Raw genomic sequence first — 72,089 nt, 5'->3', positions numbered from 1 at the left:
GGAGAATCCCATGGACAGAGGAGCCTGGCAGGCTATGAACCATAGGGTCGCAAAGAGTAGGACATGCATGTCCATGCGTTCTAGTTACTGAGGAAACAGCACCATGTCTCACACTAGGTAAACCAGTGTTTCAGTGTGTCAACTACAAATTGGCACTTGTGAAGAGCATTTGCCAGTGAATGAACAACAACAAGGGCACTGGCCATCTGTCAATGCGTACCAACTCCTGGAGCTTACTTAAACCCATGTCCATCGAGTTGATGATGCCATCCAACCAGCTCTTCCCCTGTTGTTCCCTTCTCCTCCCATCTTCACTCTTTCCCAGTATCAGGGTCTTTTCCAATGAGTCAGGTTTTTGAACCAGGTAGCCAAAGCATGGAGCTTCAGCTTCAGCATCAGTCCTTCCAATGAATATTCAGGACTGATTTCCTTTAGGATGAACTGGTTTGATCTCCTTGGTGACCATGGGACAGCAGATGTTTCTCTGGAACTCTTGCTTTTTCGACGATCCAACGAAATTTGGCAATTTGATCTCTGGTACCTCTGCCTTTGCTAAATCCAGCTTGAACATCTGGAAGATCACATACTGTTAAAGCCTGGCCTGGAGAATTTTGAGCATTACTCTTGAGAAACTTATATGCAGGTCAGGAAGCAACAGTTAGAACTGCACATGGAACAACAGGCTGGTTCCAAGTAGGAAAAGGAGTACTTCAAGGCTGTATATTGTCACCCCGCTTATTTAAATTAAAGCTGGAATCAAGATTGCCAGGAGAAATATCAATAACCTCAGATATGCAGATGACACCACCCTTATGGCAGAAAGTGAAGAGGAACTCAAAAGCCTCTTGATGAAAGTGAAAGAGGAGAGTGAAAAAGTTGGCTTAAAGCTCAACATTCAGAAAACGAAGATCATGGCATCTGGTCCCATCACTTCATGGGAAATAGATGGGGAAACAGTGGAAACAGTGTCAGACTTTATTCTTTGGGGTTCCAAAATCACTACAGGTGGTGACTGCAGCCATGAAATTAAAAGATGCTTACTCCTTGGAAGGAAAGTTATGACCAACTTAGATAGCATATTGAAAAGCAGAGACATTACTTTGCCAACAAAGGTCCATCTAGTCAAGGCTATGGTTTTTCCAGTGGTCATGTATGGATATGAGAGTCGGACTGTAAAGAAAGCTGAGCACTAAAGAATTGATGCTTTTGAACTGTGGTGTTGGCAAAGACTCTTGAGAGTCCCTTGGACTGCAAGGAGATCCAACCCGTCCATCCTAAAGAAAATCAGTCCTGGGTGTTGATTGGAAGGACTGATGCTGAAGCTGAAACTCCAATACTTTGGCCACTTCTTCACCAACGTGAAGAGCTGACTCATTGGAAAAGACTCTGATGCTGGCAGAGACTGGGGGCAGGAGGAGAAGGGGATGACAGAGGATGAGATGGCTGGATGGCATCACTGACTTGATGGACATGAGTTTGGGTAAACTCCAGGTGTTGTTGATGGACAGGGAGGCCTGGTGTGCTGTGATTCAAGGGGTCACAAAGTGTCGGACACGACTGAGTGACTGAACTGAACTGAACTTGCAAGCATATGAGATGAGTGCAATCGTGTGGTAGTTTGAAGATTCTTTGGCATTGCCTTTCTTTGGGATTGGAATGAAAACTGACCTTTTCCAGTCCTGCGGTCACTGCTGAGTTTTCCAAATTTGCTGACATATTGAATGCAGCGCTTTCACAGCATCATCTTTCAGGATTTGAAATAGCTCAACTAGAATTCCATCTCCTCCATCAATTTTGTTCATAGTGATGCTTCTTAAGGCCCATTTGCCTTCACATTCCAGGATATCTGGCTCTAGATGAGTGATCACACCATCATGGTTGTCTGGGTCATGAAGATCTTTTTTGTATAGTTCTTTTGTATATTCTTGCCACCTGTTCTTAATATGTTCTGCTTCTGTTAGGTCCAGACCATTTCTGTCCTTTATTATGCCCATTTTTGCATTAAATAATCCCTTGGTATCTCTAATTTTCCTGAAGAGATCTCCAGTCTTTCCCATTCTGTTGTTTTCCTCTATTTCTTTGCATTGATCACTGAAGAAGGCTTTTTTTTTTTTTTTTTTTTGCTATTCTTTGGAACTTTGCATTTAAATGGGTATATCTTTCCTTTTCTCCTTTGCCTTTTGCTTCTCTTCTTTTCACAGCTATTTGCAAGGCCTCCTCAGACTACCATTTTGCCCTTTTGTATTTCTTTTCCTTGGGGATGGTCTTGATCACGGCCTCCTGAACAATGTCATGAACCTCCATCCAAATTTCTTCAGGCACTCTGTCTAACCCCTTGAATCTATGTCTCACTTCCACTATATAATGGTAAGGTATTTGATTTAGGTCATATCTGAATGGTCTAGTGGTTTTCCCTACTTTCTTCAATTTAAGTCTGAATTTGGCAATAAGGAGTTCATGATCTGAGCCACAGTCAGCTCCTGGTCTTGTTTTTGCTGACTGTATAGAGCTTCTCCTTCTTTGACTGCAAAGCATATAATCAATCTGATTTCAGGATTGACCATCTGGTGATGTCCATGTGTAGAGTCTTCTCTTGTGTTGTTGGAAGAGCGTGTTTGCTATGACCAGTGCCTTTCTCTCAAAGGCAAAACTCCGTTAGCCTTTGCCCTGCTTCATTCTATACTCCAACGCCAAATTTGCCTGTTACTCCAAGTGCTTCTTGACTTCCTATTTATGCATTCTAGTCCCCTATAATGAAAAGGACATCTTTTTTGGGTGTTAGTTCTAGAAGGTCTTGGAGGTCTTCATAGAACTGTTCAGCTTCTTCAGCATCACTGTTTTGGGCATAGACTTGGATTACTGTGATACTGAATGGTTTGCCTTAGAAATGAACAGAGATCATTCTGTCATTTTTGAGATTGCACTCAAGTACTGCATTTCAGACTCTATTGTTACCATGAGGGCTACTCCATTTCTTCTAAGGGATTCTTGCCCAGAGTGGTAAATATAATGGTCATCTGAGTTAAATTTACCCATTCCAGTCCATTTTAGTTTGCTGATACCTAAAATGTCGATGCTCACTCTTGCCATCTCTTGTTTGACCACTTCCAATTTGCCTTGATTCGTGGACCTAACATGCCGTTTTCCTATGCAATATTGTTCTTACAGCATTGGCCTTTACTTCCATCACCAGTCTCCTACACAGCATGGCTCATGGTTTCATTGATAGTCAGATACTTTCAGGAGCTGATTTCATGATGTCAATCCTTACATCTCCTCATATCTAGAAAAGCACCAAATCCCTTCTTGGTGACATCAGCTCCTCATGACTAGCAGAAAGCCTTTTGTAAATTAAGCACTTGATTGCATTGAAATCCCCCTTCACAAAAATTTTATATATCTTACTTTTCCCCCTGCCTCTTTGGAGCAGTCTCTGAAAGCTATCTGAGGTGCTGTCTCCCAGGCTGCAGTTCTTCTTTTGCCCCCAAATAAAACTTAATTCTCAACTCACTTTGTTCATCTTTTTTAGTCAAGTGCACATGATGCGTTCTGAAGGACAAGCCCAAACTAGTGATGTGCTGGTAAGCTGCTCTTTTCAGACTCAATTCATGCTCTGGCCCCATTCAAATATAGTCAACTTTCAAGTCACTCCTAAATGGGTGAGAGAAGTATTCCCAAAGTGCTTTATGTGCCTGTTCCAAAATCCAAAAGAAGATTACCCAGTGTAGAGTCTCATTTTCATAGGACATCTAAACATTTTACCTGTATGAAAGACCCCTGAACCTTCTTGGAATTTCTCTCATCTTCTACAACTCACGTGTCCTACTGAGACATCAGAGTACAACCTGATTCCTATTGAATGTGTCCAATTATTTTGACAGCAATAATACAGTGAACTAGTATGACATTCTGCAGGTCAAGAAATTCATGGTCTTCAGACTATAATGTTATAAAGAACAAGAAAGTTAACATAACCCTGGGGCAAGATAGTGATTGTACAATGACTGCAGAAGTCACAGCTCTAAACACTGCCATGGAGGCTCTCTCAATTTCAGAGCATGGTTTGAATTGATAAGGAGCCAAACAGTCTGATTTATTTTTCAAAGTTTTTCAACCAGTTAACAGAACCCAGGCAACCCCACAGTTATTGGCTCAATATTAGTCCATACTGTTACTGTATAAATCAATGATTTACTATCTGCTGTACTTCTTAATCACAGAAGTCCTCATCATACTGATACTACTACATGCCAAGGGTCATACTACCGCCAGGCAGAGGATGAGATGGTTGGAATGGTATCACTGACTCAATGGACATGAGTCTGAGCAAACTCAGGAATGTTATAATGAAGGACAGGGAAGCCTGGTGTGCTGCAGTTCATGGGGTCGCAGAGAGTCAGACACGACCTGGTGACTGAACAACACCAACCAGCAATGGGGTCTGATCACCGTGACCAACAAATAATAATCACTTTCAGAATCCCATCTTAAGGTCTGCTAGAAAAGTACGACTAGAGCTATAATATTACCAAATATCTTTGCCCGAGTTTCCCCATGAGCAAAGATGAAAACAAAGTTTGTGTATGTGCATTTTATTTAGGGGTGTGCTTACACTCTAGAACGGCTCCCTCAAAGGAACCATTTTGAACCTCAAAATTCTCTGCCTGTGGATTAAAAAGAGTAGCATTTATCTATGAACTCCTACCTCCATCGTCTAGGCTTATCTCATAGGGTGGTTGTTGGGGAAATTAATATTAATAGACATAGTCTTGTTTAGGTTTCAGAGGCAACAGTAGGCCTTTGACTGAACAGAGACCCTGAAGGGAGTCATATGCCAGATACGCAGTGACTAGCAGAAACAGCTAAAGTAGGTCTAGGGAACCAACAGGTAAGGAAAGTAGTAAGTTGAGAAGCTTCCTGAGCCTTGAGAATCTGGCCAGTTCCCAGGGATCAGAGAACATTCTGAGATTTATGATTAGAGACATAAGCATTTATGATACTAGACACAGCTGCTTCTTTGCACATAAGCTGATGATTATTGGCTTAGAGTTGGCAATAAAAGCAGTACTCCTTTGGAAGGCATTCTGAGGTCTCACCCGTGGGACAGATACACAGCTGGGGTCTTCCAAATGGGAACTCCAGATTGCTATCAAGGTATCTCCAAGCACTGGTTGAATCTGGATGTGCTTCTCCAGTTTGGTGATGTATGCATTTGCTTCTTGCTGTACCACGTGCATGCTTCCCAGATGGTTCAGTGGTAAAGAATCTGCCTGCCAATGTAGGATATGCAGGTTTGATCCCTGGGTTGGTAAGATCCCCTGGAAAAGGAAATGACAACCCACTTCAGTGTCCTTGCCCGGGAAGTCTCCTGGACAGAGGAGCCTGTTGGGTCCCAGTCCATGGGGTTACAAAAGAGTTGGACACAACTTTAGTAACTAAACAATAACACATAACTACTTGGGTATTGGGAACTGTTTTCCCAATTTGGTGATAACTATGTACTTTTGCCTGGAAAATTCCATGGATGGAGGAGCCTGGTAGGCTGCAATCCATGGGGACACGAAGAGTTGGACATGACTGAGCGACTTCATTTTCACTTTTCTCTATCATGCATTGGAGAAAGAAACGGCAATCCACTCCAGTGTTCTTGCCTGGAGAATCCCAGGGACAGCGGAGACTGGTGGGCTGCCATCTATGCGGTCACACAGAGTCGGACACGACTGAAGCGACTTAGCAGCAGCAGCATGTATATTACTTGTCCTCATACTGTAACTTACTATTAACATAATAAACTTCCTTATTTCTTCCTTACTAAGTGTAGAGTGGTTTTGTCAATGAATCCTCTGAACCTAAAACCAAAAGTCTTTCAGCAGACCATAAATCTTTCTGCAGTACAGTGATAACTCTCATACTGCCAGCTTTGAACATTCATCAGAATGACAGGAGAGGTTTTGCAAGTGTCCCATGCAAATGTAGCAGAAACCCTAAGGCAGAAAAAAATGGCCAGTTATGGTGAAACTGCAGTTCACAGAGTTGCAAAGTGTCAGATATGACTAAGTGTCTATGACGATGGTGAAACTATAGCCATTAAGAATTTTTACAAACTAGTGCTTAATAGGCTCAAGTCCTAAGCCAAGGACCCAAAAATCAATATTGCAAGCTTCTAATTTCATGGCTCCAAACTTTTTCAAGTATAAAGTGTATTAGTCGCTCAGTTGTGTCTGACTGTTTGTGACCCCATGGACTGTAGTCCACCAGTCTCCTTCGTCCATGGGATTCTCTAGTCAAGAGTAATAGAGTGGGTAGCCATTCCCTTTTCCAGGGGATCTTCCCCACCCAGGAATCAAACTTGGGTCTTCTGCATTGCAGGTGGATTTTTTACTATCTGAGACACCAGGGAAACCCCAACACTACCCACAGTGATCTAAAGAATCAGTGTACACCCTACCAAAATTCCAATGATTCTTTTTGCAGAAAAACACTGTAAAATTCACATGGAATTGTAAGGGATCCAGAGTAGCCAAAACAATCTTGAAATAGAACAAAGATGAAGAACACACACTCTGATTTCAAAACCTACTACAAAGCTACAGTGATCAAAACAGTGGTGCTGGCTTACAGACAAACATATGGACCAATGCAACAGAAAAGACAGCCCTGAAATAAACCCTTACAAGTTTGGTCAAAAGATTTCCAACACGGGTGCTGAGACCATTCGGTGGGAAAAAGACAGCCTTTTCAACACTGGGAAAACTGGATATCCACGTGCAACAGAACTAAGTCAGAGCTTATCTAACATCATGTGCAAAAGTTAACTCAAAATGTAGCAAAGACTCCCCCCTAAAAAGAAAGAAAAAAAAAAAGGACAAAAGCCTCCCAATCCTTTGCCAACAAAGGTCTGTATTGTCAAAGCTAGGGTTTTTTCCAGTAGTCATGTATGGATGTGACAGCTGGACCAGAAAGAAGACTGAGTGGTGAAGAACTGATGCTTTCAAACTGTGGTCTTGGAGAAGACTCTTAAGAGTCCCTTGGACTGCAAGGAGATCAAACCTGTCAATCTTAAAGGAAATCAGTCCTGAATATTCATTGGAAGGACTGATGCTGAAGCTAAAGCTCTAATACTTTGGCTACCTGATGAGAATAGCCAACTCACTGTAAAAGACCCTGATGATGGGAAAGATTGAGGGCAGGAGGAGAAGGGGGTGTTGAAAGGTGAGACAGTTAGATAGCATCACCAACTCAATGGACATGAGTTTGAGCAAACTCTGGGAGATAGTGAAGGACAGGGAAATCTAGCGTGCTGCAGTCTATGGGGTTGCAAAGTCAGACACAACTTAGCGATGGAAAAAAGACCCTTTTTACTAACAAAAAATTTGTCTACATATTTTACCCAAATACTATTCTTAATTTAGTTCTTTTAAGTAAAATTGCATTTCAATAGCCTGAAGAGTACTGAATATAACTGAAAAAGAATAGCATGGAAAATAGATGTTCCTGCTGATAGCAGAGTGCTGGCTTAGGGGTAGCTCCGGATCAAAATGCTTGATTTAAATTCAGATTCTAAGTTACCTTCTAGAAATCTCCAAGGTTCAGATTTCTCATCTATAAATAGGTGATGATATGCATTTTATGTGTTATCATAAAGACTAAATGAGGAAATCCATGTAAAGCATTCAGCACGGTGCATAGCAAACGTTAAGCTCACTCCATGGTAATATTTTTTAATAGAATACATAGGGACCTACTGACTATTTGTTATAACATTGATCCTCTCCCACCAAAAAGACTGGGAAAACCACTTGTATTAATTAATCTAGCCAGTCCATAAATTCTATAAATAGACCTTGGTGTAAATTTAAGAATGACCCAAAACATGAGTTGATAATGAAAAGGAAATTTTTCCTTGAAAATAATCCTTACTGCGTCTCCAATTATACTATTAAATGTTAATCTTCTTAATTAGAATTTCTGGTTTCTTATTTATAAAATTTATAATATTCTGTATACCAGTACATATGTAAGAACAACCACCACCCTTCTTTCAGATAACCTTGGAAAGCCTCATTTAAATCCTTAAGTGTTTGTATACATGTTAAGTGATATATCATGAAGGCAACACAAGAGATGAGAAGAAAATATAATAACAGAAAGTGGTAAGAATTGGTTATCGCTTTTTTTTTTACTTTTAGCAACACTCCTCAACAAAATGAGAGTTGTTTCATCTAATGCTTATGAATTATAAAGCAGTACTGAAGTGCCTGTGATATTGCTCACATAGCACATATCTATATTCATTTCTGTTTTCAAAAAGACTTCCTAAAAGCTGTGATTTTACACCAAATTTTCTTTGTGAGAATTCAAGAGAATCACAGATATCTGAAGCAAGAGGACAACAAATAAATAGAATAACAGAAATAGCCAGTGTTTAGACTGTACTGCACCCTATTACATTTAACTGGACTCATTTTTCAGAGCGAATCTTCATACAGAATTCACATGGCAGTATTTTAAAACAGGAAATAGAGAAATAGGTAAAATTTTCATTATACAGTAAGCTCCTGTTTAAAGTTTCCACATCTAGAGTAAAATTTCTTTTATTTTTCTTTAATTCTTACATGTGTTCCCAAACATGAACCCCCTTCCCACCTCCCTCCCCATCACATCTCTCTGGGTCATCCCCATGCACCAGCCCCAAGCATACTGTAACCTGCATCAGACATAGACTGGCGATTCAATTCTTACATGATAGCATACATGTTAGAATGCCATTCTCCCAAATCATCCCACCCTCTCCCTCTCCCTCTGAGTCCAAAAGTCCGTTATACACAGCTGTGTCTTTTTTGCTGTCTTGCATACAGGGTCGTCATTGCCATCTTTCTAAATTCCATATATATGTGTTAGTATACTGTATTGGTGTTTTTCTTTCTGGCTTACTTCACTCTGTATAATCGGCTCCAGTTTCATCCATCTCATCAGAACTGATTCAAATGAATTCTTTTTAATGGCTGAGTAATACTCCATTGTGTATATGTACCACAGCTTTCTTATCCATTCATCTGCTGATGGACATCTAGGTTGTTTCCATGTCCTGGCTATTATAAACAGTGCTGCGATGAACATTGGGGTACATGTGTCTCTTTCAATTCTGGTTTCCTCGGTGTGTATGTCCAGCAGTGGGATTGCTGGGTCATAAGGTATTTCTATTTGCAATTTTTTAAGTAATTTCCACACTGCTCTCCATAGTGGCTGTACTAGTTTGCATTCCCACCAACAGTGTAGGAGGGTTCCCTTTTCTCCATACCCTCTCCAGCATTTATTGCTTGCAGATTTTTGGATCGCAGCCATTCTGACTGGTGTAAAGTGGTACCTCATTGTGGTTTTGATTTGCATTTCTCTGATAATGAGTGATGTTGAGCATCTTTTCATGTGTTTGTGTAGTCAGAGACTCCATTTTATAAAAAGACACTGGATTAGATACAGAATGAGAATAAAATTTTTTCTGTTACCGGAAAACAACTTTTCTTTGCTAGTACTTTTTATCTCCATCCCAGTTAGAGTTTGAGTATGATATCAAACTGAGTTCATCAGACCCCTTTCTGTCCTAGTTACACATTTGAATGTTTCAAATAGCAATTTGACTGAATCAAGTAGCAATTTGACTGTTATCCTATTAATTCAATCAAAATGATGTCTGAATAGAACTAATTAAACTCTGAGATATCGAGAATGAGAAGGGCAATGTGAAAACAATTTGACAATTTTGTATGGTTTAACTTTTTTTTAATTTCCTATTAACATCAGTTCAGTCTCTCAGTCATGTCTGACTCTTTGTGACCCTCATGGACTGTAGCACACCAGACTTCTTTGTCTACCACCATCTCCCTGAACTTGCACAAACTCATGTCAATCAAGTTGGTGATTCCATCGAAACATCTCATCTTGTCATCCCCTTCTCCTCTAGCCTTCAATTTTTCCCAGCATCAGGGTCTTTTCCAATGAGTCAGTTCTTCACATCAGGTGGCCAAAGTATTGGAGTTTCTGCTTCAGCATCAGTCCTTCCAATGAATATTCAGGACTGATTTCCTTTAGGGTGGACTGGTTGGATCTCCTTGCAGGCCAAGGGACTCTCAAGAGTCTTCTCCAACACCACAGTTCAAAGGCATCAGTTCTTTGGCACTCAGCTTTATGGTCCAACTCTCACATCCATACATGACTACTGGAAAAAACATAGCTTTAAATAGACAAACCTTTGTCAGTAATGTCTCTGCTTTTTAATATGTTGTCTAGGTTGGTCATAGCTTTTCTTCCAAGGAGCAAGCATCTTTTAATTTCATGGCTGCATTCACCATCTGCAGTGATTTTGGAGTCCAAGAAAATAGTCTCTCACTGTTTCTATTGTTTCCCCATCTATTTGCATGAGTGATGGGACTGGACCAAATGCACTGATCTTAGTTTTTTGAATGTTGAGTTTAAGATTCAACAAATACTAATCTATTTACATCACAAAAACTACAAGTACGAATTAGTTTCTCCATTATAAGGGTCTTGTTTTCTTGTGAAAGATCATCTTGACTTCACCTAATGACTTTGCATGTGAATACTCCTGGAAGGTAAATGTCAATCATATATATATTATATATATATATAATATATATATAAAAAATACATGTGTGCCTGTGTAGTTTATATATATTTGTATATATATATAATATATATATAAAATACATGTGTACCTGTGTAGTTGCTAAGTCATGTCTGATCCTTTGTGACCCCAAAACTATAGCTCTCGAGGCTCCTCTATCCATGGGATTTTCCAGGCAAGAATATTGGAGTGAGTTGCCATTTCCTACTCCAGGGGATTTTTCCCACCCAGGGATCAAACCCAGGTCTCCTACTTGGCAGGCAGATTCTTTACCATTGAGCCACCTGGAAAGCCATATTATTTATATATGTATTATTATTTATACATATTTATATACATATATTATTTATATATATGCATACACACGTGTATATATATGTGTGTAAAAACATAATATTAAGCTTAAACTTCAAATAAACACTGGAGAAACTAAGACTATTAATGAAATGTTCATTGGAATAGTTAATAAAAAATATTTAAGATGGTGAATATATGAAGGTATTAGACTAAAGCCTTATATCCAATACTTAGAGTCAAGACAGCTGTTCAAGCAAAGCAAAGAAAGACATTATTTAAAACTATACTAAAGTCAATTAGTTCACAAAGTTATTTTGTTCACTTTCACAATATTACAGAAAATTTAGGTTGGTTTTTTTCAAACACTTGATATTTCCAGAACTAAGACTAATTTCCATCTTAGAATTAAAATAGACTTTCAGAATAGATAAAAAGGAAAATTACATGAAGTTACAGAAAAGTTGAGAAGTTACAGAAAGTTTAAAAATTAAAGTCTAGTAATTTAAAATTCTTACAATCTGCTAGTAAAGTACTTAAGTAATTATTCATTATTGCTAACATTTACATTTTATATTTTAGGTGAATGTAATAGTATCACTGCAGATGGTGATTGCACCCATGAAATTAAAAGACGCTTACTCCTTGGAAGAAAAGTTATGACCAACCTAGATAGCATATTCAAAAGCAGAGACATTACTTTGCCAACTAAGGTCTGTCTAGTCAAGGCTATGGTTTTTCCTGTGGTCATGTATGGATGTGAGAGTTGGACTGTGAAGAAAGCTGAGTGCCGAAGATTTGATGCTTTTGAATTGTGGTGTTGGAGAAGACTCTTGAGAGTCCCTTGGACTGCAAGGAGATCCAACCAGTCCATTCTGAAGGAGATCAGCCCTGGGATTTCCTTGGAAGGAATGATGCTGAAGCTAAAACTCCAGTACTTTGGCCACCTCATGTGAAGAGTTGACTCATTGGAAAAGACTCTGATGCCGGGAGGGATTGGGGGCAGGAGGAGAAGGGGATGACAGAGGATGAGATGGCTGGATGGCATCACTGACTCGATGGATGTGAATCTGAGTGAACTCCGGGAGTTGGTGATGGACAGGGAGGCCTGGTGTGCTGTGATTCATGGGGTCTCAGAGTCGGACACAACTGAGTGACTGAACTGAATTGTATCTATACATTTAGAGTATTTTCTCTTATGGGTATAAAGCAATAACAGGAAAGTCAAGTACTACACTAGAGTTCATGCTGTAAGAAAATATTATTGAAGTACCTGCTTTCAGACATTGGACAATAGCTTAGTTTGAGATCCCTTTAAGTAAGGAACCTTACAAAGGTGAGCCCCAAGGTAACCTTGATCCTCTCTGTGGAAAAGGTCCTGACTTCAGTGTATGAAGTTGAAATCCAAAAGCAGAGCACAAGGACTTGGGGAGGCAGAGACTAGAATTTAGGGCAGCTTAAACAAGTGTAATTTTCAAGGTAGGATACCAGAGGAGAAGAACCTGTGCAGGGGGAGAAAATATACTCATGGGACACAGTTTCCCCATAGGATGTACACCGAAGACTGGGCTCTGCATTCACAGGGCAAAGATACATGAGGTTTGCTAATAAGTTATGCTTTTTTTTTTTAAAGTAATATTTGCTTTGTTGAAATAATTCACATATTATATAATTCACTCATTTAAAGTGTTACTATGTTCACAGATACACACAATCATCACACAATTAATTTTAAAACATTTTCATCACCTCAATCACCTCAAAAAGAAATGCTATAGCCTTTAGCTATTACCATGCCAATCCCCTATTCCCCCAAACCTAGACAACCACTAATCTATTATGTTTCTATAGACTTGCCTATTCTGAATATTTCATATAAACAGAATCACATCACAGGTGATCTTTCATGACTTTCTTCTTTCACTTAGCATAATGGTTTTCAGGTTTGTCCATGTTAAGCATGTATCCACACTTAGTATTCTGTAAGGATACACCACATTTTGTTTACCCATTTATATGCTGATGGACTGGAGTTTTTCCACTATTTGGGTATTATGTATGGTACTACTAACATTCATTTATATTTTCATGTGGACATATGGCTTTGTTTCTCTTGGGTAGAAATCTAGGAGAAGAATTGCTGGCTCATACAATAACTAAGCTTACCCATTTAAGGAGCTTACAGATGATTTTTCAAAGTGGCTGCATCATTTCACACCCCTACAAGCAGTTTATGAAGGTGAAGATTTCTCTACATCCTCAAGAGCACATTATTATCTGACTGAGAATATAGTCATTTTTGTGGGTACAAAGTGGTGCCTTATCACTGTTTTGATATACATTTCCCTGATGACTAGTTAGGTTAAGCACTTTCATGCGCTTAGTAGCCATGTATATATCTTCCTTGGAGAGATGTCTAATCAGAGCCTTTACTATTTGTAATTAGATTTTCATTGTTGTTGAGTTGTAAGAGTTCTGTATGTATTTTGGATACAAAGACTTTTTGTTTTTTAGCCTTGCTGTGTGGCTTGTGGGATCTTAGTTCCCTGATCAGGGATTGAACCCAGGTCCTGAGCAGTGAAAGCATCAAGTCCTAACCAGTGGACCACCATGGAATTCCCTGGATACCAGACACTCACCTGATATGACTTGTAAATATTTTCTCCTACTCTGTGGGTTGTCTTTTCACTTTCTTGATAAAAAAGAAAAGAAAATCACACTTCAGAAGGATACTAATTTTGACAAAGTCCATTTATCTATGTTTTCTTTTGTTCTTCATCTTTCTGGTGTCATATATAAGAATCCACTGCCAAATTTAAGATCATGAAAACTATCCTCATACTTTTTTCTTGGAAAAGTGTCAGCTGAGTTGAGCACCCAGTGGAGGGAGTAGGCATCAATCCCAGTTCCTCCTTGGCTTGCCTCTCTTGTCTTAGAGCTCCTGTCCATAAGCTGAAGCAAGAGCAGTCAGTAATGCCAGGTCCACAGTGGAATCTACATCCCACAAGTCGGGTATGAAAGGAAAAAGAGCATCTACTTTGGGGCTGCACTTGCCTGGAATTAAGCTCCAGTGTAGGTAAAGGTAGGAGGAGAAATGCTGGCATCCTACCCCTCTCAAGAAGACAGACCTCTAACGGGAAGTTGGGGTGAGAGGGAGCCCTGAGTACTGAGTTATACTTGTCTTGCTGAGCTGGAGCTAGGAGTGAGTAGGTCTTAAATACCACAGATTGTCCCTTTTCTTACTAACTGTAGTCAATTTTCTTGATTAAGTTTCATTTGCTCTGTGCCCTTAAAACCATTTCCAGAGACTTCTACCAGTCTCTCTGGGGAGTAAGTCCATAGAGCTCCTCATACTATCATACCAAAAGGAACACTATAGGGCTTCTCCTTGGGGTAATGAAAGTGTTCTAAAATTAGACAGGGTGTTGGTTGTTTAAATATACCCAAAGTCACTCAATTTTATACTATAAACAGGTAAACATTATGGATCAAACATAATTTAGTAGACAAAGTCTACAAACAAAGCAGCTTTTATTAATATGGAGAAAGATTTAAAGGATAATATGTTTAAAGAATTGAAAGCAAATATGGTCTTGAGTAAACAAACTCAGCAACAAAATAGGAACAAGAAAACCAAAGAGAAATTCTAAAACTTAAAAATGCTAAATTTGTTGAATGAGATTGGAGATACAAGAGTAATGAACTTGAGACTAATAAATAGTACTTTTCCAAACCGATTAGCAGAGATAACAAAGGTTAGAGAAGCAGAGTAGAAGCTCAGGGATGGGATAATATCAAATAGTCTAAAACACCACTGGGAACACATATAACTATACTGCTAAAGAGGATGAGAATGAAGCAGAAATGTCCTTCAAAAATAATATGTGAACCTTTCACAAATTTGGTGAAAAATACTGAATTACAGAAACAAGAAGGTCTATAAATCCTTATCAAGATACATAGGGAAAAAACCACACCATGCACATCAGAGGATAAATATTGAAAACCAAAACTGAAGTGCTAATCTTGAAAACAATTGGAGGGGAAAAAAAAACCAGAGACTTACATATAAGGCAAAAAGAATAGCTTTGAAAGAAAGGCTTATTAAACAAAGAAATACAAAGTATGACAATGTACAAAGGATGAGGTGGATAAATGGTTTTATACTGTGTAAGTTTCTAAAATGCATGAAATAGGGATAAAAATATGAGGTGGAAAGTAGGAAATGAAAACTATCAGATGTAAAGTGATAAGGGTGAAATAGAAAATGGAAAGTGTCAGATATAAAACCAGTAAACTTTGATTAAAGATGAGTATTGTTAGTCCTAGAGGAATTATTGAAAAATAAAAGCTAAGAAACTGCCAAAAACTAAGAAGATTATTAATAATATTAATAAGATGATACAAAGGAGGCAAGAAAAGAAATGGGAACAAAATACAGAAGAGTAGAAAACATTCAATCATATAAAACAAGATGATATATTCAATTATTTCAATAACAACATTAATAAGTGAACTAAATACTCCAATCAAAAGGAAGAGATAAGTCTTAGTTGGAAAAATGCACCTATATAGGCCTTTATCAAGAGATTTACTTTACAAAGACACAAATAGTTTCAAAATAAAAACATGGAAAAAGATATACTATGTAAAAAGTACAACAAAGCTGTCTTGGCTACATTAATATTAGACAAAAGAGACTTCAAGACAAAGTATTACATAAAGGGGAATAAAAGAGGAAGTATATTAGAAAGATAAAACTCTATATGTATATAATACCATAGCTTAAAAATTGAAAAAACTACAGTACAGGAATACAAGAAAAAATGGAAAAATCCTCAAAATCTGAAAATCTTAACACCCCTGTTTTCTTGCACTTTCAAGCTTCTAGAGGCTGCCTGCATCTCTTGGCCCCTTTCTGTCTTCAAAGCCAGTAATCACATCATGTCCATCTCTGCTTTCCACCTCATATCTTTCTCTGATTCCAATTTTCTGCCTTATTCTTTCACATTTAAGAGAGCCTTGTGATTATACTGGGCCTACCAGGATAATACAGGAAAAGTTTCATATTTTATAGAAATCCAATTAGCAATTTAATTTCCCCTTGCTACAGAGCATAATGTTCACAAATTTCAGGGATTATGATATGGGCATTTGGAGGCTGGGGTACAGAGGGCTCAGAGAGGCCTGCGGGGAATTGTTCTGCCTACCACAATTAGTTTCACTAATTCTTGACTTTCTAGACTCACTTAAATAGAAATTCGTGAAAACCAAGATAGTACACTTCCTCCCAGGTAGATTCTATTTGATAATCTAATATTAACTAGTGTCATAGTATATCCCATATAACTTCAAACCCATATAATCTGATTTAAATATCGCTTTTTATTTAAATTGCCAATCTTCCTTCTTTCAGTTCAGTTCAGTTGCTCAGTCGTGTCCGACTCTTTGTGACCCCATGAATCACAGCACACCAGGCCTCCCTGTCCATCACCAACTCCCGGAGTTCACTCAGACTCACCTCCATCGAGTCGGTGATGCCATCCAGCCATCTCATCCTCTGTCATCCCCTTCTCCTCCTGCCACAATCCCTCCCAGCATCAGAGTCTTTTCCAATGAGTCAACTCTTTGCATGAGGTGGCCAAAGTACTGGAGTTTCAGCTCTAGCATCATTCCTTCCAATGAACACCCAGGACTGATCTCCTTTAGAATGGACTGGTTGGATCTCCTTGCAGTCCAAGGGACTCTCAAGAGTATTCTCCAACACCACAGTTCAAAAGCATCAATTCTTCGGTGCTCAGCTTTCTTCACACTCCAACTCTCACATCCATACATGACTACTGGAAAGACCATAGCCTTGACTAGACGGACCTTAGTTGGCAAAGTAATGTCTCTGCTTTTGAATATGCTATGCTGGTTGTAACTTTCCTTCCAAGGAGTAAGCGTTTTTTAATTTCATGGCTGCAAATATCATCTTCCTTCTTTAGAGTCCTGCTTATTAGAGAATACATAGGAAACAGCATTATGAGAAACTCTTAATGAAGTTTCACATAGGCTATGAATATTAACACATTCTATCTTTGTGGTTCCTATTCTATTCTGAGAAAGTATTTTAAAATGTGGAAGAGAAATGTGTGCATTTGGGGCACAACCATCTGTTACTACTCATAGCAGATATTTTACTATAAGTAGACTCATTGTCACTTTCTCATTTTCTTTCATAGTTTATTTTCCCCATTGTCTTTTTGTCTTTATCAACCTCTGCCTTTTTCTCTATAAGTGATACAAAAAATATACCACCATTGGCAATCATCTAGAAAGTAACTGCAATTTTACTATCCAGTCCTGTTTTCACAGATTACTTGGTTTCAGAGTCAAAAAATAGTTGAACAAGCAATTGCTATAAAGTAATTTCTTTTTAACTGAAACTAGACATTTTTTTTCCCCAACAGTACTGAGAATACTTAGCTGACAGTTTATTAGTTATAACAAGGGTGATTATGGAGCATTTCATTCCATCAAACAACAGAGACAGAAAGATGGAGTTGTTTGTCTAAGGTTATTGATGAAAGCTCAGATATACCTTGTTCCCGAATTCCTTTATTTTCTTTTTTTGTTTTTTTTTTTTCTGTGTCTTTCTAGGCTGAATATAAAATAATTTTCTTTTAGTCTGAACAAGCATTTCTCTTAAATATCTATGGCTCTTTTTAGTGATGTGTATTTCTTCATGAAAATGCTCTTGGGAAACTAATGATTTGCCAGTTTATCATATAAGGCCTCTTAAACTACTGCTGTCTTGGTAGATGGAGCCATAGTAAAGCACAATTTTCTCTAATGTCAGCTCAAATTTTCCTCTTAAAATAAATGAAGCCATCTTGCTTAATAAACCATTTATGATTGAGACACTTTCTAACTTCTGCACTCTGTTGAAAATATTTATGTAACAGCCTCTTTGTTTTAAGTATAAAAGGCATTCACAGATTTGCATAAAACCAAAGTAAAATTATAAATGAATTAGCTTTTTCATCAAAACAGTGATTTGTTCAAATTTTACCTGGATTTCAACAAGCAAATATGCATATATATAGAGAGAGACTTCTGTCACAGTCTTAAATTTTTAAAACAGGATTGACAAACTCACTGGATCTTTAAATTCCTTCATTAAACTGATTATTACTCAGGATTTATCATGTTGAGTTTTTGTGCTATTGTTGGGAATACCTAGATGAACAAGGTTTAGCTAGAATAAGAGTTCAGCTCAGGGGGTTCTCAGGTGGTAAAGAATCAGCCTGCCAATGCAGGGGTTAAAGCTTCAATTCCTGGTTCAGGAAGATCCCATATGCTGTTGAGCAACTAAACCCGTGAGCCATAACTACTGAGCCTATGCTCTGAAGCCCAAGAGATGCAACTACTGAAGCCCCACGCTCTAGAGGCTGTACTCTGCAACAAGGGAAGTCACCACAATGAGACACTCACACATCACAATTAGAGAAGAGCCCACAGAGCAACAAAAACACAGCACAGCCAAAAATCAAATATAAGTAAAGTTATTTTAAAAACTCAAGAAAACATAAAATACTTTGAAAAAACAAAAAACAAAAAAACATGATTCAGAAAAGGAAGCCTCAGTGTAGCCTGAAAATTCAGGTCTCTTCTGCACTCAAGGGTAGTAGTCATCTCTCAATATCCTGAGGGCATTGGTTCCACATTCCCCACAGAAACTAAAATCCAAGGATGCTCAAGTCCCTTATATAAGATGGTACAGTACTTGCATATGAAATACACACATCCTCTGGTATACTTCAAATCTTTTAATGAAGTGTAAATGCTGTTTAAATAGCCATAAACACTGTGTAATGCTATGTCAAGAGTTGTAAATACAGCATAAATGCTATGTAAATAGTTGCCACACACAGCAAATTCAAGTTTTGTTTCTTGGAATTTTTTCTAATATTTTCAACTCAAGGTTGGTTGAATCTGAGGATATGGAACCTGCAGGAATAGAGAACCAATTGTAATATTCATATATCTAATTAAAATTCTCCCTAACACACCTTCCCCCAAACTATGTGTCTCCTCCAGTGTGTTCTAGACCAGAAAATGGCATGATTACTCACCCACCTGCTTAAGCCAGAAACCTGGGAAATTACCTCTGACTCCTCCCTCCCAACTTCTAGCTACTGCTGCTGCTGCTGCTAAGTTGCTTCAGTCGTGTCCGACTCTGTGCGACCCCATAGATGGCAGCCCACCAGGCTCCCCCGTCCCTGGGATTCTCCAGGCAAGAACACTGGAGTGGGTTGCCATTTCCTTCTCCAATGCATGAAAGTGAAAAGTGAAGGTGAAGTCGCTCAGTCGTGTCCGACTCTTAGTGACCCCATGGACTGCAGCCTATCAGGCTTCTCCATCCATGGGATTTTCCAGGCAAGAGTACTGGAGTGGGATGCCATAGCCTTCTCAACTTCTAGCTATCACTTCCTAATTCTGTCTTCTAGGTAGAGTCTCTTCATCCATTGCCAGTACCATAGGCTGAGCCACTGTCATTCCTCGACTGAACGTCAAAGCAGCCTTCAAACTGGTCTCTCTGCAGCCCCTTTCCATCCTTCACACACTCTCCATTTGTTATTTTTATCATCTGCCTTCCGGTGGGTTAGAAGGTTCATGAGGACCAGGTAGGTATGTATGCCACTGTAACACCAACTATTTGCGTGACAGCCGGTGCAGAGTGGTGTCAATTAAATATATGTTAAATAAATAAGTGAAAACCTTCTTCTATTAAAAGCAAACACACAAATGCCATAGGGGAGTCGTCCATGGGAAAGGCTGTGAACAAGACCTTTGGGAGCCCAGCAGCACAATGTGTTCCATAAACCACAAGCAGGTCAGCTATATTAAATTTTAATATGCAAAAAGTACCCTACAGAGGTAAGTAGGATGAAGTCACAAACTTTAAACACAGGCATTTAGCTGAAGGGTTTTAAGTAGGGAAGCAATAGCATGGATCGTTTTGCATTTCAGATAATGACAGCAACAGAGGAAAGACTGGTCTAAAAGTATGTTAGTTAAGATGCTTTTAATTGCAAATAAATGCTGCTTGAGTAAGCTTAAGTAAAGAAGGGACTTATCAGGATATTGGAATTTCTCATGGGAGTTGAGAAAAGCAAGGTGGTTGGGTTTTAAGAGTACCCTGCAATCAGGACTGTGCTCTGTGCCAACTCTGCACATTAGCTTTAAGGACATCACTTGACAAACATCCATTTCATCAGGTCATTTATCAGGGAAAGACAGTGACAATGCACTTCAACAGTATTAAGAGAATCCACATGAAAACTTTCCTGCAAATGAAATAAATTTGAAGAAGTTCATTTCTACTGGAATACTATAATGGGAGAGTTTTAAGCAGCCTGTCACAGCATAAAATGTTAAAAATTCTCTTTAGTTAAGTGCATAAGATCTAAGAATTCACTAAAAAAAGAAAAATGTGATAGAGAAAGAACTAAAGATGGGCTTTAACTCGCAATTTTGCCTAGAACTAGCTCTGTTTAGGGAAAAACTTACATTTCTTCTTAAGCCAGTGTTAAGATAAAGAGGCAGGAGATTTCTTCAAATAGGCTTTTTAACTGGTTATAATATTATATCAATGTCATGCATACAACAATCTATTTCAACTCTTGTATATTCTATTCTATTCTTTATGGGCAAAAAAATCCTCTGAAATTCTACTGCTTAAATATTTAATGTGATTCTTTAAAAATAACTTTTTATTATGATTTTGAGTTGCTGCAACAGTGGCAGAAGATTTCACTTGGTCTTTTTTATCCTCCCCCAACTGAGCAACTGAACTGAACTGAACTGAACTGAACCCTCGATTAATAGAGTAGTCATGGCAACTTGAAGTGTCTCATTGAAGCCAATTATTTCTTCCCAGTAGAATCACTATAAGCCAACACCATTTAAAAGAATCAAGGGGTGTTATATAAATAAGACTGAGAAAAGTTTCATGTATTTTTCTATTAGCACATGAGTGCCAATTTTCAGTTGGAAAAATAAACTTAGACAAGAGAATGCACTTGGCAGCTTGCATAGAGATTTCTCAAGAGGACACCTAAATGACGTTTTGCAACTCTTGCTCCATGTAGTTTATCATTAGACAAAAGTGGTAGATGTTATTGCAAAAGCAGAGATAAAGTTATAAATTTTTTAAATGAAAGAAGAGGCTGATCTTATATTGTAACAAAATAAATGGGAAACAACCTAATGTACCTTTAAGTAAACTGATCAGAAGATGAAATACTATTAAATAAAAAACTCTAGAAAAGTAGATATGTGTATTATCTTTTTAAAAATAATTTATTTATCTACTGGATATGCTGGATCTTCAATGCCGCTCAGTCTTTTCTCTAGTTGCAGAGAGCATGGGGTACTCCTAGTGGTGCCTGGGTTTTTCATTGCACTGGCTTCTCTTGTTGCAGAGTACTGGTTCAATAAATGTGGCGCATGGGCTTAACTGCTTTGCTCCACGTGGGATCTTCCCAATCCAGGGATCAAATCTGTGTCTCCTGCATTGACAGGCAGATTCTTTACCACTGAACCAGTGACGCTTGACATGGATATTATCCTAAAAATGTAAACTATAATATGTTAATAGTCATTCTGAGTTCTAGGATTCTTAGTAATTTAAAAAAAAAAAATATTTGTTTACTTTGGCTGCACCAGTTCTTGGCATGTGGGACTAGTTCCTTGACCAGGGATTAAACCCAGACTTCCTCCATTGGGAGCATAGCATCCCAGCCACTGGACTAGAAAGGAAGTCCCTCTTAATTACTTTTAAGTGCTTCAGTACTTGTTTATTTTCTGTTTCCAAATAATCAATAGTAAGACAAAAACACACTTGTAAATTAACTTGCAAAATAAACTAAGAGTTTGTTGCTGTTTAGTCACTAGTTGTATCTGACTCTTTGCAATCCCATAGACTACAACAGGCCAGATTTCCTTGTCTCCCGGATTTTGCTCAAATTCAAGTCCACTGAGTCAGTGATGCTATCCAACCATCTCATCCTCTGTCAACCTCTTCTCCTCCTGCCCTCAATCTTCCCCAGGATCAGGATTTTATCCAGTGAGCCAGCTCTTTGCATCAGGTGGTCAAAGTATTGGAACTTTAGCTTCACTATCAGTCCTTCCAATGGATATTCAGGACTGATTTCCTTTAGGATAGACTGGTTTGATCTCCTTGTGGTCCAAAAGACTCTCAAGAGTTTTCTCCATCTCCAATATTCTAAAGCATCAGTTCTTCAGTGCTCAGCCTTTTTTATGGTTCAACTGTCACATCCATACATAACTATGGTCATATCCATACGCAACTAGTCAAACCATAGCTTTGACTATATGGACTTTTGTTGGCAAAGGGATATCTCTGCTTTTTAATATGTTGTCTACATTTGTAATAGTTTTCCTTCCAAGGAGCCAGTGTCTTTTAATTTCACAGCTGCAATTACCATCTGCAATGATTTTGAAGCCCAAGAAAATAAAATCTGTCACTGTTTTCACTATTTTCCCTTCTATTTGCCATAAAGTTATGGGACTGGATGCCATGAAATGAAGAGTTTAGCCAAGGGAAAAGTTTTGAAGGCTTGTGGTAGGCAGGCAGTTGATCTTTGAAAAGCATATAATTGGTCATTGACCAGTAAGACAATCTTCCCATCTGGCCTCTAGAAATATTTAATAAGTATCTTTCAGTCTCCTCTAGAACATGGATTTCCATTGGCTTTATTGAGATATCTCTGCTTTCATCTTGCTTTGTTATCTTTTCCATTTTCTGAACTTTCTAGACTCCCTTTTCTGAACTTAACACTCCACAATTTTCAATATAGATGGAGAAGCTGACTAAAAATGTAACTAGTTATGCAGTTTGAGAATTTCATGAAATATATCCAGGCAGTTCATCCTCAGTTACTAAGTTGGTATCAATATTCTCTACCACTCATCTGTGATGGTCCTAAGTCCAGGATATAGGCTGGCTTTAAGATTTTCTACTGAGTTCCAGGCCACATTAGTTTCATCAACCTTCTCAGTTATTATAAATTTTGAGAGCCATTGAAGAGAATAGCTAGAATAATAGCAGTGGTTAACATTAATGCTAAGTGGTTAACAGACTCCCTGGTGGCTCAGATGGTAAAAGCATCTGCCTACAATACGGGAGACCCAGGTTCGATCCCTGGGTGGGGAAGATCCCCTGGAAAAGGCAACGGCACCCTACTCCAGTATTCTTGCCTGGAAAATCCCATGGACAGAGGAGCCTGGAAGGCTGCAGTCCATGGGGTGCAAAGAGTCGGACATGACTGAGCGCATTAATGCACGCTACCTTGTGTTTGTTGTTATGGTTAATCCTGCACATCATTTTATTTCACTACAACACTCTTGTAACAAAAGTGCTAAGAGTTATCACTGCTTACATAGGTGAGAGGTAAGGCTTAGAGGAATAAAATGATTTCCCAAGGTTATACAGCCAAATGAGAGCTGAGTAGGGATTTTATTCCAGAGCTGGTGTGCCCAAACCTTGAAGTAAAGTGAAGTGAAGTCGCTCAGTTGTGTCCAACTCTTTGCGACCCCGTAGACTGCAGCCTGCCAGGCTCCTCTGTCCATGGGATTTTCCAGGCAAGAATACTGGAGTGGATTGCCATTGCCTTCTCCAGGGGATCTTCCCAACTCAAGGATCAAACCCGGGTCTCCTGCATTGTAGGCAGATGCTTTTACCGTCTGAGCCACCAGGGAAGTCCACCCAAACTTTATCTGACTCCATTTCCTGAAAAGAGGACTACTGCAAGAACCAAATGCTGACCTGATTCCAATGATGGAATGAACAGTAACTGCCTGTGCCTCTCTGGGCAAGTCACAGAACTGGAGGTTTAGTTCTTTTATCTGCAAAATGAAGATAGTGGATTCTGCATTCTACAAGGCCAATCATGAACTCTCAAGTTACATTATCCTAATATATACTAGTTGTATAGTATTAGTAGCAAGAACTTTAAATTAGCTCTAAGGAATCCAAGCTTTGCCACTGTGATTTGGGGCAAACCATTTAACCTCCTCAGTTATTATCTACCTCACTTCAAGGGTTATTTCAGTAAGTATCTCAGTGCTTTCAAAATATATGTGTAATGTAGCACATAAAGTACCATCCTATCAGCCTCAATAAAATTTATAGCATTAAGATTATGGATTTGAGCAATTGTGATAAATTGGGTTCTCACTTTTCCCCCTTATTACTTAAACATCTAGTCAGCACTATTTTAAGATACTGTTTACTTGAAGTAGGTTTAAACAAAGAGAGACCTCAAGTTTCCATTTGTACACATGAGAAGAGGAGGGAATGTTCAAAGACAACACATAAAGAGGGAGGGAAATCATACCCATAAATACACTAGATAAGCTTCAGTGAAAAGCAGCAATGGTGGGGGTGGGGGTATCTCTATATATCCTGATTCTTTTGCAGTTTGACAAAGTTAATGATTGAAATCTCCTAGATTTTCCACTACATTTTCTCCAGCTTGTCTATTTGCTTTGATTGATGATACTTTATCTCTTGTGGCCCAAGGATGACTACCCTTGCTTCTGTGTAGAGATTAATAATTGATTAGTGCATAGCCTGGAATCTTAGTAAAAGGGAATTGGTTACTTTGGGCTGCCATTTTTTTAAACTAGGTAACCTACAGGAGAAGGAGGTGATACAGGACGTGGTGGCAGAAAAATGAAGAGGATCCTGGTTTTCCTCCTTGCTGTAGCCTTTGTGCATGCTCTAGAGAGAGGTAAGATTTCCAGTGCTGTGACCATTTGCAACAACTTTCACTAGTTTAATTTTGTTACCATTTAAAAGAGGGAGAGAGGGAAGAATAAAAGTGGGTTAACCTTCAATTCAGATGTGACTTATAGTTTTCTAATAGAATAGCCAAGAAGAATCTCATGAAAGAAAGAAAAGCTATATGATTTGTCATTTATCTTTCCCTACTTTCTTAATAACCAAGATCTAAGAAAATGGTTCAAAATTAGAATGTTTTTATTTGTTAAAAGAGAATGCAGAGGGAGGCTGTGATCCATCACTAAGCTTCGTTTTTCACTGGCATTGAGAGCGCAATGTACCATATCAATGATGCATGAAGTCAACTGAGATTTTTTTAACTTCTTCAAGGAATCCTCTATATGTAATATTTGAAACCACATTATGGTTTCTAAAATATCTCACATAAAAGAACTTAACAGCTATGAAATATGACTATTAAGATCTTTGAGCTATATTTCTCATTAAGTTCATTTATCAACTAGTGTCTTCATCTTTGAGCAATATACAACTTTGTGGTAAGTTCCCAAGCTGCAAAATTCATAATCTGTCTTAATTTACTTTCTGGATGATTCTTTAATGCTTATAAAAGGAATCTGCATTCATCCTGCTTTGAAAAGTTAAAATTTTTGTGTAGTGCTGCCAGTTAACAGCTTTACCCAAGTCATATGTTAGAATTCATATGAACAACATTTAACCAGACGAATAAAAGGTGTGTACCCCAGGAATCAGTTATTAACTGTGACAAGAATAATCTTACTCCTGCCTTTCTTATTCTTTTACATTCACTTTTTAAGAAAATAATCTTCTTTTCTCATTCAAATTATTTTTAAATTTTGTCTTATTAATGTCTGTTACAAGACCTCTGAATAGCCCAGGTACCAAGGAACCCTGAAAGCCTATTCCTTTTCCCAGGGTTTCCCTGGGGCAGATCTGAGCCTGGAAAGTCCTCCTGAACTAGTTTCAGATCTGGATCTTCACAACACAGAAAGTCCAGTAATGGTTAAGTTCTGGGACTACATGTGAATGCCAGAATGTGCCACTTTGTTCTACTGACTCAGTAAGTGTACACTGGATTAACTTCAAACAGTTATAGTGCTTTGGAGAATACCAGTATTCTGCAACCTCTTTTTCAACATCCTTTAGTATTCTGTCAGCCCATGATGTAACAGATGCTAAAAACTTCAAGCCAGCTCCCTTGAACTGAACTTCACAATGAACTTGGTTAACTATGTGCCATAGTTCAGATGATGATGCCTGTGACATAAAATACAATTACCTAATAAATGTCCAATATTTGGTGACTGTAGTCCTGAGCCATCAGTCCTCGGTTCACCTGAGCATGACCCAAATACCAAGTCGATGATTTACCTGAAGGCTAGGTGTGTTCACTCCTGGCAGGAAGTGTATGTATTAAAAAGTAATTGAAAGGAATTTTGGATGCTGGAGGATTGGTTAGGGTTACAGCTCTCTCTGTCTAGTTCTTGAGAGTTGACTGATCACCCACCCACCCCCCCAAAAAAAAAAAAAAAAACGAAACCCTTTTCCAAAGTGTATGTCCCTCTACACTCATTTTATAAAGAAGTTTCTATATCCAAATATATTTAAGAAATAAGCCATACGTTAGTCCTTCTTGGCTGGTTTATGATCAATGTTTTTGATTTCTCAGAACTCATAAGACAACAAAACAAGAAGATTTAAGCCAGAGTTTCCCAGACATATGGGCTCTTTCCTAAAATGCCTATATCCTGTAGAAATAGTCTCTGGAAAACATCAGTTCTAAAATGTGTACAGTATGAACATTAGCTCCAGTCAGGCCCATACTCAAATATCAAATGGCACGGGGGATTCAGTTCATAAGCCCTTGTATACATCTTGTGAGAGAAGGGCTTACCAAATATGCTAAATCTAAATGATATAATATCCACTGTAGCTACTCAGTGAGTGACAAGAAAATTATGTCCACCAATTGCCTCCACTTGGCTTCTGTATTCAAAACTGGATAAAGCACTAATCCAAATTGTATCTTTCCCTCTTCTAAGAAACAAGCAAGAAGGCTACTATACACAGCTTCACAATCACCACAGAAATAATGCTACAAGAAATAAACCACTGCTGTTTATAAGAGCTGTTGGCAAGAACATTTTCCTTTTGCTTTAAGCATTTCATTCTCAGCATAGTTTTATTAAAGTGAAAGTAAAGTTGCTCAGTCATGACTGACTCTTTGTGACCCCATAGACTGTAGCCTACCAAGCTCCTCTGTCCTTGGGATTTTCCAGGCAATAATAACAGAGTGGATTGCCATTTCCTTCTCCAAGGGATCTTCCCAACCCAGGGCTCGAACCTGGGTCTCTTACATTGTAGACAGACACTTTACCATCTGAACCACCAGGGAAATCCAAAGAATAATGAAGTGGGTTGCCATTCCCTTCTCTTAGGAGAGCTTCCTGACCCAGGAATTGAACCCAGGTCTCCCACACTGTAGGCAGACGCTTTACCGTCTGAGCCACCAGGAAGTTAATTTTATTAAACATGATATCAAACAGCAAGAAGAAAGTAAATTTCCCTCAGGTTGCCAGGTAAGCTGTATTTTTCTCCCAGTTACCTGTCAAAACAATCCCAAGACAATATGGTTTAATCCAGTCTTCTTATCCACCACTGAATTATTCTGTTTCTCTTTTCTACAAGTTGACACCACTTCTTCAGTAGCCATGTGAAAAACAAAGTTGTCCTAAGTTTTATTAAGGAACATAGCTACACAGAATGCTAAAGAGAAGTAATTTAAAGCAAGTAGATATTCTAATTTCCCAGATATGTCTATATATTATCTCTACAAAGCAAACATAATGGTGACTGAGGAGGTGACACAGGATTTGAGATCTACATGATGAAGAGAAGACAGCTATGTAAATATCCAGAAGCATGTTTCAAGCAGAAGGAAGCCAGGTGCAAATGTCCTAGGCTAGGAACAAATAGGACCTGATCTAAGTTCACAAAGAAGCCCAGGTAAAAGCTTAAAGAGGCTTAGATGATAAGGGAAAGGAGGAAGAACTGAAGTGAGAGAAGAATCTAAACTCGATCATCGAAAGCAATGCTGACCTCCTTGGAAATCAATAGCAAAGTTATGCTTCATTGCTGTCAAGTGCAATGTCACGTATGCACTCACTATCACAGCTGGGCTGTGGGGGTGTGTACACACACTTTAAAAGGTCACAAGCTTGATCTCTATAGGAAGAAGTTGAAATCATTAAAAAGGAACTGCTTGGCCGCCCTCTAGTATCTATGGTCACTTCGCATGGATCCCCCACTCTGTTTGCTCCAAGTTCACATATAGAGAAGGCCTCCCTGACCAACCTACCTACCAGTAGCACCTACTACATTTTTCTCTATTCCCTTACCCCGTCTTAGTCTCATTTTGCTTTTGTCTTTAGCACTTGTCATCTTATCACCTGCTGTTCATTTGTTTTTCTGTAGTGAAAATAAGATGTAAAATGTAAATTCCATGAAATCAAGAACGTTTTTGTTCCCAGTTGGAATTCTCAGTTTTAAACACTACTTGCCATATAGTACATTCAGTAGACTTTTTTGTATGTAAAATTGCAAAATTAAGATTATTAGAGTACCTACCTCATAAAATAGTTTTGAGTATTTAAGGGAAATTAAGGGGCTTTCATGGTGGCTCAGTGGTAAAGAATCCACCTGCCAATGCAGGAGATGTAGGCTTAATCTCTGGGCCAGGAAGATCCCCTGGAGAAGGAAATGGCAACCCAACCCAGTATTCTTGCCAGGAGAACTCCATGGACAAAGGAGCCTGTGGGCTGCAGTCCATGGGATAGTAAAAGAGTCAGACATGATTTAGAGACTAAACAGCAACAACAAGAAATGTCAACTAAGACACATCACAGATATCCTAGAAGGAGTAAATTTTAAGTCTTTTGTTATTTTCATTATAAAGCACTGACACTAGATTTTATGCACTGAATAAAATAGCTAATAACTTACAATGTGCCAGATTAAATCTTTTAGATACATTCTTTTAAAATTACTAGAGCTAATCAATGAATATATTAAAGTTCCAGGATATAAAATCAACACACAGAAATCCCTTGCATTCCTATACACTAATAATGAGAAAATAGAAAGAGAAATTAAGGAAACAATTCCATTCTCTATTGTAATGAAAAGAATAAAATACTTAGGAATATATCTACCTAAAGAAACTAAAGACCTATATATAAAAAACTATAAAACACTGGTGAAAGAAATCAAAGAGGACACTAACACATGGAGAAATATACCATGTTCATGGATCAGAAGAATCAATATAGTAAAAATGAGTATACTACCCAAAGCAATCTATAGATTCAATGCAATCCCTATCAAGCTACCAACAGTATTTTTCACACAGCTAGAACAAATAATTTCACAATTTGTATGGAAATACAAAAAACCTCGAATAGCCAAAGTGATCTTGGGAAAGAAGAATGGAACTGGAGGAATCAACCTGCCTGACTTCATGCTCTACTGCAAAGCCACAGTCATCAAGACAGTATGGTACTGGCACAAAGACAGAAATATAGATCAATGGAACAAAATAGAAAGCCCAGAGATAAATCCACCCACCTATGTTTATAGAGTGGAAGTGAGAAATAGATTTAAGGGCCTAGATCTGATAGAGAGAGTGCCTGATGAACTATGGAATGAGGTTTGTGACATTGCACAGGAGACAGGGATCAAGACCATCCCCATGGAAAAGAGATGCAAAAAAGCAAAATGGCTGTCTGGGGAAGCCTTACTAACAGCTGAGAAAAGAAGGGAAGTGAAAAGCAAAGGAGAAAAGGAAAAATATAAGCATCTGAATGCAGAGTTCCAGAGAATAGCAAGAAGAGATACGAAAGCCTTCTTCAGCGATCAATGCAAAGAAATAGAGGAAAAGAACAGAATGGGAAGGACTAGAGATCTCTTCAAGAAAATTAGAGATACCAAGGGAACATTTCATGCAAAGATGGGCTTGATAAAGGACAGAAATGGTATGGACCTAACAGAAGCAGAAAATATTAAACAGAGGTGGCAAGAATACACAAAAGAACGGTACAAAAAAGATATTCATGACCCGGATAATCACGATGGTGTGATCACTCATCTAGAGCCAGACATCCTGGAATGTGAAGTCAAGTGGGCCTTAGAAAGCATCACTATGAACAAAGCTGGTGGAGGTGATGGAATTCCAGTTGAGCTATTTCAAATCCTAAAAGATGACGCTGTGAAAGTACTGCACTCAATATGCCAGCAAATTTGGAAAACTCAGCAGTGGCCCCAGGACTGGAAAAGGTCAGTTTTCATTCCAATCGCAAAGAAAGGCAATGCCAAACAATGCTCAAACTACCACACAATTGCACTCATCTCACATGCTAGTAAAGTAATACTCAAAATTCTCCAAGCCAGACTTCAGCAGTACATGAACCGTGAACTTCCTGATGTTCAAGCTGGTTTTAGAAAGGCAGAGGAACCAGAGATCAAATTGACAACATTCGCTGAATCATGGAAAAAGCAAGGGAGTTCCAGAAAAACATCTATTTCTGCTTTATTGACTATGCCAAAGCCTTTGACTGTGTGGATCACAATAAACTGGAAAATTCTGAAAGAGATGGGAATACAGACCACCTGACCTGCCTCTTGAGAAATCTGTATGCAGGTCAGGAATAAACAGTTAGAACTAGACATGGAACAACAGACTGGTTCCAAATAGGAAAAGGAGTACGTCAAGGCTGTATATCGTCACCCTGCTTATGTAACTTATGTGCAGAGTACATCATGAGAAATGCTGGACTGGAAGAAACACAAGCTGGAATCAAGATTGCCAGAAGAAATATCAATAACCTCAGATAAGCAGATGACACCACCCTTATGGCAGAAAGTGAAGAGGAACTAAAAAGCCTCTTGATGAAAGTGAAAGAGGAGAGTGAAAAAGTTGGTTTAAAGCTCAACATTCAGAAAACGAAGATCATGGCATCTGGTCCTATCACTTCATGGGAAATAGATGGGGAAACAGTGGAAACAGTGTCAGACTTTATTTTTGGGGGCTCCAAAATCACTGCAGATGGTGGCTGCAGCCATGAAATTAAAAGACGCTTACTCCTTGGAAGAAAAGTTATGACCAACATAGATAGCATATTCAAAAGCAGAGACATTATTTTGCCAACAAAGGTCCATCTAGTCAAGGCTATGGTTTTTCCCGTGGTCATGTATGGATGTGAGAGTTGGACTGCGAAGAAGGCTGAGCACTGAAGAATTGATGCTTTTGAACTGTGGTGTTGAAGAAAACTCTTGACAGTCCCTTGGACTGCAAGGAGATCCAACCAGTCCATTCTGAAGGAGATCAGCCCTGGGATTTCTTTGGAAGGAGTGATGCTAAAGCTGAAACTCCAGTACTTTGGCCACCTCATGCGAAGAGTTGACTCATTGGAAAAGACTTTGATGTTGGGAGGGATTGGGGGCAGGCGAAGAAGGGGACGACAGAAGATGAGATGGCTACATGGAATCACTGACTCGATGGACATGAATCTGAGTGAACTCCGGGAGTTGGTGATGGACAGGGAGGCCTGGCATGCTGCGATTCTTGGGGTTGCAAAGAGTCGGACACTACTGAGTACTGAACTGAATTGATGGACACCTTCAATGTCAAAGGAGGCAAGAATATACAATAGAGAAAAGACAATCCCTTTAACAAGTAGTGCTGGGAAAACTGGTCAACCACTTGTAAAAGAATGAAACTAGAACACTTTCTAACCCCATACACAAAAATAAACTCAAAATGGATAGAAGATCTAAATGTAAGATCAGAAACTATAAATCTCGTAGAGGAGAACATAGGCAAAACACTCTCCGACATAAATCATAGCAGGATCCTCTATGACCCACCTCCCAGAATATTGGAAATAAAGGCAAAAATAAACAAATGGCACCTAATTAAAATTAAAAGCTTCTGCACAACAGAGGAAACTATAAGCAAGGTGAAAAGACAACCTTCAGAATGGGAGAAAATAAAAGCAAATTAAGCAACTGACAAACAACTGTTCTCAAAAATATATAAGCAACTCCTGCAGCTCAATTCCAGAAAAATAAATGACCCAATCAAAAAACGGGCCAAAGAACTAAACAGACATTTCTCCAAAGAAGACATACAGATGGCTAACAAACACTTGAAAAGATGCTCAGCATCATTCATTATCAGAGAAATGCAAATCAAGACCACAATGATGTAGCATGTCACGCTAGTCAGAATGGCTGCGATCCAAAAGTCTACAAGCAATAAATGCTGGAGAGGGTGTGGAGAAAAGGGAACCCTCTTACACTGTTGGTGGGAATGCAAACTAGTACAGCCACTATGGAGAACAGTGTGGAGATTCCTTTAAAAACTGGAAATAGAACTGCCTTATGACCCAGCAATCCCACTGCTGGGCATACACACCGAGGAAACCAGAAATGAAAGAGACACATATAGCCCAATGTTCATCGCAGCACTGTTTATAATAGCCAGGACATGGAAGCAACCTAGATGTCCATCAGCAGATGAATGGATAAGAAAGCTGTGGTACATATACACAATGGAGTATTCTCAGCCATTAAAAAGAATACATTTGAATCAGTTCTAATGAGGTGGATGAAACTGGAGCCGATTATACAGACTGAAGTAAGCTAGAAAGAAAAACACCAATACAGTATACTAATGCATGTATATGGAATTTAGAAAGATGGTAATGATAACCCTGTGTGCAAGATACCAAAAGAGACACAGATGTATAGAATAGTCTTTTGGGCTCTGTGGGAGAGGGAGAGGGTAGGATGATTTGGGAAAATAGCATTGAAACATGTATAATATCATGTAAGAAATGAATCACCAGTCCAGGTTTGATGCAGGATACAGGATGCTTGGGGCTGGTGCACTGGGATGACCCAGAGGGATGGAACAGGGAGGGGAGTGGGAGGGGGGTTCAGGATGGGGAACATGTGTACACCTGTGGTGGATTTATGCTGATGTATGGCAAAATCAATATAATATTGTAAAGTAATTAGCCTCCAATTAAAATAAATAAATTTAAATTAAAAATAAAATAAAATCTTTTAGATACATTAGCTTCATCCTTTCAACACCATGATGAGCTCAGTACTGTTATACCCATTTTATAAATGGGAAAATTGAGGAAAATAGGGGTTAAGTAACTTATCCAAAATAACTGAGCTAGTAATTGGCAGAATCCGAATTTTACATTAGTTCATTGGGTTTACAAATGCTCACAATCATTGCTTCGCTGCCTCTCATGAGACACGTAGCTGAAACAGTTTTTAACTAATCTTAGGACAAGTATACGAGAGAACCAGTCATTAACACTGATTTAAGGGAAAGTGAGTGGAATTCATTCTGTCCACCAAGGTCATCCACAATTGATCCAAACTTCAGTTCATCCCTATACCATGAAACCGGCTCTGTCTTCTAAACTTCCCTATTTTTAGGGCACTATCACCTCTAAGCCAACTATGTTCAGTCTTGTAGAGCATTGTTGGATTTTATTCTATCCATTTGTTAATCCATACTCAATCACTTCTATATTTTAAATATTTTACCCCTGAAATATATCAGCCTTACACAGAGCCTCTTCAGTGTTCCCGTTTGTCTGTCGCCCTTGCCTTCTGCATATCTCTAGTTCTTAACACCTGGGAACACTCTTATCTGCATGCTAAGTTGCTTCCCAGTCATGTCCAACTCTTTGTGACTCAATGGACTGTAGCCCAGCAGGTTCCTCTGTCCATGGGATTCTCCAGGCAAGAATACTGGAGTGGGTTGCCATGCCCTCCTCCAGGGGATCTTCCCAACCCAGGGATCGAACCCACATCTTGTACATCTCCTGTATTGGCAGACAGCTTCTTTTCCAGTACAGTTCCATTTCCTTATACTCTCCTTGTGCAGGTTCTTGCTCCCCTTCATCTAGCTATTGTAATGGCTTCCCTAACAAAAACCCTACCTCCCATCACTTCCCCAAAAAAATCAAACTAAAAAACAATGCAAAATTTGGCATAATGTGGTCAGTAGAAATCAAAACTGAATTATTTCCAAAGTAAAATCACTACTGAGGGGCTAATGAAATGATACTGATGGAATAGACATAAATTTGAGCAAACTCCAGGAGATAGTTGAGGACAGAGGAGCCTGAAGTGCTATCGCCCATGGGGATCACAAAGAGTTGGACACAACTTACCACCTGAAAAACAACAATGAAACAATAGGGATGAACATGCATAGCCACGGCTAGTGGAATTCTAGGAATCAGACTGTCTTATACAAATCCACAAACAATTCTGGTATCTGTTTGGAGTCACCTAATGGTGGGTACAATCCCAGGGTTAAATAGGCTGTATGGTAGGCAGAAAGAGCATCCTCCAAAAATGTCAATGTCAAAATGCCTGGAACCTGCAAAAACTCTAGCTTACATCACAAAGGGGAATTAAGGTTGCAGGTAGGATAAAGGTTGCCAATCAGCTGTTCTTAAAACAGAAAAATACAGAAAGTATTATCTGAGTAGGGCCAATGCAATCACAAGAGAGAAACAGAAGAGAATCAGTCAGAGGAAGACGTGCTAAGGAGAAAAGGCACAGAGAGGTACAAAGTTGCCAGTTTTGAAAATGGAGGAAGGGGCTCTTGAGCCCAGAAGCATGGGTGTCTAGAGGCTGGAGCAGGCAAGGAAATGGATTCTCTCCTAGAGCCTCCAAAGCAAAAAGAATTCTTAAAGAGGTGGGAATACCAGACCACCTGACCTGCCTCCTGAGAAATCTGTAGGAAGGTCAAGAAGTGACAGAACTGGACATGGAACAACAGACTGGTTCCAAATCAGGAAAGGAGTATGTCAAGACTATATATTGTCACCCTGCTTATTTAACTTATATGCAGAGTACATCATATGAAATGTCACAATAGATGAAGCACAAGCTGGAATCAAGATTGCCTGGAGAAATATCAGTAACTTCAGATATGCAGATGACACCACCCTTATGGCAGAAAGCGAAGAACTAAAGAGCCTCTTGATGAAAGTGAAAGAGGAGAGTGAAAAAGTTGGCTTAAATCTCAACATTCAGAAAACTAAGATCATGACACTGGTCCCATCATTTCATGGCAGATAGATGAGGAAACAATGGAAACAGTGAAAGACTTTATTTGGCGGCGGGGGTGGGGGGGTGCTCCAAAATCATTTGTAGATGGTGACTGCAGCCTTGAAATTAAAAGATGCTTGCTCCTTGGAAGAAAAGCTATGACCAATCTAGATTACATATTAAAAAGCAGAGACATTACTTTCCTAACAAAGGTTCATCTAGCCAAACCTATGGTTTTTCTAGTAGTCATGTATGGATGTGAGAATTGAACCATAAAGGAAGCTGAGCACCAAAGAACTGATGCTTTTGAAGTGTTGGAGAAGACTCTTGAGAGTCCCTTGGACTGCAAGGAGATCCAACCAGCCCATCCTAAAGGAAATCAACCCTAAATATTCACTGGAAGGACTGATGCTGAAGCTGAAACTACAATACTTTGGCCACTTGATGTGAAGAACTGACTCATTTGAAAAGATGCTGATACTGGGAAAGATTGAACGCAGGAGAAGAAGGGGACGACAGAGGGTGAGATGGTTGGATGACATCACTGACTCGAAGGACATGAGTTTGACCAAGCTTTAGGAGTCAGTGATGGACAGGGAAGCCTGGAATGCTGCAGTCCATGGGGTCACAAAGAGTCAGACACAACTGAGCAACTGAACTGAACTAGAGCCTCCAGAAGAACAGAGCCCTGCTGACACCTTGATTTTAGTCCCTTGAGATCTGTGTCAGACTACCCAACCAAAATATTAGGTAGTAAGTGTAAGCCATTAAATGTGTGGTAATTTATTACCATAGTGATAGAAATACAGCACTGTAGGTTTCCAGGCCCTGTGACTTCCCAAAGGAAAGAGTCAATGAGTGAAAGCATCTCACCTTTGATAGATTACAGTTTTATTGACCAGATCCAGGGGGAGTTGTCTAGGAGGTAACTGGGATACATGTTAACTCTATTCCCTGATTCCTAGGAGTTTGGTTTTTACCTTCTCTACCATTTTCCTCTGGCCAGAAAGTAATTTAGCCTACCACCTGAGAGAAGGACTGCAGCAAGTTATATGGGATCCTGATCACAAGGCATATAAGTTGTATTTCATACTATGAACTGTCAGTAGATTTTTACCATGAGAAGAACTGCTAACATTCATTGAGTTTTAACCATGTTTTGTTGTGGTTCAGTTGCTCAGTTATGTCAGACTCCTCGCAACCCCATGGACTGCAGCATGCCAAGCCTCCCTTGCCCTTCACTACCTCCCATAGTTTGTTCAAACTCATGTCCATTGAGTCGGTGATGCCACCCAACTATCTCATTCTCTGTTGCCCTCTTCTCTTCCTGCCTTCGATCTTTCCCAGCATCAGGATCTTTTCCAATGATTTGGCTCTTCGCATTAGGTGGACAAAGTATTGTAGCTTCAGCTTCAGCATCAGCATCAGTCCTTCCAATGAATAGTCAGGGTTGATTTCCTTTAGGATTGACTGGCTTGATCCCCTTGCAGTCCATATTAGGCAGGAGATGTGCTATATATTTTTACATAAATTAACATATTTCATAGAACAGCCTTAATAACAAGGTACTATTTCACTTTGATCCTAAGATTACTCTTCCTTGAATACAACTCCAAGTTGTTCATGCCTGTACATGAATGTATTTCAGTAAATACCCCATTACCTTAAAAAAATAAGTAAAACTTTGGTGATCACCTTTTCTAGTATTTAAGTCCCTCACTTCAGTTTTATTGGCTTATTCATTCTCCAGATATGCTTAATTTTCTAAACTTCAGATTTTTTTTCATGTTGTTCTCTCTACTTAAAATTCCTCTCCCAATTCATTTATCCCTATTAACATCCTGCCCATCATTCATGGTCCACTTCAAGTGACAGTTCCTTCCACAAGTCTTTCTAAAGGCTCTCTTCCATTCCAGGAGTTCATATGCTTTGTTTCAATGTCTTCTATGGCAACGATCACCATTGCTGCTACTGGAATTGTGGTCTTATTCTTATTTATCAGACCTCAGTTCCTTAAGTATGGGTGGCTTTCAAATTTCTTATATGGTGCTTTATCATGTTATTTATTCTTATGCTGTTTTAAAAACCAAGACCTGTAATGCATTCTAAGTTTCCAAATCAGGATACCAAAGACAACACTGTCACTCACGCCAAAGGTGGGAAAAGGAAACTTGCTCCTTTATCTTCACCTCTGCAAAAGCCTTTGTAGATGACAAGGTGCTCAATTCGTGAAGTGAAGGAGAGGCGAAACGAGATATATGGAGGAAGAATGCCTCCTTTGGGACTTTGGTGAATGCAGTATCTCTATGGGCTACCACCCACGTTGAACCCAAAGATATCACATTTGAGTGAGTCTATGAGGCCATCCTCTACTGCAATTGTAGTATCTGGGCAGCTGACCCATTGCTATGCTATCTTCTACTATTTGTGAATTTTCAACATCTGAAATGTTCCATTGATGGCAGCCTAAGAGTTACAGTTAATTTCTTCTAGATTAGTCAGTAGAAGTCATGTAGCACTCTAGGTTCAACGTTAAAAAGAATTTAATTTCTGTCAATTGACTTAAACTCAAAACCACATACCTGCCAGCAAATATCAGTATGAAACCAGATCAATGGGTTAGATAATAATGATTTAAAATGTCAATGGAAATGAGCTTCCCCCAAGAAAACTGGGGATAAAATGAAATAAAAGTACTAATTTGATTACCACTTCTCCATTGACAGTGTTTTTAGTGACATCTCAGTTTTTTGTGATTTTTTCCTTTAATTCCTTTAACAGGGCAACTTCCTAAATTACCCAACAATGTTTAATTTCTCAACTAAAACCACTACTGTGAATATCCAGCCCAACTAGTCCAAACGAATAGTACACACCTTATCCTTTAAGTCTAAAAGAATAAAATAAAAGCATGAGTATACTGACCTTTTCTGACATAGATGAGTCTGTCAGTGCAGAATGGAAATAAAAATGTCAAAGGAATAAAACTGCAAAAATGTAAATGCCCAACAGCTCTGGAAGCCCATGATTCTCCAGAACATAACAGGAAAATAGCAACTTAAGACAGTTCTTAGTATCCTGCTTGTTTTGTTTTGTTTTGTTTTAATTCAATTCAGTATTATTTAGGCTCTAACCATAGCTACTGCTATACAGCTTTTCTAGAGATCAATATGGTTTTAGAGAAAGATTATAACAATAGTTAAAACAGTCAAAATACCTAAAGTTTGTATCACCACAGTGAGTATCATGTCATCTATCCCCACTAAAGTAAAAGTTCCACAAGGGCAATGTCATGTCTGTTTTGCTCTTTATTGTATATTTAGTACTGAACCCAATGCCTGGCACAGAGTAAGTCCTCAAGACATGTCTGTCCCATGTATGAACAAGTATTGTCAGCTATGTTGAGAAAGGTGAGAGATGCATGAAGCAAGAAAGATTTCCCAAAAGTAAACCAAATGTTTCAGAATCCCAGAATGAGGCACAAGTTACCAGAATGTTTTGCAATACAGATAGAAAAGGGGCGTGCTACTGCAAAAAGCAATTCTGTTAAGGACATTTGTAAACATTGAGTGCTGAGGAATCAGGATGTGAAAATGATTTTCCAGTGTCACCAGGATTATGCCAATATTTACCAGAGCTGCCTCAAAGTCCAGACTGTCCTCTTCCTAGCCACATGACACATGAAAGAACAGAGTATGTCATTTGAAATCCATTTGATATAGGGTTTAATCATATGAATCAAAGTGAGCTCAACTGCTGTGAAAACATTATGCAGTATTCCATGGAATAAGCAATCAATTCATAACAAATTGCATTTCAAATTAACTTCACTATTTGTTACTTTTTAGAAGATGAAAAAGTGATTAGCATACTCACTTAGCCAGTTAAGCTCCAGATCTTCTCTTTGAATAAATGAATTTTTTTTTGGTCAGAAATATTTAAAGTAATCCACCTAAAAGATACACAGTGTAACAGCTTCCTCTACGGGTTACTTTTGTAAGAGCAGTTTTATCTTATATTTTAAATTTCTTCAGTGCCTCTTTTGGGCTTTTTCCCTTGCTTCTGTCTTGCCCAAGGCTGAATATTCCAAGCAAACATGGTTCCAAAACCATTTTAAGTCTTGTGTAGTTGATCTAGCTTCTCAGTTTTCTGTCATTCTAACTAATAATAGTTATCATTCTAACTAAAAATACACATGGATTCCAATGTCCTTCTGTACAGACACAGTTGACTTAATTAAAGCTGTTTAAACTACTGTTTAAACAGTAGTGTCAGCTTGCACTAAATTCACATGTGCTCACCCTCTCAACACACTGAGTGAAACTCTGCTCCCTTAGTGAAGTGAGAAACTAGGAAAGCTAGAAATAAAATAGTTCCTTAAACGTTCAGAGGCGTCCCCACTTAATGCAGGCTCTCATTTTGCATTTTATTGACTGGTCACAATAAAACAAAAGTGACCTCTGAAGTTTTATAGGGAGAGTTTATTAAACAAAGTTAGCCTGTTTGCATTGAGAATAAATGAGTTCTTATTCCAGCTATGTTTTGGTGTAGCTTGAAACGATAAGCTTTGGAAAAGAGATTCTATATAATTTCTTACTCTTACTATTTCAAGAAGGGGTGACTTTGTAACTTTTAGAAGTGACCTGGAAGATCATGAGGATACAATTGTGTACTAAATCCAGGAATCTATAAAGTATGTATGCACACATACTTAGTCACTTGGTTGTGTCCGACTCTTTGTGACCCCCATGAACTGTAGCCCACCTGGCTCCTCTATCCATGGGATTTTTCAGGCAAGAATACTGGAGTGGGTTGCCATTTCCTCCTCCAGGGGATCTTCCCAACCCAGGGATTGAACCTGAGTCTCCTGTGTTTCCTGCATTGCAGATGGATTATTTACCCACAAAGTTCTCGGGGAAGCCCCCAATATACTGTTATTTAAACTCCATTTCAATATTTCGAGGACAAAACAAACTCGCTTCAAAGAGCTGTTCATCATTTCTGTTATTAATTAGCCACAGCTATAAAATTCTCTTACACTGAACTAAAGTCTACTGTCAGCCATTTCTCTCAGCTCTACCCAGGAATAACAGATGTTGTTGACATCTCATACTACTTCTTCTGTCCTTATAGGAGGACAGCTGTATCCTAAAATCTTTCCCTCTGTGCCCTAATCTTCAGCCCCACCAGATACCATTAATGATTAACAGAAAATTCCTGCTTTATTTTGACCTTTTGAAACTGACAATACCCAACCTTGTAAATGAGTTACTAAATTACAGGAAATGTACTAGATGTGAAGGTTTTTAGATAGTCAATAGAGTAGAAAAAGCTACTGTCAATCCTAGTGTTTTATCCTAGTTTCCAAGATAATGTGATATTTGATTACGCAGGGTTTTATCCACTTTGTGATTTTGATGGTATTTGAGTTAATCCCTTATTACAAAATGACACTTAAGAAAGCATTTGTCCCTCAATTCTGACTTCTCACCTTAGATATATACTTTAAACAGTTCACCTGAAAGACTTAGGGTGCAACAGCTTCCTCTATGAGCAGTTTTCACGGAAATCAGGCATTTTCACCAGTAATTCAAACAAACCCTAAAGAGAGTCTTTTTTAAAGGGAAAAAAACAATCTTCTCCGGTCAGTATCCAACCACTACCACCTCCACTCCAAATCATAAAACAAGAATTTCTACATATAAGCAATATATGATATAAAATAGATAACTAATAAGAACTTACTGTATAGCACAGAGAACTCAATACTCTGTAATGGCTTATATGGGAAAATGATCTAAAAATAGAGTAAATATATGTATAACTGATTTACTTTGCTGTACACCTGAAACTAACACATCATTGTAAATCAACTAAATTCCAATTTAAAAATAAGAATTTCTACCCTGTGTTATATATATTTATTCTTCCATGGAGTTGAGGTAAGGACATCTAGGTGGTAAAAGGCACACCAGTAGTTGCCATCATATCACCCAAGATGGATTTTCCAATATTCAAATCCAGGAGGATGAATTATTAAACATCAGAACAGTTTAGAAACTGGGCCATTTATGAACTTATTTTTTTTAATATACTTATTTTTCAAAATATTGGGAAATTTCCTAGACTTACTTGAATGAATGGTGAATCAGGGACAAATATTGACTGCCTTCCCTGTGTTCTCCTACTGTGTATGTAATAGGTATGTTGAAAACATGGGTCTCACCGTCAACAAAGTACTCATTCCCTGTGGGAACTATCTCTTCCCAACCACTTGGAGGGACTTGAAAGTAGGACTTTTATTTTTCTGATCACACAATTTAGGTCTTATGGTCCTTTTGAACCTCAAAATAACCACCTTATAACAGTCATGGAAATTTCTGGTTAGTTTAATCATCAAAAATTTGTAAATTGAAATGTGTTCCTTTTTATGGATGAGTAGTATTCCGCTGTATATATGTACCACAGCTTTATTCATTCATCTGTCAAGGAGTAGGAAAGGGTGAAAGATGGGAGGGAGGTTCAAGAGGGAGAGGACATATGTATACCTATGGCTAATTCATGTTGACATACGGCAGAAACCAAACCAATATTGTAAAGCACTTATCCTTCAATTAAAAATAAATTTTTTAAAAATTGTAAATTCATTTAAAGTGGGATGTTTGATTCCCCCAGGTGATTTGTATTTCAATCTTGTTGCCTTTAGTGGCAAAGGGGATGATATACACTCCTCTGCCTGTTCTCTTCTCCTTCATCCTACTCTCTAGGCTGCTTTTAGTTCCTCCAGGGTTAACACAAGGGAAAAAAGAAGCCAGCAGAAAAGGTAAGCAGCAGCAAATCTCATTCAGTGGGATTGGTGAGGTAGCATTCCTTTCTCTGGTTACAGATGTTCAGAGTTAACACATTCTTTTTGTGGGTTCTTTGGAGATCTCTTTCCCCATCATCCCTGGTGATCACTCACATCATCTGGCAACTTAAGACTGGCCCTTTGATTTTCAAATTGTCTGCATCTGCACAAAGGCATCCTACTGTTGGTAGCCTACTGCCTTCTAGATAAATGTCTCCCCTTTGTATATGCACATTTAATGGACCATTCATTTAAAGAGGAAAGATTCAATTTTTCTATTTCGGATTGTTAGGTCGAGATTATGAGAAAGATAAAGTCTGCAAGGAACTTGCCAGCCTGGGAAAAGAAGACTTCACATCTTTGTAAGTATGACGTACTCATTCACTTCCTGGTTACCTGACCTTGAGTGAAGCTCAGTGTGAGCTAACTTCAATTCAGCTTCAGTGGCTAAACTGAGCTCCATTAAGATTAAGAGGATAGAGTCCCAGGGTCAAAGTGGGCAGAGACGTTAGGCATATGGAGGCAATCCAAAGATTCAAGCTGAACTACCACTACCATGGTCTGAGAATTTGTTGTAAGTTTACCAATGAGTTGAGAGCAAGCATAGTTTTCTAAGGTGAATTAAAAGGCAGCAGTACATGCTAGGACTATGGCAAACAGCATAACAAGGTCAAGAACAGGTTCATTCAGAGAAGCTTGAGAGAGGAAAGGACATGAGGCTGGTTTGATGGAACCCCTCAACTCCATCTTCTGCTGCTTTACAAGATGAGGTTTTGTTCCAAGTGAACCTATTTTCAAAGTCAATGTCCTATTTTTATTGGTCAAGAACATGTGTGCAAAATTCCACTAAAAAAAAAAACAATGGAAGAGAATTCATATTAAAATATGCACAAACATGAAGACTTTTAAAAATTCTGAGTATGTTCATTTTTCTCCTCAGGTCAATGGTTCTATACAGCAGAAAATTTCCCAGCGGCACCTTTGAACAGATCAGCCATCTTGTGAACGAAGTTGTCTCCTTAACAATAACCTGCTGTGCTGAAGGGGCTGATCCTGACTGCTATGACAACAGGGTAGGAATATGTGGTTGGCCTTGTCTGTTGTGGCCCATAGAACAGAGCCGAGATAGGCCTTAACATCATATCTTGGGGAAATCTCAGACACCAACCCACCTACTCCAAGTTTAGGGGAAATACGAAACCTATTATCTCAGAACTAAAATTTATTCTAGTATAGCGAATCAGTTTTGCCCGTTGGTCCTACAAGTTTCAAAGAGAAAACTGGGGTGTAGTTCATGAACCTCCTGAAATAATTCTAATATTCTGTATCTCTTAGAAGCCTACCAATACACATACCTGTATCATGCCAAGACTGGTACCAACTGCCCTGGAAAAACTTAGCATTGGTTTCAAACTATTTTGGGGTTCAAAAATTGCCCTGTATAAACACACGCACTAAGTTCTGCATTTTCTCCATTAGAGTATATCTGCAGAAATTTAAAATGCTGAAATGGCAGTTTTCAAAATATAGACAATAGCTAAAAAAGATGAGACTACATGTGTTTCTAGCAATTTACTGATACTGTCATCAGGCCAAATAAAAATGGCATCTAACTACATCTTGATAAATGCCTCTATAGGCAAATATCTCCCTGATCAAAGCTGCAGCAGTTAGCCAACAGAAACAATGTTCCAAAGATCTGATTAGAATATATTCTACACAGTGACTGTTACCCATTAATTGCTTTATCTGGCCCTTATCTACTTTCTAAGAATTTTCACATTTTCTCCCATAAACCACAAAAGCACAGTATTTCAACCCTACTTTCTGCACTATGTTAAAATAAACAAGCAAGATACCAATTGTAATCAAACATAGCACATTTTTATTTCCATTTTATTTTATATTTTTGCTAACCCATCCATTGACCAAAGATGGGCTCCAAGATTGTTAGAGACAAATCATAAGAACAGAAATGGCATTGATGTTTTCTGGATTACATCTTCCTTCTCCTGTTGTTAAAAGCAATTTTCTTCTATGAATATGTTACTTTCTTTGTAAACTTTTCTTATTTGGAAGAAAGTAATAAAGGAAAAATAGGGAAGTTGCCAGGCAAAGAAATAGGTGAAAGTTTCACTGTTCTGGTTTACAAAACTAGTATCACATTGGTTTCCTTCACTGACAGGAAAGATCTTTAGAAGTTTTGTCCTAAAGAGATAACTTATAAAGTAAGTGTAAAGATGTCAAAGTCTTTTTCCCATGTAAATCCTCAAATAATTTTTTCTGTGATGTCTATTTCTATTCCATGCATCAAATTATTCCAGATATCAAATTCTTCCCAGAAAGAACAGTTTGTTGCTACAGTTGTTTGGTGGTATTACCATGGGCTTAATCTGCCCACATGAATCAGTCTACCATTGTTGAGGCAGTAAATTAAGTTGTAGCACTGCTTCAACTATGATACACAGGAAAATAAACTTTGGGGCTTTGGGAAAAAACAGAACCTCAGGCCTCATCTTTGACCTACTGAATCAGAATTTCTGTGTTATGCAGCCCAGGCAGTTTCAATTTTTATACAGTCTGTGATATGATGCAAAAGTAGGTTCAAGAACCACTGTGTTCAAGAACACAGATCAATGTTGAAGACCAAGGCAGTCAAGGATTAAGTCTGTTCAAGTAACAAAGAGAAGGGAGGAGGGGCAGAGAGAGGTCACCATTCTCAGCATAGTATTTAGAACAGAATGCAGATGGCAGATCATATCAGAATCAATGGAGCTTTTTAAAAGGAACTTCCTCATCTTCAGAGATGTCAATATCCCCAAGGAGAAACACTAAACTAGAGAATCCAACCTCTAAAGGCTGTAGTCACACATCGCCCACTTGTTAAGGAAGGTTTTCTTTAGGTCCTACTCTGAGTCTTAACATAAGACTCTGTACTTGCCTGTAGCTAGAATTATGCAACTTGTCATAGACAACTTTGTTTCCAATGAGTTTTCAAATTTAGAGCTAAGATGCTATACCAGGTGGAGAACTACAAGCCTAGAAATTGTATGTATGTGAGTTTACTTGTTTTTCCTTTCTCATCCTAGACTTCAGCATTGTCTGACAAGTCCTGTGAAAGCAACTCTCCATTCCCAGTGCACCCTGGGACTCCTGAGTGCTGCACCCACGAGGGCCTTGAAAAGAAGCTCTGCATGGCTGCCCTGAAGCACCAGCCACAAGAATTTCCAACTTACGTAGAGCCAACAAATGACGAGATCTGTGAGGCATTCAGGAATGATCCCAAGGGATTTGCTGATCAGTAAGCAGCTTTCATCACATGTAAAACTTCAGGGTAAAAAATAACAAACATGTTTAAACTAACCCCCTACTCTGTACAGACACATTTTATACCATACCACAACCCAGGCAATTTCCAATAACAGAAAATTGGCTGTTACCCAAGACAGCCCATCTTCGTCAGTGCTGATTATTATAAATGCCTTTTTCTCAGATGAAGATGAAAGCAACTTTCCCAAATCCCACCTTCTGTCATCCTAGTGCTAACATCTGAAGCAGAATCACTTGGAATGCCTCCATCCTTGTGACATTTTCAAATATTTAACAGAAGCTATTGTGATTACTCTTATGTTAGGGATCTTTGCATACTCCATCCGATAGGATTTTATTGCTGTGCACAAGTATTTAACTACAGGTAGAACATAAGACTTCCCTGGTGGCTCAGAGGGTAAAGAGTCTGCCTGCAATACAGGAGACTCTGGGTTCAATCCCTGGGTTGGGAAGATCCCCTGGAGAAGGAAATGGCAACCCACTCCAGTACTCTTGACTGGAGAATCCCATGGATGGAGGAGCCTGGTGGGCTACAGTCCACAGGGTCACAAAGAGTCAGACATGGCTGAGCAACTTCACTTTCACTTTCATTTTCAGAGCATAAGAAATAAATAGCTTTTTCTCATTCCTACAGTACATCCCCAGAAACAGCTGTGAACAAGACACATATTGCACCCCATAAACAAACATATTGCATTTCTCTTCTCATTGTTTAATATTCTTGAGATTATATGTTAATTCTTTAGACTTAGAAGACAATAAAAATGAAAAATTGAAAATATTTATTTGTGATAATAGAATACACACACACACACACACACACAGAAGTCAAAAGAAATGTCATTAAAACTGGCTTTAGAAATAAGTCAAGGTAATAATTTTATAAAAATTGGTTGGTTCACCCATGCCTGTAAATTTTCAGAGAGGATTTTGCCCAGGATTTCAGAGTCTCCTTAGACCCTTAGGGGCTTATATTCCTAAAAATGAATTTCAACAAATAAACAAGCCAACACATAACAATTGTCTAAACTAAACAGATAATGAAAAGTAATTGCGTTACATTCATTTTAGTTTGTTCCATTAACGTTAATAAGCAGCCACCCCAAGGCCATGCATATGGTAGACGCTAAATGAATAAAGGGACAAATGACCTCTCTCAAGTAATCTACATGGAAATTTAGGGAAGATTTTTTAAATGAAAACATTGATTAAAAGTGACTAGTATATAGTGCCGCAGGCACCTCCTTCCAGCTCTAGTTCTGCTGGAGAAGCAGCCCAGAGACTACACTGCCTTACAGCAAGCTTCTGAGCGGGTTGTCGGCCCCCCCCAGTCTTACTGCAGTGGCGCCGCCCGTGCGTTCCAAAGCAGAGCGCTGCAGCCACCATCCCAGCCTTGGTGTTTAGTGAACACAAGCCCCAGCGTGCCTGGAGTGTGCAACTTCTCGCCGAGCTGGCGAGTCCGGGCATGAACCGCACTGACGGAGGGAGAGTGGCAGCCTCTGGGGTGGAGAAGAGCAGCAAGAAGACCAGGAAGAAACTTGCTGCTGGAGAGGAAGCCAAATTGTTGGCAGGTTTCACGGGTGTCATGAATAACATGCGGAAACAGAAACTACTGTGCGATGTGATCCTTAGGGTCCAGGAAAGAAGATACCTGCTCATCGTGTTGTCTTGCTGCATGCAGCCAGTCAATTGTTTAACCTAAAGTTCACAACTAACATGCTTGAATCAAAGTCCTTTGAAGTGGAACTCAAAGATGCTGAACCTGACATTATTGAAGAACTTGTGGAATTCGCTTATACCGCTAGAATTTCTGTGACTAGCAACAAGGTTCAGTCCTTGTTAGATGCAGCAAGCCAGCACCAGATTGAACCTGTGAAGAAAATGTGTGTTGATTTTTTGAAAGAACAAATTGACGCTTCAAACTGTCTTGGCAGAGTGTCTAGACTGTCTTGAATTGAAAGAAGCTGCAGATGACTTTATTCATCAGCATTTTACTGATGTTTCTAAAACTGATGAATTTCTACAACTTGATGTCAAGCAAGTTACACATCTCAACCAGGACCCTCTGTCAGAGCAGATGATCAGGTTTATATGCTGCAGTCAGGTGGCTGAAATATGATGAACCTAACCGCCAACCTTTTATGGCTGACATCCTTGTTAAAGTCAGGTTTCCTCTTATATCAAAGAATTTAAGTTAAACAGTACAAGCTGAACCACTTATTCAAGACAATCCCGAATGTCTTAAGATGGTGATAAGTAAATTGCCTTAAAATCCATTTATAACCTAATCATGTAGCCAGTTTCTCGTGGACTTAAAACCCTTCAGAATGGATCAGAATGGGCAGCCAGGGAGAAATACTTGAGACTTGGCCTTTCTGGATAGTTAATCTGTTGGTGTTCTCAACTGTCTATCCAGAAGGAATTTAGCCTCATCCCTTATTTTATAGGAACATATGTGATAGAAGGTAAAAAATTAGACTTTGTCTCATTTCATGTACAGTAACTTTCAGTTTATGTGTTTTGTTTCTTTTTTAAAATTCAAGTTAGTGTACTGTGACCACATTTTCTTTCTTGAAGAAAAAAAATTGGTTTGTTGTACCTGGAGCACATTTTTTGCCACATTCTTTTTCATTTACTTAATTTTTCTTGATTTACAGACTTGAATTCCAACCAGTCTGTAAAATATCACTTAATAAAATCATACAATTGAAAAAAAGTGACTAGTATTATAACCTCTGCTCTATGTCCCAGGTGCTTTTTAGATATTAAAACTATAAAGTAACATACATCCTTTTTTTTCCATCAAAATACTTCTGAAAAAGTGAGTTGTTTCCCACAAATAGCTTCATTAATCCTACTATTTTTTCCCTACAGATTTATGTATGAATATTCCATTAATTATGGACAAGCTCCTCTGACACTTTTAGTCGGTTATACCAAGAGTTATCTCTCTATGGTAGGGTCCTGCTGTACTTCACCAAACCCAACAGCATGCTTTTTGAAAGAGGTAGGTATCATTTTATCACATAGCTAATGTACTTTTTTCTTCTATTAATGCCATTCCTTTTAAATAATGTTAGAAAGATTCAGATTCTGGAATCTGAAAATATTTTTTAAATGCCTCTTTTTTATTTTGTTAATTGGAAAAACACACATAAGCAACTCTGGGGGAAATGTTCCTTTGATCAGAATTCCATTTTCTAGTCATTAAAAGGAGTCAGAATGTCCCTTTTTTCTGCTATTTCTGCACACTGCTTTCAATGTATCCTGACTGTCTAATGAAATATTTCTCATTTATTTTCTAGAGACTTCAGCTTAAACATTTATCACTTCTCACCATTATGTCAAACAGAATCTGCTCACAATACGCTGCTTATGGGAAGGAGAAGTCAAGGCTCAGGTAAAAATTAAGCACAATCAGTATGTGTAGCTATTTCTGTACTATCAATCCATATCAGGATTCTCTAAGAAAATGTTTGCAATAGAAAATACAAATCATAGTGTTATCTTCCTACAATCCTCGAAAATAGTGCTCAGCTACTTTTTATTTTCTCTACACAGAACATGAACCAAAGGAACAAGACTATTATAAAACCTAATTTGCTTTTAATCAGCCTTTTCCATATACTCATCATAAGACTGGTAGACCACTAGAAATTATTTCCTCAATATTCATAGTGCTGTATATTGCAAACACACAAGCAAAAACAATCATTTTCTTATTCACCACCCATTACTTGCTTCGCCCATTTTTTCCTTGGGAAGAAAACTTCCTGAATTCTTTTTATATATCTCTTAAGCTCCATGAATTTATTATAATTATTTACTTTGTTCTAACCTTTCTTTGGTTTTTGTATGGCTTTGTTAATGTCACACTTTAATTTTGACAGTTTCTATGTTTACAATTCTCTCATAGCTCATCAGACATCTATATTTGTCAGCTTTAAATCTTTAGTATTTACAGTCTCTTTAATTCTTCTCACTCTGATTCACAAATTCTTTCCTCTAATGATAATAAAATAATTCATGCTGGCACCAGACCTTAAGGTTCCTCCAAAGGGCACAGAAGCTACTTTCATGAGTCCTTTAAAGATAATCTTCCATTAGAACTACTGAAAAACTAAACTGTGTTTTCTCTTGAAATTCCGTTTAGTTTTTCTTTTGCATTTAGAGTATTAGGCATGTAGAGCACAGTAATTCATAGTATAAAACATTCTATAAAGATGTACATATATAAATGGCTTTATATATCTTTAATATACAAGATATAATTTATATATCATAAACTTATACTTGCATTAGTGTGTAGAAATTTACTCTGAAGAGCTGAGTGTGAACAAATGTTTAGCTAAAAATATTGCTGTCACATTTTTTTAAATAGGAAAAACTTTCCTAATATGCCTAGAATAGAGCATGTTTAAATCAATTATAATGTATCAATATGAGAGAATACCATACAGTTAGAATTATATTTCAAAAGAATATTTAATGAAAATAAAACGTCACTAAAAGAAATCAAAGCTACAATAGAAAAAAATTCCATTCTTATGGATTAGAAGAATTAACTGTAAAAATAGCCACAGTATCCAAAGCAATCTACAATTCAATACAATTTCTGTCAATATCCATTGGCGCTTTTTTTTTTTGCTGAAATAAAAATGCACCCTAAAATTCTTATAGAATATCAAAGGACTTCAAAGAGATTACAAAGTAACAGTAATAAAAAATACTATGGTACTTGTTACATAAAAGCAAATATACTTAACATTACTGAATTATACAGTTAAAAATGGCCAAGATAACCAATTTAATTTTTTGGTTTTTTGCCATAATTTTAAAAGAAAGATATAGAACCTATTCCTGATATAGAAAGTGAATAAGGCAAATAGGTAAATAGTATAGCAGAGTAAAATCCCTTATAATATACCTTGTAAACCTTGTAATATACTTCAGGGTAATACACCAAAACATCAACATTAACTTGTGGTCTAGGGCTACAAGTCTTCATTATTTCTTTTATCCATAGTTTCTAAATAAATTTATGAACAATTCTAAAGACTAGGAGGGGCCACAAAACACAACATTGGCCTTATGAATAGATGTTAGAGATTTCTTATTACCATTTTAGGTCTAACATTTTAATTTTTTTAAATGTATGTATTTGGCTGTGCCAGCTCTTAGTTGTGGTGTGCAGCATCTTTTCATTGTGACATGAAGCTCCTTGACCACAGAGTGAACCCAGAACCACTGGGAGCACAGAGTCTTAGCCACTGGACCACTAGGGATGTCCCTAGATCTAACATTTTAAAGGCTTGCTTCAGCTACACAAATCTGGCCAGAAGAGAAGCTCTTTATCAGTACTGAAAACATGAAGAGATTCATTGGGAATGACTGAATTTTCAATAGTGACTTTTGCACAAAGGATCTGCTACATGACAGATATGCTCTATGCAAATGTTGAGGACAAAGAAGGAAAACTTGGGTATTACTCCTCCAGACTATGTTCATAATGAAACCAAGAAAACTGAGAATATAGGTAAACTAATCATTCATTTCTAACTGTTCAGCCATCTCATCAAATTTGCCCAGAAAGTGCCTACTGCACATCTGGAAGATGTTTTGCCACTTGCTGAAGATATTACAACAATCCTCTCCAAGTGTTGTGAGTCTGCCTCTGAGGACTGCATGCCCAAGGAGGTAAGAAAATCTTCATCATCATGGACCACTCACTGAACGGCAGGCACTCTCCTAAGCTGCTTTCTAGATGCATCATCTCAGTGAATCCTCCTATGTATCCTATGAAATTTAAATACACGGTTAACTCGATTTTACAGATGAGGAAACAGAAGATTATCAAGGATTAATAAACTGAAGTCCTACAACTAGTAAGTGGCAAAGTCCACACAAAAGTCAAGATTCTGATTCCGAAGACCTTACTCTACCTACAGAGCCCAGAGCATATCCACTAGTCATAGATGGTTACATTTAAATTAAACTTCAGTTCTTTGAAAACACTGGCCTCATTTCAAGTGCTCAGTATTGGACAATACAGATAGAGAATATTTCATCATCACCTGTTATTTCATTCACCATCTGTTCTATTAGACAACACTGAACTCATTATTAAAAGCTTCTAATGTTTTGTTATACTTGTTAAAATTTGATAGTCATCCAGCTTTTTCACCATTTTTCATTTATATCATCCATTCAAGTATATACAAATTTGTACTGTTACTTTAGACAGAAGTCACTCCATGTCTGTGGACCTCTTTAGAAACAGATACTTTGACATCTGGTCTTTCTTTAAGGATACATCTCAGTGATAGGTGTTTCTCTATAACCTGACTTATAATGGCTAAGTGGGACTTTACTGTATATATCTACTGCATTTAGCTGCCTGGTGGTGGTGGTTTAGTCGCTAAGTCATGTTCGACTCCTGAGACCCCATGGACTGTAGCCCTCCAGGCTTCCTCTGTCCATGGGATTTTCCAGGCAAGAATACTGAAGTGGGTTACCATTTCCTTCTTCAGAGATGTATACCTACCTAGATATACCATGTTTTAAACCAGTTCCCTTTTATTGGATTTAGGTTGTTTCGGTTTAACATGGTAAGCAGTGCTGCCCTTAATCATTCTTAGCTAAATCTTCCCTTCATTCATAATTATGTTCTGAGAGTAAATTCTTGGAAATCATACTGTTATACTTCAAGGCTTTTAGTACATACTGACCATGACTTCCCTACTGGCTCAGTGGTAAAGAATCTGCCTGCCAGTGCAGGAGGTGTGGGTTCAATCTCTGGTTGGGAAGATCCCCTGGAGGAGAAAATGGCAACCTACTCCAGTCTTCTTCACTGAAAAATCCCATGGACAGAAGAACCTAGCAGGCTACAGTCCATAGGGTCACAAAAGAGTCAGACACAGCTATTGAACAACAATAACATATTGACAAATTGCACTCCATGAATAGCCTACCACTGTACCTTGTAAGAGCATTTATGCTGACTTTTTTAAGCTTTCCTTATTTTTAATGAGACTAACTAGGAAACTAAAAATGCACAAACTCACAATTTCTCTTGTAGCTTCCTGAATACACAGTAAAACTCTGTGACAACTTATCCACTAAAAATTCGAAATTTAAGGACTGTTGTCAAGAAAAAACACCCATGGACATATTTGTGTGCGCTTACTTCATGCCAGCTTCCCCAAACCCTAAACTGCCAGATGTCCAGTTGCCCATGAACAAAGATGTGTGTGATAAAGGAAACACCAACGTCCTGGATCAGTAAGTAGAGTCGATTTAATTTGACAGTATTGACATTCACTAGTATTAAGTGACAAAAGAAATTAAAATTGAAAGAGATGGTAAGCCTTTATCTAAGAACTGAGATACACCATGGGCTACATACACTAATTTGCATATACTTCAAATATGTGCATACTTAAGGCCTCAAAATATCTCAGTTTGAATTAACAGGTCCAAAAAATCAATTACTGGTATTAGAGATTAGAATTTAAACTGAAGTTGGACTGAAACTCTAATCTACGTTTGTCTAAATGCTCATCGTTTTTATAAATGCATAAATATTGGGATGAGACAATGGAAGCGTTTACACAAATTACTTTCACAGAAAAGCTACTTAAGGTACCCACTTGATGCATTATATTGGATTTATTGCATTACGTTTGCACAAATGCAGTTCCATATATATCTGAAGTATTGATAGATCTGTTAATGCATAAATTTATAAACAAATATATATTTGGTACATGTAGAATTTTAATTTAACTAGTCACAATAGCTTCAAAGCAACTATCAATAACTTGTATTTCAATGAGAATTTTAACTTAAAACATGCTGGAGTCATTTTTAGTTCAATCTTTTATTTTTAACTAAGCCAGGTCATAGATATTAAATTTCAGAACATGACGTGCATTCACAAATCTACCCATGTTAAAGAGTGTTATCTCCTTTCTCTCTTCTGCCAGGTATATATTTGAGCTAAGCAGGAAGACTCAGATTCCAGAAGTATTCCTCAGTAAAATACTTGAGCCAACCCTGAAAAGCCTTGATGAATGCTGCCACTCTGAATCTTCTGCTGCCTGTTTAAATGAGAAGGTACAATTTTCTATATTTACGTTAGTATAGCTCAAGGGTTAACAAACCAAGTCTGGCCTGGTGCCTGTGATCTAAGAATGGTCTTACACTTTTAAATGGTTTAAAAATAGTATTTCATTATACATGAAAATTACATAAAACTCCAACTTCAGTGTTCATAAGGTTTCTTTTTTTTTTTTGATTTTTATTTTTTTTATTTTTTATTTTTTATTATTATTTTTTTATTTTTTTATTTTTTTGTTTTGTTTTTTTATTTTTTTTAGTTTTTTATTTTTAAAATTTTAAAATCTTTAATTCTTACATGCATTAACTTAGCAACATAACAGCATTAAGATAAAGAGTTTAACTTCTTGTCAATTTACATTACCTACACATCTAAACTCAATGATAAAGGCATACACAGGCTTAACTATCTTGGGTAGTTTGAACATAAGAAGCAATCATAGTAAACTCCTGTTTATTTGAAGTTTGGGATTAAAAAAAAGAGTATTAAGTAAGTCCTCTGGTTAAATGGCAGTTACCAAGTATAAATAATTTCTGATTTCTTGGAAGACAATCACAGAACAAATATTTTAATAAACACTCAGATCAAAGCACAAGTAGAACCATAACTATAAGGATAACTTCGCCTGCCTTTGATGTACTGGAATGCTTAAAGCAGGTCATTTCTGGATGATTGTAACACAGCCCTGCTCATTGTTTACAGTTGCTTTTGTGCCATGTTGGCAGTCGATTAGTTATAGCAGAGACTGTATGACATTTACACAGCTTGAAATGTTTACAATCTGGCCTTATGTAGAAAATGTTATCTAATATCCAATGTAGATAATAGACATTCATAATTTTTTAAATTTATTTATTTTAATTGGAGGCTAATTACTTTACAATATTGTAGTGGTTTTTGCCATACATCAACATGAATCAGTCATGGGCGCACATGTGTTCCCCATCCAGAACCCCCCTCCCACCTCCCTCCTCATCCCATCCTTCAGGGTCATCCCAGTGCACCAGCCCTGAGCACCCTGTCTCAGGCATCGAACCTGGACTGGCGATCCACTTCACATATGATAATACACATGTTTCAACACTACCCTCTCAAATCATCCCACCCTCACCTTCTCCCACAGAGTCCAAAAGACTGTTCTTTACATCTGTGTCTCTTGCTGTCTCGCATATAGGGTCATCATTACCGTCTTTCTAAATTCCATATATATGTGTCAATATACTATAGTGGTGTTTTTCTTTCTGACTTACTTCATTCTACCTCAGCATGTACCACAGCTTTTTTATCCATTCATGTGCCAATGGACATCTAGGTTACTTCCATGTCCTGGCTATTGTAAACAGTGCTGCGATGAACACTGGGGTACACGTGTCTCTTTCAATTCTGGTTTCCTCAGTGTGTATGCCCAGCAGTGGGATTGCTGGGTCATAAGGCAGTTCTATTTCCAATTTTTTAAAGAATCTCCACACTGTTCTCCATAGTGGCTGTACTAGTTTGCATTCCCACCAACAGCGTAAGAGGGTTCCTTTTTCTCCATACCCTCTCCGCATTTATTGTTTGTAGACTTTTTGATAGCAGCCATTCTGAATGGTGTGAAGTGGTACCTCATTGTGGTCTTGATTTGCATTTCTTATAATGAATGATGTTGAGCATCTTTTCATGTGTTTGTTAGCCATCTGTATGTCTTTTTTAGAGAAATGTCTGTTTAGTTCTTTGGCCCATTTTCTGATTGGATCATTTATTTTTCTGGAATTGAGCTGCAGGAGTTGCTTGTGTATTTTTGAGATTAGTTCTTTGTCAGTTGCTTAATTTGCTTTTATTTTCTCCCATTCTGAAGGCTGTCTTTTCACCTTGCTTATAGTTTCCTTTGTTGTGCAGAAGCTTTTAATTTTAATTAGGTGCCATTTGTTTATTTTTGCCTTTATTTCAAATATTCTGGGAGGTGGGTCATAGAGGATCCTGCTGTGATTTATGTCAGAGACTGTTTTGCCTGTGTTTTCCTCTAGGAGTTTTATAGTTTCTGGTCTTAAACGTCTAGATCTTTAATCCATTTTGAGTTTATTTTTGTGTACGGTGTTAGGAAGTATTCTAGTTTCATTCTTTTACAAGTGGTTGACCAGTTTTTCCAGCACCACTTGTTAAAGAAATTGTCTCTTCTCCATTGTATATTCTTGCCTCCTTTGTCAAAGATAAGGTGTCCATAGGTTAGACACTAATATTGATACATTGCCCAGAATTCTAATTTAACATCTCTCTGAAGAATGTATCAAGACAAGTAATTGTTATATAATCATTATTTTCTTACAGGGCCCTCAATTGACAAGGGAATTATCATCTTTCATTCAAAAAGGACAAGAACTATGTGCTGATTATTCAGAAAACACATTTACTGAGTACAAGAAAAAGTAAGAGTCTTATTCTGGCTGATTCCTTCAAATTTATAAATAATAATAGCCTGGTATTGTGATTTGAAGCAGGGCTGAAGACTTAAGATGTGTCAAGTGAGCAGTGAAAAGAGGAGATGCAATTTAAGAGTTGTAAAGAATAGTCAATCTAATACCTATATAAGAAAAAACAGTTCTTTTCTGGGGGGATGTCATGTATATCAGATGAGAGGTCAGTTAGAACGCAGTCACAGAAACATGAATTCCAAGATCCACAGGGACACGATTTAAAGAATATATAATTAATTCATATTAACACTCTTACCATAAAGTTATCTGTAGTTGTTGCTATACATAACAGAGAAACTAAAACTGCAGAAAAATATTATCTAACTTCATGGCTTATTGTCTGATAAGATGACCCAAACTTTCAATCAAGTACGGCGTCATCCATTACCAGTATATATTCTCTAAAAACTGGAAATAGAAATGTTAGTCAATAAGGTACAATCGCCATTTTTCTCAAGTCAAAGGAGGAAGCATGTCTTTATAGATAGGTGTTAATACTAAAATAACAGGTCATAACAAAAGTTTTATTGGCTTCCTAGAAAATCTCTCTGTAAGATCATGCCATTCTCAATTTCATTAAGCAAATTTCTTAGATCCATTTCAAACCATCAACAACACAACCCTCAAATAAGCACAAATACAACCTCATAAAAAAACCTTTTAAAGAATCCCAAAAGGAGGAAAACTGCAGTGACCCCTATGAAGACCTTAACAAAGTCTAAAAGAAAAATAAATGCGAAAGCCTTAAGTTCAAAATGGTTGTTTCTCATTTATCAGGAGATTATATAATTAATAAATTATGGAGGTGGTATAGAACATTACGGATAATACAAAATTGAGTCCCCTGCCAACAGTTTTGTTTTGAACTCTAGGGTTACATGGGACAATTCTGTGATAATTTATATAATCTCAGTACGTTAAAAGTGTTAATGCAGTAGAATTGCTATTTGGGATTTTGAAGTAGAAAAGATTGAAACTATTGAGTCTAGGTATTTAAAATCCCACACACCCTCTTTTTCTCCCTATCCTCTGAGTTGCATCTAGTCTGACTTCCTTGGGACCTACTATTTTCAATAACTCTTTAATAAGCAAGCGAATCCCCCTCACCCTTCTGTCCTTTCCCAGCATCCATTATGGTAATCCCAACTCTAGATAAATTTGGGTCTCCATTATGTCCCAATGCCCACTACTGGGCTGGCAAGTATCAATATTTCTTGGAAAAGTCATAAACCAGGCTGAGTTATCCATTATGAGGAGAGAGAGTTAATTCAAACTGGGAGGGACCATTCAAAATGGGAGGGAATCAAGAAAGTCAGATCCTAGCACCATCTTAAGTGGAGATGGAGAGTTCATAAAAAGCAGGGCTTAAAAAACACAAAGACCTTGCTGTGCCTTCCAGCATAGCTAGTTGAGTAGCAGGCAAACAGAAGAGATTATATATGAGAGAAAGTACATTAAGGTGACAAAGTCCTATATGGGAAGTAGTCTTTGAGGAGTTTGAAATCTAGAAGTGGAGAGAAGATGAAAGATTAGGGAGAAGAGAGGAGGAAGTCATCCATGTGATTGATATAACTGAGTGAATGAAAGGGAAAATAATAGGAATTCAAATTCAGCAGCAGGTTGTATGTTTACTTTTATGATCTAAAAAGACATAGATTTCACTTCCTAATCTTCAACTGAGACATCAAAAATCATTCCACAGATACTAAGTTTTCTTAAGGGTCACTATTTTCCTTTTTTGTTGTTGCTGTTGCAAAAGATCTGAAGTGGCTACCAATTGCACTGGACATGTTTATAGAATACATCTATTAGAACTTTACATAAAATTGGCCTTTCAGATTGGCAGAGCGGCTAAGAGGAAAATTTCCTGATGCCACGGAGACGGATCTCCAAGAGCTGGTTGCCAAGCTCTCAGACTTTGCCTCCAAGTGCTGTTCTATAAACTCACCTCCTCTCTACTGCAGTTCAGAGGTAAGAAAATTTAATGTTCTACTTATCCCTGCATAGTATGAAGAACTGGTATGGTCAGAATTGCTCATTTGTTATTGATTGCCTGTCCTACTCATGGGAAATGTCTTGTTGGTCTTTTCAGACACAGGTATCCTGTTTGTTCATATCCTCCATTTGACTCTTTATTTTCCAGCAGTTATTTCAGAATGCTATATTACAAGTCAAAAAAGATAAGGTCATTTCATTTCACTTTATGGCTAATTCAGAAGTAGTAATGACAATTCCAAGGATTTTGATGTTTCACCTGTTATATTTCTGGAATATAGAGGCAGGGTTAAGAACAGCTCTATGCCATGCTAAAACAGATTCTTCCTTGGCTCACCTTTCTAAAGTTCATGTATTCCTTTTGATTGGATTATACTATTGTTTATTTTGTAGTCTATTGGGAAGGAAATACTTATGGTCCATTTTGGACCCATCATTTTTATATCTATACATAAAAATAATTTTACTATGGTGTTAAAGTTAATACTACTTATGCCAGGGATTTCAGGTCAATTAGAAGTCCTTTTCTATAAATTAAAGGATTTTTTAAGAATTTATATGAATTTTTATGCAATTAAACCATGAAAACAACAAGCCTGATTTAATTCTGTGGATCAAGAAGATCCCCTGGAGAAGGGAATGGCTACTCACTCCAATATTCTTGCCTGGAGAATTCCATGCACAGAGGAACCTGGCAAGTTACAGTCCATGGGGTGGCAGAGTCAGATACAACTGAGTGACTAACACTTTCACTTCATTTTTCTATTATTATTCTAGTAGAGCACATCTGAAGATACCTAAGAACTTAATAAGAAATAAAATGTTTATATGAAGAAAACTATAAAGGTCGTTTAGTGTAACTTTTCACTCAGTTCATCCCTGCCAGAGGTCATTCGGCCTCCATTTAAATATCTGAAATTTGTTTTCTCCTAGAGGCAGCCTATTTCACTGCCCAGTAGCTTGATTTATGATACCTTTTTTTTCTCTGAAACATGATATTCCCCTCATAATTTCTGCTGAGTCTGGTCTGGCTTTCTCTACCAACTAGAAAATGTATTTTCTCGGTTCTCTGGTAGAGGTTCTTTTCTATTTCAACTGGTTTTCTGAAAGTTAGGGCTGTCAAAATTTTGTTTGTATTTAAGTCTTGGTTACACATTCTAATTCTTTTACATATTTTGGTGGTTTTATTTTTTATCATTCTGTGTGTGTGTGTGTGGTGTGTCTGTGTGTTAGTTGCTCAGCTGTGTCCGACTCTGTGCGACCCCATGGACTGTAGTCCACTAGGCTCCTCTGTCCATGGAATCTTCCAGACAAGAACACCAGAGTGAGTTGCCATTTCCTCCCCCAGGGGATCTTTCCCACCTAGGGATCTAACTGGGTCTCCTTCAATGCAGGCATATTTTTCACCATCTGAGCCTTTTTACCTTATCAATTTAACAAGCTGAGCTATATCACATTACTCATTTTTGTGCTCTATACCCTTGGAAATTATAATTTCCCCTCCAGTTTCAATGCATACCCTTCAAATCCCAAACCTATCTGTTAATCTTCCTAGTAATAATTTGTAAAGCCAGAATTCTGGAATGAAAAGGGTACAATAAAATACAAAGAAGCCTATTCTTAAAATTCTGCTGAGAAACATATCATGTTCATCTTTCATTAAAATTCAAAACAAGGTTCTAAAAAATGTGGATTATTAAGAAAGTTTTATCATTACTGGCATTAAAACATCTATCATAAAGCATCTAAATCCAACAGTTTTTCTTCCTTTACTAACATCTGGCTTTGGGTAATATGGCAACTGAATTTAGGTTGCCTTTACCAGAAATTTTAAAAAGTCACCTTACCTAGAAGCTATTTTCTACCAGGAGAATTTGCTATAAGGGTCTCATTCAGTCATTAAGAAAAAAGAAAAAAGCCTAACTCCTTTTTTTTTTTAACATTCTATCAAAAATACCACTTTGCTAACCAGTCCCCAGTCCCTTTACCTGTTCATCCTTACCCACTTTCCTTTTTGACCTTGTACAAGCAAATAGAACTGTATGCATGAAGCACATTTCATTTCTTTAACTTGCTTTTCAGTATACTTCATTATAATACATTGCCATTTTAAGACTTTATTTTCATTTTTTCAACAACCGTGGTGAGAACACAGTTTTGTGATGTTCTATTTTCTTGCTTTATAACCAGTAAATTTATAGCAGTGCTGCTGCTGAGTAGCCAAACTTTCAGAAATTGCTAAAGGACAGTGAGATGAATGGAGCTGAGCTACTCACAGATAAATGATTATTTAGAGCCCTGAGACTCTCTGGTATTTCTGTTAGCCTTTTGATGGTCTCTACATTAATGTTAATATCATAGCTAGGTAAGTGAGCTTACCTCTGACTTCAAGTTAAGGCAAAATCTGTTAGAACAGACTTTAATTCTCAATGCTTAATGTAAGTATTTGTCCCACTCACCCTATAATTTGGATTACAGTTTATCATCAAATCTCCTTGTCCTATTTGATTGTTAAAACAGTAAAATTGACACCAGGTTAGTAGTATCATTCTGCATTCCATTCATCCCAGTTCCTTGGACTCTTTTTTCATTATACTCTTCTGTTTCAACAATACCTTTTGAATGATTCTAATTTAAAGATTTTATCTCCTGATCTTAAATATGGTCATTCAGACACTACTCCCTAGCTACTTTTCTTGCTCCTCCCCTTAAAGCCAAGATTCTTGAAAGAATAGTATACACTCTTATTCATCACACTTCCTATGAATTCCTCTACCCTTTGCAGTATGGCATCTGATGCTACTATACCACTGACAAAGTCACACTGAAAATTTCTTGGTAAGTCTAACAGTTTTTCAGTCCTTATCAGCCTTCTCTATAAAACACTTGATACCCACAATGATTTCTTTCTTCTTGCAACAATTGTCATCTTATCATATTCTACCTTTTTCTCCTATGGTCCTTCCCTTCTCATTCTCTTTAGTATTGTGTTCTTCTTCTACCTACAATTTAAACTTCTTTTCTTGCAGAGTTTTTTCCTTGATCTTCAATTTTCATGACATTACATTTTCCCTGAGCGTTCTTGTCCATGGACATGTGTTTAATCTTCAAACCTCCACCTCCAGGCAGAATCTCTCCCCTCAGGACTAAGATTTTCATCCAAGGGCCCATGGGGGCTCTTATCCCACAAGAAATTCAAACTCAACATGCCCAAAGTCTTCCCCTAAAAAGCTCTTATTTCCCTACATTTATAAATACCATCACCATTCACCCATTGTCTAAAATAGAAACAGTAATCTTTGACTTCTACCTACATTCAACTCAGTTCCAAATCCTATGAATTCTAACTCTTCAATATCTCTCAGTAAATACCTTCTTCTATATTATCAGCATTTAGTGAGGACAATGAAAGATAGCATTTCTTGCACCATGCAAAGAGAATTATGATACAACTCTGCTGTAGTGTCTCGGAACAGAAAAACAGACAAGGGGGAAACACACTTGCCTAATTATAAAGTAGAAGATGACTGGATAAAAACTCATACTCAATGGCTTTTCTGATGGCTCAGAGGGTAAAGAATCTGCCTGCAATGCGGAAGACCTAGGTTTGATCCCTGGGTTGGGAAGATCCCCTGGAGGAGGGCATGCCAACCCACTCCAGTATTCTTGCCTGGAGAATCCCTATGGACAGTGGAGCCTAGTGGGCTATAGTCCATAGGGTCACAAAGAGTCAGACGCAACTGAGCAACTAAGCACAGCACAATTTAGGCAACATTTTACCTAGATTACAAGCTGCCCATTGGTCTCTCATCTCTAGTCTTCCTCCAGTGCCTCACACCCAATCCCATCTCTATAGTTAGGTCAAAATAACCTTGGTGATGCACAAAATGGTAAATACATTTTTAATTGCTCTCCATCACTTCTAAATTACATCCAATTTTTTTTTCTAATCAAAAGAATTTGGACAATTGGTTTCTTCTCCAAACTGGTCATGACTTATTCTTATTGCTTTGGCTCTCCTAAACTACTTGCAGTTTCCTAAGTACATTAAGCTTGCTCTTACCTCAAAGCTTTTGCACCTACTAACTCAACCCAGATTGCCCTATTCACACACTATAACTGGCTCAATCCTTCCACAAGCTTCAGGATTCAAATTAAACATCAGCTCCCCTGGGAATCCTTCCCCGGCACCCAAGCTCATCTGCTATGACTTAATATTCTGTGCACACCCAATAATGTCATTGTTTTCTTGTCTTTTTTCCTGGAACACTATAATATAAAACTAAATAAATATGAAGGATGGTCAATTAAAAATGCAATATAAAACTGTATTTTGACAAGAATCATTTCATATATACAAGGTTCAAAAAATTTTTATTCCTTCTGAATGATGTTATCTTACAACAAAATACCCCATGATTTAAATAATATTTTTCATTTCAGATTGATGCTGAAATTAATACCCTACAGTCCTGATGCATGTGAACTATCTTAAGTAAGTATAGTTTTTAAAGGCAGCAAAGAATCTAGCTTTGTACTATGTATTTTTTTTAAATCATAATAGGAAGGAGATTATTTGTTCAAATTATTTCTTCTAACAATTATCTAGTCAAACTCATCTTATAGATGAGAATATTAAGCATATGGAGAAGTTAGGAACTTAAACAAGAATATACAACCAACTTCTGACATATTTAGGACTAGAGTCCTAGTCCCCAGCCCAGTACTTTATCCATTATAACCCCACAGCTAAGACAATGACCTCATAGAGATCAGGGGTCTTGATGCATTCAGCAGAAAAAGCTGAGTTTGAAGACAGAATCCATCAAGTCTTCAAGTTAACCTGGCAGTATTCTCAGGAGGAAAATGACATTCCTCAAGCTAAAGCAACACTGTTGAAATATTGCCACCTGCTTTTTTCAGATAGTACACTCTCATCCATTAAAAAAATGTCTGATGAAGATATTGAGTATAAAATAATTTAGATAGAACCCAATACCTTAAACTGAGGTGACCTTAACTCTGTATTTTTACAAAAGACATTTTCTCTTCAAATTTAATTGTATTCATGTTAAAGATATTGCTTCTGAGACTTTTTTAAAATGACTAAAAACAATGGTTTATCTCAGATCTTAATTAAACTGAGGCTTTTCAATTATATAAAATTTTAATTTTTCTGATTTCCTGACAATGTTTCCTAAAATGCTTTTGGAAGGAAAAGCCATCAACTAGTGAAATCCAAGCTTCCAACTCTCAACAATTTGAAAAAGCAAAAAGAAAATTAACATTCTGAGAGGCAGTGCAATGGGATTAATCAAGGAATTCATTTTTGAACTCATCCAATCTGGTTTAGAATTCTCTGTCTCTGTAAATTTTGTAAACACAATCCCTAAAGCTAAGTTCCATTTTCCATAAGAAAAGTATAATATCTACCTTTCGGCATTGTTGTAATGATTAACTGAAATGATGATGTATTATGTAAAAGTCCTAGCGAATAGTAGCAGAAATACTAGCAAAATTTTTACTGCTGTTGCTTCTACTGCTGATAAAACTGTTGACTAAAGAAAAACACACAACCTGACAAAGGTGTGAGTTATGTTTTATTTGGGGCCTTTACTAAGGACTATAGTCCAGGAAGATAGCCTCTCAGATAGCTAAAAGGAACTTCTCTGAAAAGGTAAGGGAGGAACCAGAATATATAGGCGGAGGCTTGAGGCTTTTTTTTTTTTTTTCCCCTGAAAAAGCAAACATACAGTAGAACATCAAAGATGCCTGCTATTTACAAAGAATAGACATCTCAAGTTCATGATTTTAGTTCTTTCTATTGCATGAGAAGATGCAACAATCTGGGATCACTGAAGTTTTCCCTTTAGATACACATCTTAACTGTCTACGACCAATGGCCAGAATCCAGAACACTGAAAGTTTTCGGTTATCCTCCATTCTAAATCTTTTTCAGGCCACACTGTTAGCACAGCTAAAGTGTCTGATGGTGGGCAACATTTATTGTTTCCTGAAATAGCAAGCAACATTCTTTGTCTAAAATATGAATCGAAATCAAAACAAGTTCCCCTCTGTATATATTCTTTGTGCTCTCGCATATGAATATTATGTCCTAAAGGGAAAGTAAGTTCACTGAATAATTTCTGGAGAAAAAGGCTAAAAGCCATACCTGAAACTAATGTGTTATGTTACATTGTTCAGTTGCTCAGTCATGTCCAACTCTTTGCAGTCCATGGACCGCAGCATACCATTCTTCACTATCCCTCACTATCTCCTGGAGTTTGCTCAAATTCATGTCCAGTGACTCAATCAACTCAATTTCAACTTATACTTCAATGAAAAAAATGAAAAATCCAGGTTACTTGAGTGTAAACAGTCTAGAGTTAAAAACAGTATATGGTTTCTATTGCTGCTAAACTAATCCTTTTTCCTCATTTAAATTAATCCAGTATCCCTTTATTTCAACCCACTGTAATCTCAATAGAGTTAAAAATTTCAGTACACAACAGCCACCTCACCTCCCACCCTTCAAGGTACCTCTAGCTATTGTATATGAAAACTTTGCCTTTGAGTTTGTTTTAACTGAATTATTTTTCTCTAGGAACACAGTGCATTTTCTTGGTGTCTCATGTATATTCACATTCTTTCAGTCTCTGGGAGTACAAATTGAAAAAGAGGGTATTCTAAGAAAAAGAGAGGGAACACTAATTTGAAGAATTAAGAGTTTGGGGTTTTTTTTTTTTTAACCTGACAACTTTCCAAAATACTCTTAATGCTAGCTAAATCAACAGGGTAAGTTTTTTTCAGTGACAGATTGATGAAGGTTCTAGTATACTGATCACTCTGGGTCTAGTCATTAACTCGATCTTCTATAAAAAAAATGTTTCAATCCTTTCTCTCATATTAGTATATTTTCTATTATTGCCTTTAATTAGTCCTACAATTTCTGAATCACCCAGCTGGCCACCCAGCTACCATTTGATCATCTAGAAGGAAGCCCCCCCAAAAAAAAAGAAAAATCACTCACATGTTCCTTCGTATGCTTCCACAATGTGTATTGATTCTTTTGGGCTCTATTTCAGTTCAGTTCAGTCGCTCAGTCATGTCCGACTCTTTGTGACCCCATAAATCGCAGCACGCTAGGCCTCCCTGTCCATCACCATCTCCCGGAGCTCACCCAGACTCACGTCCATCGAGTCCGTGATGCCATCCAGCCATCTCATCCTGGGTCGTCCCCTTCTCCTCCTGCCCCTAATCCCTCCCAATATCAGAGTCTTTTCCAATGAGTCAACTCTTCGCAGGAGGTGGCCAAAGTACTGGAGCTTCAGCTGTAGCATCATTCCTTCCAAAGAAATCCCAGGGTTGATCTCCTTCAGAATGGACTGGTTGAATCTCCTTGCAGTCCAAGGGACTCTCAAGAGTCTTCTCCAACACCACAGTTCAAAAGCATCAATTCTTCAGGGCTGAGCCTTCTTCACAGTCCAACTCTCACATCCATACATGACCACAGGAAAAACCATAGCCTTGACTAGACGGACCTTAGTCAGCAAAGTAATGTCTCTGCTTTTGAATATACTATCTAGGTTGATCATAACTTTTCTTCCAAAGAGTAAGCGTCTTTTAATTTCATGCCTATTTATTATAATCACAATCCGCAATTATAAAGGGTTATATTAGGAGCAATTATGTGGCTTTGAAAGAGCAAATTATAACTTGCTCATAAGGTTGTGAGACTAGGGCACTTGATGTCTAGAAATAATGATGCCACACTCTAAAAGTTCTATTAGGTTTCCAGAACACAGCCAGCAGACTGTGGTTCTTGGGTTTCAGGGAGAATTCTGTAACCCTGTAGGACAATAGTTGTTAGTTGCTAAATCCAACTCTTTGCAACCCCATGGGCTGTAGCCTGCCAGGCTCCTCTGTCCTTGGGAATTCCAGGGTAAGGATACTGGAGTGGGTTGCCATTTCCTTCTCCAGGGGATCTTCCCCACCCAAGAATTAAGCCCATGTCTCTTGCAGTGCAGGCAAATTTTTTACCACTGAGCCACCGGGGAACATTCAACTATCAGCAGCATCGCGCAGAAACAACAGTTCCCGTTGTGAGCTGCTCTGAATCCAGCACTTGACTTTGATTCCAAACTAAGTAATGAGCACTTGTCAGACCTCTCTCCCTCCCCATAGACCAGCTTTTTCTTCATGTTTTAAACCTGACTTGTCATCTTGACAGCTATTGGTCCCCTTAGTCAATTTCTTCTAGGACACATCCATTTGCTTCTTTGGTTTTTCTCAGTAAAACAAGTATGCTCTAGGTGACAGTAGTAGCATATTATTTAGTGCAAAGCAGTTCCTAAAACTGTTAACTTTGGCTGGCTATGTATTTTTCAGTAAGAACCTATCCATCTCTAGAGACCAGAAAAACACGTAGAAGCTGAAGCTTTTGTCTCAAGGTGTTCCTCTCCTTAGGTACATGTACAATTCATGTCTTCCACTCAATAGTTTGATGCTATTTTATCTTAACTAAAGTCTTTATAAACCTGACTCATCATCCTGACAGTTATTGGTCCCCTTAGTCAGTTTCTTCAAGCCTCCAAATGGATTGTGATCACATTTGCATGCCCCATTGGAGAGGGATTTGCTGTCTTTTTCAGTTCAGTTCAGTTCAGTCGCTCAGTCGTGTCCGACTCTGCGACCCCATGAATTCCTGTCTTTTAATAAGTCCCAAAAAGCCAGTTATCTTTTTCCTCCAGTTTTGGGAACAATTAGTGTCCCTTGGGTTGCCAACTGATAAAGGAGTCAGCTCATGCTGCAAAACTGGGTGGGAGAGAAACTACTGCTAGAATGACAGTCAACAACATCCAGTGCTGACACAATGAGAGGAACGTGAGGAAGAAGCATTGAGGGGTCTCCCTTCTCATCCTCCTTCCAAGGCACACACTCATTGAGGACAGTGAAAGATGGTATTTCTTGCACCATGCAAAGAGAATTATGATACAACTCTGCTGTAGTGTCTAGGAAAAGAAAATAGACAAGGGGGAGACAGTCTTGCCTAATTACAAAGTAGAAGGTGATTGGATAAAAACTCATACTCAGTGGTGACTCAGTAGTAAAGAATTCGCCTGAAATGCAGGAGATGCAGGTTTAATCCCTGGGTGGGGAAGATCCCCTGGAGAAGGAAATGGCAACCCACTCCAGTATTCTTGCCTGGGAAATCCCATGGTCAGAGGAGTCTAGCAGGCTATAGTTCATGGGGTCACGAGTTGGACACAATTTATTAACTAAACATCACACTCAGTGCATCATTAAAATAACTACTGAACTTTTATCTCAGCCCCATGACTGAGGGGCCTCATGTGCCATTGGCTGCTGCTACTTTTCCCTCTGACAGTGATTATTCATACTCATACATCAGAAAGTTACATACACAAATTAGTTCAAATTAAAAAAAAACCAACAACAACACTGTATGATATACTTAGCCAAACAACAGTCATGGCTTTATATTGAGGTATTGGGAATTTCTTACATTTACTCAAGACCTATCAAGTGGGCCATAGAGGATATACAGGTCACACTAGACAGGTTTACATATATACATAATAACCCGACTTTATGTGCATCTGTTGAACTGCAGGATGATTGGTGTCCATTAGCTCTGTTTTCCTAACATGTATTTCCACGGTTCTCACAGACCTCAAGCTGGAAGCACTCTGGGAATGACAATTGCTGGCCTAAACTCAGCAACACCAGAGCTCCTGAGAAGACAGCTAGGATACTCCCTGCTTGTTTTCGGCTACGATATCCTCGTCTGATGTTAAGTGTGATGATTTGTTACCAAAATAAATTGAAATGTAATGCAAACCATAAATGCTACTTCACCTGATTATACAGTGTCAGTCTCCAGCACCGTTTCTATGACCTCCACAAAGACACTATAGAAGGCAACTCCAGCCCACCAGCCCTTGCTTTCTCCTAGATCTATAGTGGCTTCTAAAAGATTCACAGCAGAAGCATCCACTTTACAGTTCCCAGCACACTGAGCCATGGCTTGATTGCAACTCAGGCTTAATATGTACCATTAAGAAAAAGTTAATAGCCTTCTACTGTAAAGAGCCTAGAATAGCTCACTTCTTAAAGAAAAAAAAATGTTTTTAATTAAAGAAAATATAACCTCCTGTGGATACTTTCTTGCTTCTAGCCATAAGTTATACGGCTTTAGTTAGGTAGCATCCGCCTTGAAAAAAAAAAAAAAAAAACACTTTGTGACCTAAACAAGTTTATTGTTGCTAAAGAAAACTCCTTGGAGTAATTGATTAAGTCAAAGTTCTAAAAATAATGATTTCTGCTTAATTCCACTTACCATATATACGCTATATGATATTATTTCTACATGCTTACTTTGCCCAGGGAAACTGAAAGTATTCTAACAGATTTTGCTTTGAAAAAAGATCATATTTTCAGAATAAAGACTCCTTGGAAACCAATACAAGCCAAGGAAAGTCTTCTATATTTATAGTTAACTGCTTCAAGGAATTGGGATTCATCTCATGGTGGATGTAGAGTTTTATGGTACAGATGAAGCATATTTTATAGCAAATATAACTGGAGTCATAGTAACCAAAATCATCTCTGGTCCCCTCTCGAGATGCCAAGTCCCAGCAGGCTGCACTGCATTAACTAGAGGAAGATCAGGTGCCTACAAACTGAGACAGCAAATGCCTGCCCCTGTGGCTTCTACAGTAGAATGTGGAGTTCTACCTCACACAGATTCCAAAAGGAGAAATTAACCTCACACAGGGAAGTTGTTTAGATGATGCCATGAAATTTTTAAAAAAAAAAAAAAAGCTACCCACTACATACATAGGCACTCTTTTTTACTTTTTAAAGTTCTTTTTTCACATCTAAAATTAGCTTGTAGCTTCAAAACAAACTCTGAGAAGAAAATAGCATTGATATAAAGTATGAGAAGAGTGAGACTCCATAAATGAGTTCAACAACAAACAAAATGAGAGAAATGAGACTCCATAAAGGTGGGTGAGGGGCCCAAGGTAGCAGAGTTAGCATACAAAAAGAATAAAACCTAAATTCCATTTCCAACATGCCATGCAAAATTCATGGGCCTACCTGAAGAATACACTCCCTGATCCAATTAGTTTTGGAATTACAATACAGTATTTGTCCCATGAAGAACCACAATTTACAGTATAAAATTTATTACTGTCTACATTCAACCACTGACCTCCTTTCCTTCAAATATGACCCAGACTTATTCAAAAATTCAAAAATCTGAAAAAAATTTTGAAAAATACTGCTCTGCTCTTATTTGAGAGGTTGCATTTACAAATTATTCATGAACTGCTTACAAACTGGTCCCTTTTGGTGAAGTGTTTTTAGGCCTGATCAGGTAGAAATGGGCGTCTTTTTACCACTAAGTATTCAAGTAAATATTACGATTGGTTGAAGTAGTATTTTTCTGGTTCCCCCTGGATATATTTTCTAGCAAACTCTCAACACCTTTCCCCATTTTTTAATATTAAGAATCATGGACCCAGATAGTCCATCATTTTGTATAAGAGTTTCAAAGTTTAGACTTTATAGGTATAATTATGCCTGTATTTGTTCCATTTGGTAGGAAAAACAGGCCTTTGGAAAGCCATTGCCATCATTTATGCTTACATCCCAAGTGCTTTCCAATATTAGAGACCCTTCTGAATTTCCACCTACTATTAACCATGGCTGATTTTACTGGTTAATGTCTATAATATAAGTAGTCCTCAACTTTTTATACCTTCTAAATCATCTTCCTTCAAAAACACTGATCGTCATGAGAGAAACAAACCAAAACACTGCTTTGTTTCTGAGAATGAAGTTCACAAACTGTATCAGCTGGGCATTCTCCAAGGAACGAAAACTAATAGGAGATAGATTGATTTATGATTAAAACTGACTCACACAGTCATGGAGCTGGCAAGTCCGAAGTCCGTGAGGCAAGCCAACAGTCTGGAAACTCACGTGTGTTGCCCTCTTAAGGTAGAATTCTCCCCTGAGAAATCTGTCTTTGCTTTTAAGACCTTCGGTTGATTGATAGTCCATGGGGTTGCAAAGAGTCGGACACAACTGAGCGACTTTCACTAAAGCACTTTTGTTTCTCAAAAATTTCCAGGTGAGGTATTCACACCTTCTTGACCTGAGATGTATTAATACCACAAGCATTAGTTTCTACAAAAATCACCCTCCACCCCAGTCAATAATGTGTTAACACAGGAATCCTGTGCAGACCATTAGAGGTAATGGTTCTCAGGTAAGGGTTTAAGAATTGCCTGTGGGATACCTTAAGCAGGAAAACACAGAATATTAATCCTGCAGTTTGAAAGACTTAAAACTTTGTAAAGAGCAACAGCAATAACAAAAGGCTTGTGTGATGGTTAAATTTTAGGTGTCAACTTGTCTAGGCTATGGTGCCTATTTAGTCAAACATTAGTCTAGATGTTTCTAGAGGTATTTTGTAGATATGATGAACTCTCCCACCAGCTGACTTGAAGTAAAAAAGATTACCCTTGATAATGTGCTTGGGCCTCATGCAATCAGTGAGTGAGTGAGAGTCTCTTAGTCGTGTCCTACTCTTTTCGACCCCATGGACTGATAGTCCATGGGATTCTCCAGGCCACAATACTGGAGTGGGTAGCCTTTCACCTTCTCCAGGGGACTTTCCCAACCCAGGGATCAAACCCAGATCTCCAGCATTGCAGGCAGATTCTTTATCAGCTGAGCCACAAGGGAAGCCCAAGAGCACTGGTGAGTTTAGCCTATCCCTTCTCCAGGGATCTTCCCAGTACAGGAATTAACCGAGGGTCTCCTGCATTGCAGGCAGATTCTTTACCAACTGAGCTATCAGGGAAGCCCAAGGTGCTTTATGTGGAGATTAGAATATAAAAACATAACAAGGAAAAAGCTATCCAATTATGTCACTTAATTCAACAGTCATACACTCTAATGAAACAAGAATTAAATCAACTTAACTGTTTATTTCCATTTGGCGATAAGTAGCTAACAATAAAGACTTCCCAAGTAGCTCAAGTGGTAAAGAATTTGCTGGCAAATGCAGTAGACTCAGGTTCAATCCCTGGGTCGGGAAGATCCCCCTGGAGGGGGAAATGGCAACCCACTGCAGTATTCTCACCTGGGAAATGCCATGGACAGAGGAGCCAGGTGGGCTACACAGTCCATGGGGTTGTAAAGAGTTGCACACGACTGAGCATGCACCAACAGGCAGCTAACAATAAACAAGAAGGCTTAGAAGGTTGTTCTTTCAGGCCTCTCAGTTCAGTTCAATCACTCAGTCATGTCTGACTCTTTGTGACCCCATGGACTGCAGCACATCAGGCTTCCCTGTCCATCACCAACTCCCAGAGCTTGCTCAAACTCATGTCCATCGAGTCGATGATGCCATCCAACCATCTCATCCTCTGTCATCCCCTCCTCCTCCCACCTTCAATCTTTCCCAGCATCAGGGTCTTTTCCAATGAGTCAGTTCTTCGCATCAGGTGGCCAAAGTATTATAGTCTCAGCAAAGTACTGGAGTTTCAGTTTTAGGTCTCTGAGTTCTCTTTTACGTACCTCTTCCCACCAGATGGTGAAGGACAGGGAAGCCTGGCATGCTGTAGTCCATGGAGTGGCAAAGAGCTGGACATGCCTGAGTGACTTCACAACAATCCCACCACAGAAGTCTCACCCCCACCCATCCTATAGACCAAGTGATTCTCAAGCATAGCTACACATTAGAATCATCTGAAGCATTTCGAAGGGGAAAAATAATGAAACAGAACAGTGCCCAGGGCCCCCTCTCGGAGATTCAGATTTAATCACTCTTGATAGAAGCCATGGTGCTACCAAGCTTGCAAGTCCTGTTCCAGCAGCACGGCACCTTCCCCATTAGAAAAAGGAAAGCCTCAGAGATCAAACTGTTAGGCCTATCTTGGCTAAGTGATTGTACTGGAGAAGGGAAAATTTCCAATGCTGCTTTATCGCAATCTGCCACTGCATTTCAAAAATTCTGTTCAGTATGGAACGAAATTTTTGTCTCCCATTGTAGAAAACCCAGTCATAGATAGTCAAGTCAAAAGATGACCTTTCAGGACTTCACTGGTAGTACAGTGGATAGGAATCCACCTACCAATGCAGGGGACACAGGATTGATCCCTGGTCTGGGAAGATTCCACATACTGTAAAGCACCTAAGCCCATGTGCTGCAACTGCTAAGGATCTCACACCTAGAGGCTGTGCTCCGCAACAAGAGAAGCCACCACAATGAGAAAGCCATTCCCCATAAGCAGAAAAAGCCTGAGAGTGGAAAAGAAGACCCAGAACAACCAAAAAAAAAAAAAAAATGACCTCTGCCAGAGGCGATTTCTATCTTGCCCATTTTTCCCAGG

General features: G+C 38.2%; 1 protein-coding gene and 1 pseudogene across 3 annotated transcripts; both read left to right on the top strand.

The window, feature by feature from the left end:
- The first annotated feature begins 24,627 nt into the window (after positions 1–24,627).
- Positions 24,628–67,525, top strand: GC (GC vitamin D binding protein). Of its 3 annotated transcripts, XM_004009899.5 has the most exons (13): positions 24,628–24,738; positions 42,053–42,122; positions 42,701–42,833; positions 44,850–45,061; positions 47,965–48,097; positions 48,396–48,490; positions 50,658–50,787; positions 52,169–52,371; positions 53,076–53,205; positions 55,517–55,614; positions 57,501–57,633; positions 62,101–62,152; positions 67,349–67,525. In XM_004009899.5, the coding sequence occupies exons 1-12, from the start codon at positions 24,681–24,683 to the stop codon at positions 62,131–62,133; spliced, it is 1,428 nt and encodes a 475-aa protein (XP_004009948.2). In that variant the 5' UTR covers positions 24,628–24,680; the 3' UTR covers positions 62,134–62,152; positions 67,349–67,525. The 3 variants fall into 3 exon arrangements, 2 of the variants coding, with proteins under 2 accessions (XP_004009948.2, XP_060273170.1); XM_060417187.1 differs by lacking the exons at positions 62,101–62,152; positions 67,349–67,525 and having other exon boundaries at positions 57,501–61,885; XR_009601059.1 differs by lacking the exons at positions 57,501–57,633; positions 62,101–62,152; positions 67,349–67,525 and having other exon boundaries at positions 53,076–53,367; positions 53,867–55,614.
- Positions 45,075–47,365, top strand: LOC114115375 (kelch-like protein 7; annotated as a pseudogene).
- Positions 67,526–72,089: the final 4,564 nt, after the last annotated feature.

The sequence above is a fragment of the Ovis aries genome, chromosome 6 (genome assembly GCF_016772045.2).
Source record: "Ovis aries strain OAR_USU_Benz2616 breed Rambouillet chromosome 6, ARS-UI_Ramb_v3.0, whole genome shotgun sequence".
NCBI lineage: Eukaryota > Metazoa > Chordata > Mammalia > Artiodactyla > Bovidae > Ovis > Ovis aries.
Note: the sequence above shows the minus strand (reverse complement) of the source record. Positions and strands in the feature narration are given on the sequence as shown.

What these genes read in the sequence shown, in the direction of transcription:
- GC (XM_060417187.1), top strand. Translation starts at nt 24,681, where the DNA reads ATGAAGAGGATCCTGGTTTTCCTCCTTGCTGTAGCCTTTGTGCATGCT. An exon ending in TGTGCATGCTCTAGAGAGAG is followed by an intron (nt 24,739 to 42,052) that starts GTAAGATTTCCA and finishes TCGGATTGTTAG; the next exon opens with GTCGAGATTATGAGAAAGAT. An exon ending in AACACCAACGTCCTGGATCA is followed by an intron (nt 52,372 to 53,075) that starts GTAAGTAGAGTC and finishes CTCTTCTGCCAG; the next exon opens with GTATATATTTGAGCTAAGCA.